The 68,906-nt window shown below is 32.2% G+C and overlaps 2 protein-coding genes across 6 annotated transcripts; one reads left to right on the forward strand and one right to left on the reverse strand.

Annotated features, from left to right (window-relative positions):
- Nucleotides 1–21,906: 21,906 nt before the first annotated feature.
- Nucleotides 21,907–28,975, forward strand: LOC115716550 (homeobox-leucine zipper protein HDG5). Of its 5 annotated transcripts, none has more exons than XM_030645362.2 (12): nucleotides 21,907–22,052; nucleotides 22,652–22,858; nucleotides 22,984–23,171; nucleotides 23,302–23,419; nucleotides 24,068–24,256; nucleotides 24,835–25,317; nucleotides 25,438–25,542; nucleotides 25,650–25,871; nucleotides 26,715–26,886; nucleotides 27,188–27,462; nucleotides 27,595–27,690; nucleotides 27,818–28,975. In XM_030645362.2, the coding sequence occupies exons 2-12, from the start codon at nucleotides 22,718–22,720 to the stop codon at nucleotides 28,271–28,273; spliced, it is 2,445 nt and encodes an 814-aa protein (XP_030501222.1). In that variant the 5' UTR covers nucleotides 21,907–22,052; nucleotides 22,652–22,717; the 3' UTR covers nucleotides 28,274–28,975. The 5 variants fall into 5 exon arrangements, with proteins under 5 accessions (XP_030501222.1, XP_030501224.1, XP_030501223.1 ...); XM_030645364.2 differs by lacking the exon at nucleotides 21,907–22,052 and adding an exon at nucleotides 22,066–22,222; XM_030645363.2 differs by lacking the exon at nucleotides 21,907–22,052 and adding an exon at nucleotides 22,185–22,380.
- Nucleotides 28,976–47,519: 18,544 nt separating this feature from the next.
- On the reverse strand, nucleotides 47,520–60,208 carry LOC133038387 (uncharacterized). Its single transcript, XM_061116519.1, has 6 exons — nucleotides 59,293–60,208; nucleotides 48,962–49,438; nucleotides 48,786–48,863; nucleotides 48,272–48,693; nucleotides 47,906–48,007; nucleotides 47,520–47,816 (listed from the first exon to the last, which is right to left on the reverse strand). The coding sequence occupies exons 1-6, from the start codon at nucleotides 60,206–60,208 to the stop codon at nucleotides 47,520–47,522; spliced, it is 2,292 nt and encodes a 763-aa protein (XP_060972502.1).
- Nucleotides 60,209–68,906: the final 8,698 nt, after the last annotated feature.

Below are 68,906 nucleotides of genomic sequence, written 5' to 3' on the forward strand. Positions count from 1 at the left end.
AGGGATGGTTTCCCTTTTGCTTACAATGCATAAAATAGGAAATTACAATGATTACAAAGATATGATACACAAAATAGGAAACTATAACAGGCTGCTATATTTTTCTGATTCAATCCAACGATTGTATGGATTGTCTTCGTGTCTGGGCATTACAAGATCATTCTGAAGTAACTAACCCTTGTAAGCTGCTCGACATAATAAACTTCTACCTGGTCAGATGTTCAATCTTCCACCCTGCTTGGTGCACAGGCTGCTAGGGACATTTACCTCCGCCCAAGTATCACAAATGTAAGACACGTGTCCCTCGGTCGTCTTGCCACGTCAATGTGCAAAAAACTGGATAATAATAACCAACTAAAATTTTGAAAATTTAAGGTTGTTGTAACAACATTAAATATCTTTTCAAAATTTAAAATTCAAAAAAATAAAACTAATTTAAAATATCTAGGTTTATGTGAATTATTTTATCAAATTAAATTAAATATCTAATAAGATAAGTGATTTAAAAATATCCAATTAGATATTTTCAATATTATTTTCTAATCTTACAATTTAATAAAATTAAAATAACAAAATAAACTATTTTTTTTTTAAAAAAAAAAAGGTTAGGCAATTATTATTTTAAGATTAAAATAATAAACAAATAATAATTTTCCAAATTATATGTCAAAATATCTCAAATTATGCCTTTTTAAAATTTCTACAAAAATATTTAAGTTATTTAAATATTTTAAATATTATTTATAAATGTCTGATAAGTAATAAGATATAAAATATTATCTTTCTAACTTATAATTTATAAAGAATAAAATATTTCACAAAATAACCTATTTTTGAATTTAAAAATATTAGGTTAGGATGTCTATAAAAATATCTAGGTTGATTTCAAATTTATTAATTTTTTAATTTATCATACAAGATAATTTTAATATAATATTTCAAATTAAAAAGATAAGGCTATCAATTAATTTTAAATATCCCTAATATTAAAATATCTAATCTTATAATTAAATAATATATAAATATTAACAAATTAAATTTATAAAATCTGACCATAATTTAAAAAACAAAATAATCAATTTTTAAATTTAAACCTCAAAATATCAAAATTCATAATAATCTTTTAAAAGTTAATATTATTAATTTATAAATTTGATATTTAAGTTTAAATGTTTAAAAATTATATTTTATTTAGATATTTAGTAATTTGAAATAAAAAAAATTGTGAAAAAATCACAAAATTCAAATTTTATTTGGTGAAAAATCACCTTGGCCGTGGCTGGAGGCTGCATGCAGCCCTTCTCGTCCACAAATCTCGGTCACACCAAGAAAAAATGGAATTTTCATACACCTTGACCGAGGTTTCTCAGTCATTTGCAGGGTGATGCGCTCGATTGTGTGTCTGAAAGAGCAGCACGCCAAGTTCAGACAAGGGATGTCTGAGAAATCTGCGCGTGAGCACCTGTTGGAAATATTTTACCAGGATCTAGATTTACTACTAAGTATGTTTTATTAACATCCTAATATGAATTCTAAAACAATGAAATAAACACATAAGAGTTTAAGAAAACCTTACATTGGGTGCAGCGAAATATTATGACTCCTTCCATTCAGATTTCTAGCCCTTGATTTCTTTCTGTAGCAGAGCATAATCAAGATCTGAATCTTGATCTCTTTCTCTCCTTCTTTGATGCTGATTTTCCATAGTCTTACATACTATAATTGAGGTACCACTTGATGTGTGTGGACACTACTCTATCACTCAAGGGAATTTCGAAATTGGAAGAGAAGAAAAGAGAGAGAAGGGGCGACTTGGCTTTTCTCTGAAGGAAACAACGTGCAAAGTTATGAGTTTCCTGAAGCCAACACTTTCTATTTATAGAATGCCCTCTAGGTTTAGGTTAGAATTGTGTGGCATTAAAATAATGCAAAAAATAAAATGGTAAACCTCTTGCATAGTGGGCGGCCCATATAAGGAAATTGGGCCTCACTTTGCAACTTTCCCATTTTGTTATTTTTCATTCCCATTTTCTCAAAATACCAATTTTTCAATTTGACCTTTTAAATGCCAATTCTAATTATTTAATAACTTAAAAATAATTATTAAATAATATTGTCATTTAATATATTTATTAATTTAGACATATGAAGTATCTTAATTGATAAATAAACCTAGAATCTCTTTTCTTTACAATTTCACCCTTGCTTAGTGAAAATTCATAAAGTAGACATAGTCTAACTTTAGAATTATAATTGATTAATTGAGATCAATTAACTGAGTCTTACAAGCAGTATGGTCTCAACTAATATGGGGACCATGGGTCTATATAACCGAGCTTCCAATAAGTCGAACCGAATTTACCAAGTAAATTCCCTAACTTATTAATTCCTTATTGAATCCACTCTTAGAACTTTGAATTGCACTCTCAGTCATATAGAACGCTCTATATGTTCCATGATATAGACACGTCATTAGTTATCCATTGTTATAATCCTAATGTGATCAATGATCCTCTATATAGATGATTTACACTGTAAAGGGATTAAATTACCGTTACACCCTACAATGTATTTTATCCTTAAAACACTTAACCCTGTATAAATGTTTCAGCTAAGTGAAATGAGTACTCCTCCATTTATTTTCATTTGGTTAAGCTCAAAGGAAATCATCATTTACTTTTTATTCGCCAGATAGAAGCTATAGATTCCACATTTATGTTAGCGCTCCCACTCAATTGCACTACCTGTTGGGTTTTATGCCCTAAATAAAACTCCATTTTAATGTAATCCATTTTATTCAACATCAATAAAGAAACAGAAGTATTTTTCATTCATTTGTGTATGTTTTGGTTCATGTTATCAATTGCTTGTCTATTTGATTTATAAATTCATCTGAAACCCTTTTCACATACTTGATCCTGTTTATTGTGTTGTCAACACATTGAAAAGTAAACATGACTATGTGAATAAAGTTTCCTAGATTTATCAGACACATGGTTTTACTGATATGATAATCTACAACAGAGTTTACTTGCATTTGGAGAAATGCTATGTTCTTTCCAGAGCATTGGTTAAAGTAAAGGTCAGGTTGGGTGCATGGAGTATGCATCGGAAGGGACCGATATTGAACTTTGACTTAGATTTATTAAACTTACCGTAATATCTATTCAAGTCAATATCGCCTAGTTGATCCTAGATCAAATGATCTTAATCCTGTTATGATTAGGCTCAATCTCAAGAGGTTATTCATGTTCTTTGATTTGTTAGTTAAGCCTACTTTTGGGTCAGGGTGATATGTACATTTTGGGAACACGGTAGTGCAATTGAGTGGGAGCGCTAACATAAACATGGAATCTATAGCTTCTATCTGGGGAATAGTAAGTAAAGGATGATCTCCTTCGAGCTTGACCAAACAAAAATAAATGGTGGAGTACTCATTTCACATAAGCTAAAATATCATTTATACGGGGTTAAGTGTTTTAAGGATAAAATACATTGTAGGGTGTAACGGTAATCTAATCCCTTTACAGTGTAGATTATTCATATAGAGGATCATTGATCAAATTAGGATTATAACAATGGATAACTAATGATGTGTCTATATGGTGGAACATATAGAGCATTCTATACACTGAGAGTGCAATTGTAAGTTCAATGCGTGGATTCAACGAAGAATTAATAAGTCAGTGAATTTAGGTTATAAATTCTTGATCTGCTTATTAGAAGCTCGGTTATATAGACCCATGGTCCCCCCACTAGTTGAGATAATATTGCTTGTAAGACTCATATAATTGGTTTTGATTAATCAATTATAATTCTCAATTTAGACTATGTCTATTTGTGAATTTTTCACTAAGTAAGGGCGAAATTGTAAAGAAAGAGTTTTTAGGGCATATTTGTTAATTATGATACTTTGTATGGTTCAATTAATAAATATGATAAATGACAATATTATTTAATAATTATTTATAGTTATTAAATAGTTAGAATTGGCATTTAAATGATTGAATTTGAAAATTGGCGTTTTTGAGAAAATGAGATGCAGAAATGATAAAACTGTAAAACTGCAAAAAGTGAGGCCCAAATCCACATTGCCTAGGCCGGCCACATTTATAGGGTTTTTCATCTGATATTTTCATTAGTTTAATGCCAAATAATTCAAACCTAACCCTAGTGGAATGCTATAAATAGATAGTGAAGGCTTCTGGAAAATAACACTTTCACATCTGATTTCCTTCAGAGAAAACCTGAGCCTTCTCTCTCTAACCAAGCCGCCACCTATACTCTCTTCTTCTCTCTTGAATTTAGAACCACTTAGTGTTAGAGTAGTGCCCACACACAGCAAGTGATACCTCAATCATAGTGAGGAAGATCGTCAAGAAAGACATTCAATAAAGGAGTTTCAGCACTAAAGAAGGAGAGAAAGAGATCCAGGTTCAAATCTTGATAATACTCTGCGACATAAAGGATACAAGGGTTAGAGATATGAACGGAAGGAGAGATTTTATTCCGCTGCACCCAATGTAAGGTTTCTCATACTTTATATGTGTTTATTTCATAATCGTTTTAGAAGTTCATATTTAGGGTGTTAATCAACATACTTGTGAGTAGATCTAAGATCCTGGTAAAATAATTTCCAACACTACCGTGTTCCCAAAATGTACGTATCACCCTGACCCAAAAGTAGGCTTAACTAACAAATCAAAGAACACGAATAACACTCTTGAGATTGAACCTAATCATATCAGGATTAAGATCATTTGATCTAGGATCAACAGGTGATATTGAATTGAATAGATATTACGGTAAATTTAATATATCTAATCAAAGTTCAATATCGGTCCCTTCCTATGTATACTCCATACATCCGATACTGGTAAACTTTGCCAATGTCCTGGAAAGGACATAACATTTTTCCAAGGTGTAAGAATACCTATCGTTGATTATACCATGTCAGTCTAAATCCAGTGTTCTGACAAATCAGGGAATAAACTTTCGAACATATAATTAAGATTATATTCCACTGTGCTGACAACACTATAATCTTTAACAAATTCATATGTTCTGGACTTAGATAGAATTCATACATTATATATATAATCATGAAATAAATCATGTGAATCATGCAACATAAAATGTTATTTCTGATCTTTATTAATAAGTAAATCTGATTATATTGAAATGGATTTTATTTAGGGCACAAAACCCAACAAACTCCCACTTGCACTAATATAAAAAAAAAATGTGCATTTCAAATAATCATTAACACCTTGATATACAAATCAAGTGTAGTAGTAGTAAACTCCTCGTAATACGATCTGACAGGTTGAATTAAACACAACCTCTTTTCCACCATTACTCTTCCTTAATCACAAAATCCTTGATAATGTGAAATTACTCTCTATATGTCTACTCTCTTGGGATACTGGATTCTATACTTTTGGCAACTACTTTTTGGTTATTCAGGAAGTAACACTAGTAGTTAAGGCAAGTTGGAACAGTGTCACAAATGTATAGAACTTTCCTTAGACTGAATAAGTACCTTTCCTGCAACTTTAACATTCAGTCTCTTTCTGGTAGACTAAGAGACTTCAGATAGGTTTTTACACTTCTCCAAAATCACTACTCCACCCCCAGAGTAATCATCATTTTATCAGTAGACTTTCTAGCACAAAGGCAAGTCTTGAAATCTGATGTGGTGTATTCTAAGAGTTTTAAACACACCCTTATTGACTAACATATAGTTCCTCTCCTTAATCTTAAAATTTACTTGATTGTCTTCCAATGTTCTACTCCTGGATTAATCTGATACCTACTCATTACTCCCACTCAACAGCAGGTGTCTGGTCTAAGGCATACAAAAGCATATCTGAGACCTCTCACTATTGATTTAAGAAATTCTTTCATGGCTTTATCTTATCTAGAATAGTTGAGACTTTTCCTTAGATAAATAAAATCTATGCTTAGAAGTTGTGAAGCTTCTATAGATTGTCATTGGAAAGAAAATTCTTTAGCATCTTACTAAAGTTAGTTTCTTGCATTAGAGTAAGTAATTACCAGGTATACCTAAAGCCATAGGTTTAGATAAACTCAAACCTATAATACTAGGAACAGGAAGTTTTGTTAAGTCCATTGAATAGACTTATTAACGAAAATTTCCTTTTATGTCCTTGTAATAGAAAACTTTAGGTTACTCCATGTGAATGGACTAAACCATAGTTCTCACAATCCATTACTTGTTTAAACTCACAATAGATTTTAATCACTCATCTCTTCCAAGTCATAAGAAGAGTGAGTTCCTTGAAACCTCCCACTACGACAATGTACCGTAAATTATGTCTAAGAAAACTAAATGGTATTAACCTCTTTAGTTGTGTCAAGACAACAGAGACAGTGGGATCATCTTGTAACGAATAAGATGATAGAACACTTATGGAATCAAGAAAAAAATATCTCCTTTATTTGCTACTTTATTTTCAGACTTAGTCATTTGCCTAGAAAAGTAGTATTTGTTTAAACAAACACTTTTTTATCTAATGACTATGGGATAGTCCACCCCTAATCACTTAGAATAGCTAACAAACATGCAAACCAGGGTTAGCAGTTCTAGCTTTTCTTAAGATTTCGATTAGGTCATCCATGAATCTAGTAATGATTTACATTAAGTATACAACCATTGCATCATTCTGAAATTATATTACCATAGAAGGATTTAGGCAATGACTAGTAACAATTATCAATATGCAACTCGAATTTCTGGGGAGGTAAGTTTGGATATAATTCAAAAATCAAATTAATGATCTTTGAACTGCATATCTACTAACTATTTCTCCACCCCTATCAGTTCGCAAGATCTTTAACCATTTACCTTAATGGTTTATCACCATTGCAAGAAATTCATGAAATTTTTCAAACATTTCAAATTTCTTTTGCTTAAGGTAAAATCTAGAGTGATCGTTTTAAGAATACAACGAAGACTCATATCCACCCCTGAATGTACATCCATCTGCGAATGAGATGAACTTAATTTCAGTGGATATAGGCATATTAACTCTTTGCAGAGAATGATCTTGTCAAAACCACTATGAACAAGATACAAATGCCATAGATTTATAAAATATGTGGTTGTATCTTTTGATGACTTAAGTTTAGTTACATCAAAGAGTTCTTAGAATAGTGCAAGTGGATTCTGGTCACAGAATACTAAACTCATACAGTTTGAATCCATTGTTAGAAAATTGTTATGAAACACTTGTGAAAGTGTAACTGTATAATGAGTAATTCTTTCTTGGACCACCACTACTAATTTAACTCTAAGTCTGATTTGCCCATACAAGTAGGAGATTTCTAAGATTGAAGATTTATATCAATTGGGAATAGAATTTCGGGATTATAATCATATGCGTCATTTAATTTCTTAAGAGAAAATATAGAATGACATGAAATGATTTATAGACCATTCATCCAATGATATGTTATTGAGCTAATTCGAAATGAATAAGCTAAGAGGAATTAGGATAATTTCGTTGTTTAAATAAGAATCCAACGATGCTTCGATTAGCGAAAGTCAAAGTAATCTTATCTATATAATCTTGTTGTTTCATATCGTAAAAATACTAGTCTAAGGTGTCATCAATTGATGAACAGCTAGATGTCGCATATACAATATTTATCTTTCGAGATATAACACTATTATGTATGTCTAATGGTGAAAATCCATTAGGGATTTATCTCATTAGATAAACAAACCAAGTTAGACCAACAATGAAGATTCAAAATTAAACTACAACTTAATAACAGAAAATAACATGGTTCAATATAAATTCATACACAATTCAGAAATTATTAAACATATAGCAAGTAGGAATGACAAGTGAAAATACTAAAACATACAATCCTAAATAATTTCCAAGGTCTTCAACAAACTGATATCAGTGTCCCGTTTAGGCGAGAGTCAGTGATACCATCCATTGAATAGAGTTTTCAGCTCATCTAAAATGATAAACATTCTAGCAACCTTTTATTCGATCAAGATTGGAATCCAGCGTTGTCCCGTTTAGGCGAGAGTTAAGGCTATTCTATCTTATGAGTTTCCACCATTGTTTCATATTTTGTAAGTCAAATACAGTTGCCACCATTAAAGTGATCAATACAATATAAAACACTTACAAATATACTTATCTTTGGAGATTAAACGGTGCTAACTTGCTAATGAACGTTCCTCCATTAGGGAGGATTACTCACTAAAACAAAAGCTATGTAAAACCAACAATGGAGATCGAATGTCTTAATAATAAAGCTCATTATTTAAAGTGTATTTTCTTCTAATATTTATTTTAATCAATTTATTTTAAATGTATATTTATTTAATCAAAATTTCCAATTTAGAAAGAAAAATTCTAAATATAAATTTTAATTTAATATTTATAAATTATACTTAGATGGATATGAAAATAACGTGAATTATTTCCATCTTAGTGATAATTTCCAATAAATATTTAGAAAATTATTCAATTTAAGTTGTTTCAAAATTAATTTAAATTAATTTACAAGTCAAATTGAACTTTCTGTAAATATATATTGCATTTCAAAAAATGAAGTGTATAAAAATACTACTTTCGAAAATGCTTTAAAATAAAATAAAAAATAAATCCTAGAAAAATTATCTTAATTTTATGTTGGCCCAAAATTAATTAATAAAATTAATTTACAACAATTATATAATTTTTCTATTTAATTAAATATTTAAGAAAAATTTCAAATATTTAAATATCATGATTAAGAATCAACTTAAATATTAATTTTCTATTTAATTAAATACAGTAGAAAAATACTTCAAGCAAAACGGATAATATCTATCTAGACTTTTATTGACTAATTAATTTAATTTCTAATTATAATATACTTCAGTTCATATATTTTAGTTAATCATTAAATGAAAAAATCATTTATTTAAGTTGGTCCAAAATTAGAATAAATAATTTTCAACTTTAATCTATTTTTCAAATAAAATTTGAAATTTCTGCATTAAAGAAATGCAATTTCAAAATTTTGGGAAAAAGATTAATAAAATAAAATAAAAAATATATTTTGAAAATTATTCAAATTTAAGTTATTCTGAAATAAGATTCCAAACTTAAGATAATTTTCAACTTTAATTAAATGACATGAAAATAACAATATTTAAGTATCATGATGAAAATCAACTTGGATATTGAAATTTTCAATTTAATTAAATGTATTAAATTCAATAAATAAATAATTAAGTATAGAGGAAACTTAATTATTAATTCTAGTTTAATACTAGGAAAATATACTAAACTTAGATTGTACCAAAATTAATTATTAAACAATTAATTTCACAATCAATGATATTTTCCTATTTAATATTAGAAATAATAACTAGTATAGAAATAACTATCTAGAATATATATCATTAACTAAAAGTTTTTCTAAAATTAACTTTAAAATATTAAAATGAAAAATAAATTTCATATATTTTAAAAGTTAATTATGTTGCTAATTTAATTTTAATTAGGTTAGACTAATATAATTAACCTAATATAATTATTTAAATAAGGCAAATGGGCCTTCACAATTGGGGTAGTTCATGTGAGGGGGAGCTGGGTTCAGTATGTCGTACCCACTTCTATTGGCCCCCAACTCTCACACAATGCCCAAAAGAGAGGAATTTAACCTTTAAATAAACAATTGTTATTCATTGAATAAGCCCAAATCTAATTTGGCCTAAATAAAATTACTTATGTCAAATTTTATTTTAGCAACCTAATCCATTTACTTAGTAAAACTTAAATGGGCTTCCTATATGCATCTAAGCCCAATAGCAAACATATAGGCTCACACAAGTCAAATGATTTGGATGGACACTATCATGTTACTAGGTTTACACAGATGAAAGAAGTACCAAAATTACCTGTTACAAATTATTTATAAGATCTATTGACAATTGGACTATGATTAAAATCAGATCATTGGATCTGTCAACAAGTTAATCATAGCAATTTAGATCAAATAAATAATGGGTTTGTTAAAAAAGATTTTGAATAAACAATATAAATAAATAAACAAACATTGTCCATGTAACAAATGTGAAAAAAGATATTAATATAATTAAATTATTATTCTTAAACTAACCAACTAAATTTTGAAAAATTTATGGTTGTTAAAAACATACCTCAAAAATCTCAAAAAATTAGAAACTAATTTTAAAATATCTAAGTTTATTTGAATCAAATTAAATTAAATATCTAATAAGATCAATGATTTGAAAGAAAGAATCTTCAATATCACTTTCAAATCTTATAATTTAATGAAATTAAAATAAACCAATTTTAAAATAGATTTGGTTAGATAATTATTATTTTAGGAATAAAATAATAAATAAATAATAATTACCATAATTATATGTCAAAATATCTCAAATTAAGTAATATTCAAATTTCTACAAAATATCTAAGTTATTTAAATATTCAAGATATGATTTATAAATTTCCAATAAGGAAAAAAATGATATATATAGAAAATATCATTTTTAAACTTATAATTTATAAATAATTAAATATTTAACAAAATAACAAATTTTGAATTTGAAAATATTATGGTAAGTGTATCTATAAAAATATCTATGTTAATTTCAAATTTATTAATTATTTAATATGTCATATAAGATAATTTTAATATAATATTTTAAATAAAAAAGACAAAGTTATCTTTTAATTTAAAATATATTAAATATCAAAATATCTAATCTTATAATTAAATAATATATAAAGATTAAAGAAGTTAACAAATTTTTAAATCCTACCATAATAGGAAATATTCCAAAATGGAAATATTTAAAAAAAAAAGGAAATATTTCAAATTGGAAAAATCTAAAATTAGAAATATCGGATTTTGGGAAACAACCGCATAAAAAATTGGATTTTTAGGGAAAAAACCACAAAATTCGCAATTGATGCACCCACTCGACAGCCTTGAATCTCGATTTTCCAAAATTCATAAATTTTTCAATTTTTATCGAAATCGAGTTCCGTAAAAAACAAAATTGCTTAATTTTTCACAAGGAATCCAAATAAAATATTTTAAAAAATAGAAAAAATATTTTTCATGGAAAAATTTCGTACAACACATACATTCATCACATAAGCACATAAACCAACATGAAACCATCCAAATCAACACAAAATATATAAAACATCGTTTTAATTCATATTACATGAAAGTAAATCATTACCATGGCTCTGGTGCCAGTTGTTGGAAATATTTTACCAGGATCTAGATTTACTACTAAGTATGTTTTATTAACATCCTAATATGAATTCTAGAACAATGAAATAAACACATAAGAGTTTAAGAAACCTTACATTGGGTGCAGAGAAATATTATGACTCATTCCATTCAGATCTCTAGCCCTTGATTCCTTTCTGTAGCAGAGCATAATCAAGATCTGAATCTTGATCTCTTTCTCTCCTTCTTTGATGCTGATTTTCCATAGTCTTACATACTATAATTGAGGTACCACTTGATGTGTGTGGGCACTACTCTATCACTCAAGGGAATTTCGAAATTGGAAGAGAAGAAAAGAGAGAGAAGGGGCAGCTTGGCTTTTCTCTGAAGGAAACAATGTGCAAAGTTATGAGTTTCCTAAAGCCAACACTTTCTATTTATAAAATGCCCTCTAGGTTTAGGTTAGAATTGTGTGGCATTAAAATAATGGAAAAAATAAAATGGTAAACCTCTTGCATAGTGGGCGGCCCATATAAGGAAATTGGGCCTCACTTTGCAACTTTCCCATTTTGTTATTTTTCATTTCCATTTTCTCAAAAATACCAATTTTTCAATTTAACATTTTAAATACCAATTCTAATTATTTAATAAATTAAAAATAACTATTAAATAATATTGTCATTTAATATATTTATTAATTTAGACATATAAAGTATCTTAATTGATAAATAAACCTAGAATCTCTTTTCTTTACAATTTCGCCCTTGCTTAGTGAAAATTCATAAAGTAGACATAGTCTAACTTTAGAATTATAATTCATTAATTGAAATCAATTAACTGATTCTTACAAGCAGTATGGTCTCAACTAGTATGGGGACCATGGGTCTATATAACCGAGCTTCCAATAAGTCGAACTGAATTTACCAAGTAAGTTCCCTAACTTATTAATTCCTTATTGAATCCACTCTTAAAACTTGGAATTGCACTCTAAGTCATATAGAACGCTCTATATGTTCCATGATATAGACACGTCATTAGTTATCCATTGTTCTAATCCTAATGTGATCAATGATCCTCTATATAGATGATTTACACTGTAAAGGGATTAAATTACCATTACACCATACAATGTATTTTATCCTTAAAACACTTAACCATGTATAAATGATATTTCAGCTAAGTGAAATGAGTACTCCACCATTTATTTTTGTTTGGTTAAGCTCGAAGGAAATCATCCTTTACTTTCTATTCGCCAGATAGAAGCTATAGATTCCATATTTATGTTAGCGCTCCCACTCAACTGCACTACCGTGTTCCGAAAATGTACGTATCACCCTGACCCAAAAGTAGGCTTAACTAACAAATCAAAGAACACGAATAACACTCTTGAGATTGAACCTAATCATATCAGGATTAAGATCATTTGATCTAGGATCAACAGGTGATATTGAATTGAATAGATATTACGGTGAATTTAATATATCTAATCAAATTTCAATATCGGTCCCTTCCGATGTATACTCCATACATCTGATACTGGTAAACTTTGCCAATGTCCTGGAACGGACATAACACTTTTCCAAGGTGTAAGAATACCTATCGCTGATTATACCATGTCAGTCTAAATCCAGTGTTTTGACAAATCAGGGAATAAACTTTCGAACATATAATTAAGATTATATTCCACTATGCTGACAACACTATAATCTTTAACAAATTCATATGTTCTGGACTTAGATAGAATTCATACATTATATATAATCATGAAATAAATCATGTGAACCATGCAACATAAAATGTTATTTCTGATCTTTATTAATAAGTAAATCTGATTATATTGAAATGGATTTTATTTAGGGCACAAAACCCAACAGCACCTCCTTGTCAGAGGGTTTGGTTCGCATGGTGCAACCCCTCGACACCCAATGGACTCTATTTTTGAAATCGTCATATCTCCTTCTTTCCGTAAAAACTAAAATCGCTTAATTTTTCACAAGGAATCTAAATAAATTATTTTTAAAATGAAAATAAAATTATTTTCATGGATAAATTTTGTAATCCCCATTCAATATCAAATAACACATAAATTAACATGAAAACATTGTTGGATTTTGTGCCCTAAATAAAACCCATTTCAATATAATCAGATTTACTAATTAATAAAGATCAGAAATCATTTTATGTTGCATGGTTCACATGATTTATTTCATGATTATAAATTCTATTAAGTCCAGAACATATGTATTTATTCATGATTATAGTGTTTTCAATACAGTGGAATATAATCATGATTATATGTTCAAAAGTTTAATTCCCTGATTTGTCAGCTCACTGGATTTAGACTGGCATGATAATCAGCGATAGGTATACTTGCACCTTGGATAAGTGTTATGTCCTTTCCAGGGCATTGGCAAAGTTTACGAGTATCGGATGTATGGAGTATACATTGGAAGGGACCGATATTGAATTTGATTAGATATGATAAATTTACCGTAATATCTATTCAATTCAATATCACCTAGTTGATCCTAGATCAAATGATCTTACTCCTGACATGATTAGGTTCGATCTCAAGAGTGTTATTTGTGTTCTTTGATTCGTTAGTTAAGCCTACTTTTTGGTCAAGGTGGTACGTACATTTTGGGAACACGATAGTACAATTGAGTGGGAGCGCTAAACATAGATATGGAATCTATAACTTCTATAGGTATTTAGAAGTGAAACGATGATTTCCTTCGAGCTTGGCTGAATAGAGATAAGTGATTGAGATCTCATTTTAGTGATTATATTATTTCACTAAAATATCATTTATAGGTGGCCAAGTGTTTTAAGAATAAAATACATTGAAAGGGTGTTACGGTAATTTTATCCCTATGCAATGTAGATCATCTATAGAGGATCATTGATTATTAGGATTATAATAATGGATAATTAATAGCGTATCTATATCGTGGAATATATAGAGCGTTCTATGTAACTGAGAGTGCAATTCCAAGTTCTATGGTGGATGCAATGAGGAATTAATAAGTTAGTGAATTTACTTTGTAAATTCTAGATCTGCTTATTGGAAGCTCGGTTATATAGGCCCATGGTCCCCATACTAGTTGAGACAAACTGCTTGTAAGACTCAGTTAATTGATTTTAATTAATCAATTTTAATTCTAAAATTATACTATGTCTAGTTTATGAATTTTTCACTATGTTATGGTTTGATTGTGAAGAAATAGTGTTTTAGGGTTTATTTGTTAACTAAGAGACTTTATGGAGTCTAATTAATAAATATTATAAATGACAATTTTATTTAATAATTATTTTAATTATTAAATAAATAGTTTTGGCATTTATAGGTTTGAATTGGAAAATATGATATTATTGAAAAGAAGAATAAGTGGTTGAAATAAAGTGGCAAAATTGTAACTAGAGATTGGCCCTTTGAAGTGTACGGCCAACAAGTTATTTTTGCCCAATATTTTATTCCTGTTGAATCCATATAATTCAACCCTAACCCTATTGAAGATAGTATAAAAGGAAGGCTATGGTCTCTTCATCCAAACTAATGCCTCCAAAGCTAATAACCTAGCTTTTGATGAGACCTCTTCCTTCTTCTTTCTTCTTCAATTCGAAACACTTAGTCTTTCTTTACCAAATAATATTCAGCCATTAGTGATTGAGTAAGTGCCCAGACACATCAAGTTGGTCCTCAATCATAGTATGTAAGACTGTGAAGAATCCAACCAACAAGAAGGAGAGAAAGAGATCCAGGTTCAGATCATGATAATGCTCTGCTATAGAAAGGAATCAAGGGTAGAGATCTGAACGAAGGAGTCATTATATTCCGCTGCAATCAATGTAAGGTTTCTTAAACTTTATATGTGTTTATTTACATTGTTTTAGAAATTCATATTAGGATGTTAAATAACATACATGGTAGTAAATCTAGATCCTGGTAAAATAATTCCAACACACATCCAAATCAATACAATTAACATATTGATCGTTTTAAATTCATATTTCATGAAAGTAAATCATTACCATGGCTCTGAGGCTAGTTGTTGGGGATGTTTTACCAGGATCTAGATTTACTAACAAGTATGTTGATCAACATCCTGAATATGAATATCTCTAAAACAATGAAATTAAAAACATTAGAGTTTAGAAAACCTTACATTGATTGCAGTGGAATAATATGACTCCTTCTGCTCATATCTCTAACCCTTTGTTCCTTTCTATCGCAAAGTATTATCAAGATCTGAGCCTGAATCTCTTTCTCTCCTTTGGGTTGTTTACCACCCTCTTCCGCACTATGATTGAGTACTTGACTTGCTATGTGTGGGCATGGCACTCTATCACTATGGGCGAATTTGATTGAAGAACAATGAAGGAGGGTTCGAATCACTATAGAAGGTGTCTCTCATCTACTAGTTGTCAGAGAATGAAAACTAGGTTTGGTGGGTTGAAGATGAATAATTAGATGAGATGACAGCATCATGTTCCTTTTATAGTGTTTCCACTAGGGCTTAAGTTTGAATTATATGGATTAAAAAGAATAAAATATTGGGCAAAAACTCACTAGAGTGGCCGGCGACTTAAGGACCAATCTCTAATTAGAATTTTGCCACTTTATTTCACCAGTTATTCTTTGCTAATCTCTATACATCTGATACTGGTAAACTTTTCCAATTCCCTAGAAAGGACATAACACTTATCTAAGGTGTAAGTATACCTTATCGCCGATTATCATGTCAGTCTAAATCCAGCGATCTGACAAATCATGTGAATTAAACTTTTGAACATATAATCATGATTATATGATACTGTGTTGACGACACTATAACCATGAACAAATATATATGTTCAGGACTTAATAGAATTTATACATTCAATATAATCATGAAGTAAATCATGTGAACCATGCAACATAAAATAATTTCTGATATTTTATTAATTAGTAATTCTAATTATAATGAAATAGATTTTATTTAGGGCAGACAACCTAGCAATCACACCCTGAAGAATACTCCTTGACAGCAAAGACCCCACACCAAGCATGTTTAGAACAAATTGAGACGGTCCGCACCATGTTACAAGATAACAATAAAGGTGCATACAGGTCTGGCAAGTACAACAATAACTTGAAGTCAAAATTTCTACCCAAATGCTAAAATAGCGAACATCTCGGTAAGTGCTCTCACTTGCAAACTTGTTAATTAATTCCTTTAACATTTCATCGTGTAGGAACCCATAAAAGAGCTAGTACCCATTGCTTTGTAGCATGGCCTGCCATCACTCTTAAGTGATGGCTGTTCCAAGGTAAGTCGCGTAGGGGTAGGCACTACGTGATCTCAAAAGAGGACACTAAGCTATAAGCTTTTGTTACACGTAAGACCAGCTATGTGTAATCCACTTGCTCACAAGAGTAACTTCTTATATTACTCTTTCAGTTTCACATGCGTACTATGGATAACACCACAAGTGAAACTTGGCGAATAGCAAATGACCAAGAGACTTGCCTGCATAATGGTCGCTTGGGAGGCATCCATACCATACAATGCATCAAACAAGCACAAAGAACTTATGCAGATAAATTTTTGTTGAAAATATTCTACCAGGATCTAGATTTACTAACAAGTAGGTTGAATTAACATCCTAAATATGAATTCTATAAAACAATGAAAATAAACACATAAGGGTTTAAGAAAACCTTACATTGATTGCAGCAAAATATAATGACTCCTTCCGTTCAAGATCTCTAGCCCTTGATTCCTTTCTGTAGCAGAGCATTATCAAACTCTAAACCTGGATCTCTTTCTCTCCTTCGGGTTTGGTTACCACCGTCTTACTCACTATGATTGAGTACTCGACTTGCTATGTGTGGGCACGACACTCACTCACTCAAGGTTCGAATATGGTGAAGAGCAATGAAGTAGGCTAAAATCACTAAGGAATGAACTCTCTCATCTAGGTTGAAGGAATAGTCAAGTTGACATTAGTTGGATGAGTGAGAGTATCATGTTCATTTTATAATGTTTCAACTTTAGGGTTGAATTATATGGATTAGAAAAGAATAAAATATTGGGTAAAAATCCACATCATGGCCGTACACAATAGTGGACCAATCGCTTGTTAGATTTTTCCCACTTTATTTTAACCACTTATTCTTCTTTAAATGATACCATATTTTTCAATTCAATTCTATAAATGCCAAAACTATTTATTTAATAATTATAATTAATTACTAAATAAAATTATCATTTATGCAATTTATTAATTAGAGCATACAAAGTCTCTTAATTAACAAATTGACTCCAAAACCTCTTTTCTTCATAATTAAGCCCTTGCTTAGTGAAAATTCTTAAATAAGACATAGTCTAATTTTAGAATTGTAATTGATTAATTAAAATTAATTTACTGAGTCTACAAGCAGTATTATCTCAACTAGTGAAGGGACCATGGGCCTATGTAACCGAGCTTTCAATAAGTAGATCTGGAATTCACCAAGTAAATTCCCTAACTTATAACTCTGCCTTGCGCCACTATAGATTTGGAATTGAATACACTCTCAGTTATATAGAACGCTCTATATGTACCACGACATAGATACATTATGATTTTCCATTGTTACAATCCTAATAGTCAAAGATCCTCTATAGATAATTTACACTGAATAAAGATAAATTTTCCGTTCTACCCTTCAATGTATTTTATCCTTAAAATACTTAGCAACCTATAAATGATATTTTAGTAAACTAGTATAATTACTGAAATGAGATCACAATCATTTATCTCTATTCAGCCAAGCTCGAAGGAAATCATTGTTTCACTTCTCAATACTTATAGAAGCTATAGATTCCATATCTATGATCAGTGCTCCCACTCAATTGAACTACCATGTTTCCAAGTTGTAAGTATCCACCAAAACTAAAAGTTAGCTTCCACGAACAACTCTAAGAACATAAATAATACAACTAAGTTGAACCTAATCATATCAGGATTAAGATCGATAGACCTAATATCAACCATTGATATTGACTTAGAAAGATATAACAGTAAGTTTATGATATCTTATCTAAGATCAATATCTGTCCCTTCCAATGTATACTCCATACATCTGATACTGGTAAACTTTGCCAATACCCTGGAAAGGACATAACACTTATCCAAGGTGTAAGTATACATTATAGCTAATTATCATGCTAGTCTAAATCCAATGAACTGACAAATCATGAGAATTAAACTTTTGAACATATAATCATGATTATATTCCACTGTGCTGACGACACTATAATCATGAACAAATATATATACATATTTACATATGTTTTGGACTTAATAGAATTTATACATTAAGTATAATCATGAAATAAATCATGTGAACCATGCAACATAAAAGCGATTTCTATTGTTTATTAATTAGTAAATCTAATTATATTGGAATGGGTTTTATTTAGGGCACAAAACCCAATAATTTTAACTCTTAGAATAAGATACTAAACATGCCTCTAAGTCGTGCAGGCATACTTTGGCTTGACAAAGTAAATTTGAACCCTTACCTGTCAAGGCCATAAAAAGATACTCATGACGATCATATGTCCATCATAGATGGCTTTAAGGCTAAATAATAGTTGTGTTTGAAAATAGGCCAAAATAACAACATAAAACCCTTGAGGCTAGATATGAAATTGGTTCACATGCATGAGGCCAAGGCCTTGCGAGAACCATATATCCAAAAAAGAACTGGACAAAGCTCCTATAGGGGCCACGTACCGGGCTACAGTTAAGGCAGAGTTCCTTACTGGATCCAAGCCATGTTGAGTCATAAGATGAACATTCATCCATAATAGACTCACCATTAAGTCTCATACAGAGTTTCCAAGGAAACCACGTATGAGACTGAGGTTGCATATGCCTACATAGGCAGATTCTTGCCGAAGTCAAAGGAGGACAGAAAATTGGCTACCCACTTGAAACCAAGGCTCGGCCAAGGTTCTCAAGCCTTGAAAGGGTCGGTCAGGGTTCCATGACTCAGCAAAGAACTCACAAGGATCACAAAACCCAGGCATGAATAGACTAGCTTTATAGGGCAAAAGCCTAAAGTTGGCCAACTCCTAGGATTAAGCCTTAGGGCTGGCCAGGTCTCAAGCAAGACCTCCTAGGCTGGCCAAGGTAAGTTTTGAAGCCCAATGTGTGTTTTTCTTTCAAAACTTGAATATGTGCCTCGTATTCTTTATGACTCAAAGAGTCAAGAATCATAACGAAGGCCAGATTCGAATCTTTTCCATCGAAAAGTCACACATTAAACATTCCAAAACTTGTCATGAGGATCAATATACGAAAGGGATTACAGACTAAAATAAGAATCAAAAAGTTTCCAAGAGCTTAAAACTTGTTAATGGCATGTACAAAGAAAAGATACCAAGAAGAGAAGATGAGAAGTATACAGAGAGAGGATCAAAGATCCAAAAGTATGCCATGCAAAAAGCCAACACTTGGCTAGACAAGGTTGCACAATAGAGACCGCTACAAACATTACGGGAGCTAAAAAGTCCCTCTCCGACTAGATATTCGAACAGGGACTTGGGGGCAAATGTTATCCTAAATTTTATCCACCTGACGTGGCATGTTCACGTAAGCCAAAGATAGAGTATAGGTAGAGTACAACCTTGCTAGTAGCGAGACAGGGTCTCCATGCAAGATATGGTGAAACCGTTATGCAGCAACCGAAAGGAGTAAAGCGAGCCATCAAAGGGATGTACCAACATCCCTATCTAGCCAAGAGAGGCTTATAGGCCGGCCAGGGTGAGCATATAGGCCGGCCAAGATCTAGGCACAAGCTGGCTGGCCAAAAAGTGACTTCTAGACTAAGGGAGCTTCCGTTCGGCAAGGCAACCTGACCTCTACAAGGAAACAGTGTACAAAGCTGTCCTCAACTTGCAAAAGGCTGGCCTTCACATCAAAAGGCTGGCCTCCTCCTAGTAGAGCTATAGTGACCTACAGGATCCTGGCAGACACATGACCTACCAGAACCTGGTAGGAACATGGCAGGCCAGACCTCAACCTGTAGGCCTTCGCCAGCCAGATCTCAACCTGCAGGCCATGGTCGGCCAGACCTCCCTTGTAGGTCTATGGGCGGCTAGGATTAACATGGCTGGACTCTATGTACAACCCAAAATGTGGACGACAAGCTACCTACGAATTGTGCCCTTTAACAGCCCAACAAACTGATGATAAATATCTACTTTCAAGGGATAGTTTAGTCTTTTGTATTTAATCAATTTAATATGTAAATATCTAAGGGTTTTATTGTAAATTAGGATTTCAGGCTTGGGCTTAACTCTAACCTAGAAAACCTAAGTCACTAAGCCTTCAAATCACTATAAGTCAGAAACTCTAGTCTCTCTTTCTCTCTCTCTCTGCTACACGTCCAATAGGGCCTCCTCTCTTCATCTCTCTCACACGCCTCTAAGGCAATATGGCTCCGTCATTAGAGATTTGCCTACTAATTCATGTTTTGTATGTTTATAGAGAGCTATATCAAATCCCACCTATGACAATTTAAATAGTATTATCTTTAAGTATCAATACAACCAAAAAGAGAGTAGGTCAATTACCCGCTATCACAAGGGGGCCGAACATCTATAACAAATGTGTGTTTTATACTTTTTCATTATGTTTGTGTCACATGTGGCAAGCATCAGATCTATACAACCTTGCTGTCAGTTGATTACTTTTTAAGGTCAACAATATGATAAAAAATTAGAGTTAAGATCATATTTTTCTATCAAAAAAAAGAAAACCTATATTACTTTCTGCTATGTCTATAATCAATTATCTAATGTTTTGAGAAAATTATTATTCACAATCTTGATTCTTGTGAAGAAAAAAATGGTATAGCACGATGTTTTTATTTTTATTTAATTATTTCTTTTTTTGTGCTAATGAAAGAAGTATTGGAAATTTGGAAAACAATAAAAATCACATTTTTCCTAAGCACAAAATACTTACCTTATGTTTTCCTTGAATAGATGATTCGATACCCGAATTGACGATTGTGATTTATTTACTCTCTAAATCAGTGTAATTTCTAAATTTCTCTTTCTAACATTCCGTCATTGTTTTTATCAAAAAAAAAAAAAAAACTTTCCCTGATTGTCTTCAAGAAAAAAAAAATTCCATCATTGTCAAAGTCAATTCCAGTCCCCAAGCGGCTTACCTCTTAAAGGCTCGGTAAAAAAACGAAAAGAAAAAAATAAAATAAAAAAATAGGAGAGGCAAAAGGCCATTTCAAAAGAAAAAATATAAAAGGAAAGGCCAGCTAATACGCGAGTGTGACCACGTATCAATTAGAAAGGAGGGTGTATATCACGCGTCAGCACTCTTTTAAAACAGTGATAAGATAAGAAATATTATTGACTTTATTCATAAAAAAAATAGAAATAAAAATTATGACTTTGACTTTTGGTAAACACTGCCCGAGAAGGACACTCAAGTCCTCCACTCATTTTACGACATGTGTAAAATAACAGCTGACGAGGAGAGATGCGTTGATCTGTTTCTTTCTGTTCAAAAATGAAAAAAGAAAAAAAGGGAAACCCTCGCATTTATTTACCAACCACGGTAAAATCAATAAATTTGCGATTTATTATGGCGTTGAGTCATGAGTGAGTGGTATTGATATACATTATTATATATATTTATTTATAAAATTGTAAGGAAGACAGAGAAAGGAAAGGAGAGAGAGATTTTGGATTTTGGATTTTTCTTTTTCATGTTCTTCATTTTCCATCAAAGACGCCGACAGAAGAAAGGTGTGTGCATGGCCATGTTATTTACTCTCACCCTCTCACAGTCCTTGTGTTTAAATATATATTGGCATTAATTCACTTTTCTTCCTCTGCTTTAAATATTTTCAAACATTCATTTATTTTGGTTTCTACGCAGCTAGTAGTATTATACTACTCAGCTATACATATTTGAGGTTTTCCATCTCCTTTATTGTTATTATAATTAATTATTAATATTAATTTGTTTTTTCTCTCGTTGGTCTTGAATATTGTCTTCATCATATTCTTCTTTAATGGTGCCTCGCTTGATTTATTTTCAATGTTTACTACTTCATTTTGACTTGACTGATAAGTAAGATATTACTTTTAGGTGCATATATTCTCATATGGAAACTCATATTTGTTTTTTTATTCTTTTTTAATATAAAATAAAAGCAATCGGGAAAATTTCGATTAAAAAGAAGAAACGAAAAAAAGGATTTTTTTAATTTTGTTGTTTGATTATTCTTTTCCGACTCAAAATTGTGTCACCGTCGCAATGGGCGATTTTCCTCTGCATGTTTCATATTCGGAACTATGTAATTGTTTAACTTTTGGTACTAACAAAATTGATATAAATGCAGCTTTAAAACGATTCGAGCTCTCTAAGTGAAGAAGACGAAAAGGTATATATAGAGAGAGAGAAAACCATGTATGGAGATTGTCAAGTAATGTCCTCCATGGGGGGGAACGTAGTTTCCTCAGAAACTTTATTCTCATCTCCGATCCAAAACCCTAACTTCAACTTCATCTCTACCATGCCTTATCAACCCTTCTCCACCATCCTTCCGGTAAGTTTTGATGACTTTTAAAAACATAGGGATCTTTTTCCTTTCGTTTATTTTCCAGCCGCTAGCCCCATTTTGTTTTCATGGTTGCCAAACAACGTTGACATATAAGAAAGTTTTGTTCACAGAAGGAAGAACACTCGCTGTTACATAGGGGAAAGGATGAAATGTTGGAGAGCGGTTCGGGTAGCGAGCAGATGGAGGAGAAGTCAGGGAATGAACAAGAAAATAGCAGTGATCAACTACTGCTTCAGCAGCAAGGCAAAAAGAAACGGTATCACCGCCACACTGCTCGTCAGATCCAAGAAATGGAAGCGTAAGTATAGTACTTCTTAAATCATAATATTAAACACTAAGTTTAGTTTATTGTTTTGCTTTTTTTTAAGGGGAGAAATTTTATTTGCAAAATGTCAAAATAAAAATAAGTTTATTACACATTTTTGCAGATTGTTCAAGGAATGTCCACATCCAGATGATAAGCAACGGATGAAATTGAGTCAAGATTTGGGCTTGAAGCCAAGGCAGGTCAAGTTTTGGTTCCAAAACAGGCGTACCCAGATGAAGGTATCAACATTTTTGTACTTTACTCTAATATCCATCTACATGCAAAACCAAAAAAAAAAAATAAAATAACCCTAAGATAATGGCAAAATATTGCTCATTTTTCTAGCACGATCCCCTATTAAACGGGGTTTTAATTGCTTGATCGTATTAAAGTTTTTCCTTTTCCCTAAACGGCTCTTTAATTATATTAGGGTTGGAAAAGACAGGAAGATATCTACCTTATATTTTAATCAATATTTATCTAGTCTTTCTTTTCTTTTCTTTTTTTTCTGGTTTATTATCACCCGTCACCAACTTTTTATTTATAAAGTAATAGAAATAGAAATAGTTAATGTGGAGTCTGTATATTTCATAAATGAGCTAGGGATGCGCAATAAACCGCTACCTAATCTTGTGCTTCCAAAAGTTTGAACAAAATAAATGCTTTGTCATTTAGGGTTACGGGAGGTGGAAAATAGAGTATTGTTTGATTTTGTTTTTCTTTTTTTCTCTTTTTTCTTCCAGGTATTTGCGGAAAGGTCTTAACTATAGCTACGTTTATCTTTTTGGACGTTTAACTTAATTAATTATGATTGTTGGTCTGTATCTTTGTTTTAATACCCTAATTGTAATTAATTTGATATTACACAATTTTATTATCTTAATTAGGCACAACAAGACCGTAACGATAATCAGATACTTAGAGCTGAAAATGAGACATTAAAGAATGAGAATTTCCAGCTTCAGGCGGCGCTTCGTAATGCTAGTTGCCCTAATTGTGGTAGTCCGGCTGTGATGGGAGAGATGGGTTTTGACGAACAGCAGCTTCGCCTTGAGAATGCAAGACTCCGAGAAGAGGTAAATTAATTAATAATATAACATTGTTAATTTTAGTGTGCTCAGGTTTATTAGCTTGGTTTTTACAAACTTTAATTTTGGTCATTATCTCAAAGCGTAGTATGGTGTCTTATTATATAAGTACTAGTACATATAAGAGCACCCAATAATTTCTTTTTCCTATCATTTAAAATAAATTATTAAAATATCTATTTTACATTAAATTTTTTTCTATTTTTTTAATATTGTATTTATTTTAGATATATAATATTAACTTATACACAAAAAAAAATAATTTAAATTTTAAAGAACTAATAAATTAAGTTTAAGAGTAATGTATTTAAAAAAAACAAAAACTTAAAGAGTAATGAATATTCCTGCTTACTATATCTGATGTAAATATTTATATACAATAGAAAACATGTTATATGCTATTTTTTTTTCTTAATAAATTTATGTTTTCACTTCAAATTTATAGAGGATGTGGCCTTGGACACTGGCTATATACTACCAAATAGCAGAACTGATCTTTTATTATTTAACAATATTTATTATTCAACTAAAAAATAATTTAGTTGTTATCATATGAAAACCATCAGTTGGATCGATATTACTGCATGACTCCGAGATTTAGTAGCCGGACAATTGGTGGAGGTCCTCATCATCCTCTAATGCCACCATCTTTGGACTTGGACATTAGCATCTACTCTAGGCACTTCCCTGACCAAATGGCAACTGGAAACGGTCACAACATGGTTCCAGTAGTTCCAATGTTGCCTCATCAGGAACCCTTCCCAGACAACGGTCTTCTCCTCGAAGAAGAAAAATCACTTGCCATTGAGCTCGCCACCTCTTCTGTTAACGAGCTGGTGAAGATGTGCCAGTCGGGCTCGCCTCTCTGGATTCGAGACTCTGAAAATGGGAAGGAAGTTCTTAACGTTGAAGAGCATGCAAGGATGTTCCCATGGGCCATGAACCTCAAGCAAAATAATGATTCGAGCGGTTTCAAGACTGAAGCAACTCGTGATACTGATGTTGTTATCATGAATAGCATCACTCTGATTGAATCTTTCCTTGATTGTGTAGGTTTTTAACTTTTTTCTTTCTCAACTCCCAAACTCATGTTCTTCTATGTATATATATTTTTTATTATTAATTCGTCTTGATATGGAGTGAAGTGTTGTTTTTGCTAACTTTTGTAGAGTAAGTGGATGGACTTGTTCCCTTCTATGGTCTCAAGAGCTAAAACCCTTCAAGTAATCACAACCGATGCTTCTGGCCAGCCAATCAATGGTTCACTTCAGCTGGTATAATAATCAACATTAACTAGTCGTATTTTCATTTCGTCAAAAATTTCTACGTACGAAATGTTATAATATTTGCACATTTCTAAATTATTGATTTACTTGTACAGGTGTTTGCCGAGCTACAATATCTTTCCCCACTGGTTCCCTCTAGGGAAGCTCATTTTCTCCGATATTGCCAGCAAAGCCCTGACCAGGAAAGAACTTGGTTCATCGTTGACTTTCCAGTTGACAGCTTTCACGATATCCTTCAATATCAACCTTCACTTCCCAGATATAGGAGACGCCCCTCTGGCTGTATCATCCAAGATATGCCAAATGGATACTCAAGTGTACGTACATATAGTAATTAATTAAGTAAATATTACAATATATTTACACTGTTATGTTATCTTATAATATGTTTGATCAAGATTCTTTAGCATATGGAAAGGATAATACCTTATATATAAGATCCCAAAATTACCTGCCAAATTATCAATTGGTTTGGAGATAGAATTCTATTGAAAAAAATTATTTTTAGTAACAACCTTTTACTCACAATAAAACGTTACTAAAATATACTATTTATATAAAAATTGTCACTAATTTAGTTTTAGTCGCAATAAATAAATAATGTTACTAAACAAACATTTACTCATTGACTAATACTTTTAGCCACGTACTTTTTAATCAAAACATATATATAAATAATGATTTATAATTAGTAATAATTTTCTCACTTTTATTGATAAGTTTTGTTGTAAATGAAAGTAGAAAATTATTTAGTATCCCATGCATCGTACCCACTTTCATCCTAAATTTTAGTTACTTGTGTTTTGGGAATAATAAGCCCAAAGAGCTATTTGTATTCTAGCTGACCAAAATTAGTGCGTAAAAAATAGCTATTATCTTGAAGAACATGTTAGATAATCTCAGTATCTTGACTCTTGAGGAACATGTTAGAAAGATAATTCGACTCTCATTACCAGTTCATTTTTAAACCTCGTGCAACTTACCTTACACACTCATTTTTTTCCTGAATTCTAACACTCACTCTCATCCTAAATTCTAACATATAATAACTAAATAAAACTGAAGTTGAATGCTAGAAGTAATTTCATTAATTCTATGAAAGATAGGTAATTTATTTTATTTCATGAGTTTATTATAATTATTTACATACATATATACAGGTCACATGGGTTGAACATGCTGAGATAGACCAGGAGAAGACAGTTCATCAAACTTTCAGTCACTTTGTCCAAAGTGGAATGGCCTTTGGAGCTCCCCGCTGGTTAGCTCTCTTGAAGAGACAGTGTGAAAGGATTGCAAGTCTCATGGCTAGAAATATTACTGATCTTGGAGGTAACTCTTAACATTTATATAATGATAAATATATGTATACATATATATATATATATATATATGTATAACATTCTAATTAATCGAATATGTACCGTACAACGAAAAACAATACCATGTTTAATTAGACTGTGATTCTATGTATATTTTGTCAATGCATACACACATAATAAGGAGCAATTACATACTACAATTCACACATTTTATTGAAATATACATGTTTTCTTTTTCATGTTATATGTTCGCATGTTTACTCTTTTGATGTTAAATTTACGGATTATGATATTTAATTTGTGTTGCACAGTGATGCATTCTACTGATGCAAGGAAGAACATGATGAATCTATCACAGAGAATGTTTAGGACTTTTTGTGTGAACATAAGCACCTCTGGCGGACAGTTATGGACAGCTTTATCTGATAATCCGGAGGACACAGTTAGAATAACCACAAGAAAAGTTACTGAGCCTCAGCCTGGCCAACCCAATGGTCTTATTCTTAGCGCCGTTTCAACTACTTTTCTACCATTCCCTGATTACCAAGTCTTTAATCTATTGAGGGATGAAGGCCGTAGATCCCAGGTGATCATCCATAACAATCTTATTTACTAATTATAGTTCTTTTATACATGTATTATTATATATATGCTATTTCTTTTTCTTTTTTTATTTACTTTCGACTTACATTCTAACTAATACATTGTTGTTTGGCAGCTTGAAGTACTTTCAAATGGGAATTCTTTACAAAAAATAGATCACATTGCCAATGGTTCCGACCCAGGAAACTGTATTTCTCTTCTTCGAATTAATGTATGCATATTTCTCGTACCTTTTCGGTCAATTTGTGTTGTATATATATATATGTCATTGTACCTAGTCCAACTTCATTGTTATTTTTTTTATGTATGCTTATATAAATATATATTTATTGATGCAGGTGGCCAGCAACTCAGCACAACCCATGGAGCTGATGCTGCAAGAGAGTTGTACGGACAAATCAGGCAGTGTTGTAGTCTACTCCACTATGGATGTAGACGCAATCAAGCTGGCTATGCAGGGCAAGGATCCATCCTTCATCCCTATCCTTCCATCGGGCTTTGTCATTGTTCCGGTTGAACTCGCATCAGAAAACAACAACGCCACTGGTAATAAATCTGGCTGTCTTCTCACAATTGGCCTCCAAGTCCTTGCTAGCCCAGATCCCACGGCCAAGCTCAGCCTCCCTAGTGTCAATGCCATCAACAACCATCTCAGCAACACTATTCGACAGATCATGGCTGCTCTCGGCAGCACTGCTGCTGCTACTACTTGTGCTGACAATAATGGTGGCTCAGGGAGCTCCTCTGGTGTTGACCATGGCACTGCTACTACCGCTGATGGCCCCAGCCAATAGAGAGTTTTGGAGGAGGGTTTTCTATGAGTTTCTTTTCTACCTTTACTTTGACATACTCACTTAGGGTTTGGAAAAAGGGTAGAAATGGAACTCTCTATCTATCTGTAGTACTTCATTCGTTTAGTTTTTTTTAAGTTTATTGTGACTATAGGTTTGGGTGGGTGTGAGCATTTGGATGAAATGGTAGTAGTGGAGCCTTGAGTGGACTATAGGACTATAAGCTATGAGTACGTATGCAGTAGTAGAGTGAGTTAGTGATGAATGATGATCCTTTTGGTAAATAAGTGGGTTCGAATTACTTTGGGGTTGCGTAAGTTTTTTGAGATGGGTATTAAATATTTTGGGTAGGTGGTGGGTTGGTGTTTGTTGAGATTACGAAAGGTGTGGTTTTAATTTCAAGATGGGAGTTTTAAAGAGGGGGAGTCAAGAGCGCACCAACTATGACCCTTGGTTTCTGGTAAGGCTCAAGAAACAACAATTCTGTTTGAATATTGTTAAAAAAAATAATTTTACAAAAAAAAAAAAAGAAAAATTAGTATTCATGCATTATGGGGCCTCACCAGTCAGCAAGGGGGTGTGGTTCGGGTATTGACTCCTGCTTTATATATAGTGTGTCTCTGTTTGTCTTTTTGTGTTTTTATTATGTGAATTCAATGCTCCTTTTATATATTTTCATTGATAACAATTTATTTCGTTTTAGTATATCTTTGTCGTTTTGTATACAAAGCTCTCGATCTTCTCCTTTCTCTTTCTCTGTCTAATATATGCATTGTCTCTATTAATCTAACTCTGTGTTTAGTAGTAACTTCTTTTTCTTTGCAGTAGTTGCTTATGTCCATACATAGGAGTGTAAATAGATCTGATCTCACCGAAATCTGTTGAAGATCCACTCAGAGCCCCATCCTGTTGTGATATGTGGGAAAATTACAACTAAATCAAATCAACTAAAATTTATACAATCAAACAACTAGCAAAAACAAGATTAATAATCAATAGTAATTAATAAAAAATAGGGATGAACAAAAAATTAAAAATAATTAAAGCAGTTAAATAATAAAATTAACACCAAATATATATACTAGTTCAAGTCCAATGAATTGATGTGATTTATTACTCCATTTTAGTTTTGGAACACCATCGAATAGAGACGTTCATCAGATTCAATCCGCACTTTTTTTGTCAAACAACATCCAATCCACACTAAGTGCGGATTTTATATTTTGGATCCAATTCGATTTGCATAACAGTTTAAATTCAATCAACAATAGTGCGGATTGGATCGGTTAATTTTTTCAATGATAAATTATTATTGGATCGGTTAATATTTCATTAGAGAAAAATTAAAAAAAAAAACTATTGTTTTTTAATTTCCAATAATAATCTATTTCCATCTCCATTTATATACAAATCAAACTAATATACATATATATATCAACTAGATGGAAGTTACGTGCCGAGCCACGTAAATATTAGTTTTATTTAAGGTTTGGTGTTTTTTTTTTAGATTTAGGTACTTAAAGTGGTATGAATATCTTGAGCGATTTGTTTTTATAAAAGTTAAATTTGTGTTCGTGTATTTGATTAATAAAACATAGTTGTGTCTACAAATTTATGATATGTACATTGTTATTAATAATAAAAAATAAGTTAATTTTAATATTTACATACTAATATTGTAGTTATTCTTCATGTGAAGAAATAATTTATGATAAGTCATACCAATATATGACTTTAACAGTTATTATTTGTTTCTGAAAAATTCAAAGGAACAATATACATATTTTACAAAATTTAAAAGAAACATTATGTAGCGAAAAATAAAGAAAAAGTGGCACCTTAAAATAGAGGAAAATAATTAAAAAATAAAGTCTTAATATAGAATACCTTATGAAAAATTAATCAAAGCATAGTGAAACTTTATTCTAATCTTCCATCGAGTCGGCTCTCTGAATGGTAAATTGATTGTATTTTGGACTGATCGTTTGTTTTGTATCGACATACAACTTGATTCTCTATTATTGGCTGATAATTTTCCGTAATTTTTTAGACAAACAACCTATGTTTCTGCAAAAATAATTTTTAATATTATTTTTATGAGAATAAGATAAGATTCATTATTCATTTATTTGCGAAAATATATTATATATATTTAACCGTTAAAATTTATCACATTCAAATACGACTTTAATTGAACTGTAGTAGTATGTTTTTTGCAACATCTTCACTTACACACAAGCAATGAACTAACATATTGTAAATATGGTTTCTCATAATCACCAGCATATCCACTTACACGCAAAGACTTAATAATAGTATATAAATTAGAGTCTAAAAATAATGAGAGGGTTAATGAAAGGCAAGGTATATGCATAATAATTATCAACCTAAGTTTGCAAAAAATTTAAACTTGAATTTCTTTTGAAAGCTCCCTGTGATTCAACTTGTTTCGCATTACTCTCAGCAAGTCTCAAATATTGGCAAACTTATAACGCCTGTATTGGCCAATATTCATCATAAATCCTTTGTCCATTTTTACATTTCATTTCCCACAGCTATGGGTGCAATGCTATGAGGGCTAAGGTTTTCTAGTTGCTTCAGAGTCATCTCTGCCTGCAAGAAAAGCATTACTATGTCAGTCTGGTATCAAATTTACCCAATCCACAATCCAATCAATAACAAATCGATTTTGAATTAAATATAGACAACTCAATCGTATCAACCCAATGGTTCAACTAAACCGACCATTCCGAAGCTCAAATGGATCAATCGACCACAAATCGAAATCGAATGCTCAATCGTATACATGAATATATAGAGAAATGGTGTTGCGGGCATATTAATATAGTGAAGAAAAGAAAATACGAGGGCTAAAATGACTATTGACCAATAGTAATGGTGATGATTGATTAATGTAGTGAAGAAAAGAGTCGTGATATGAGAGCTATACATTGTATTTATCATGAATGTTATCATTTTTTCCCTATCAAGCAACTCAACATGCTGTTGTTCTCTATCAAAAACAACACAGAATTCCCCATTCATAGAGTTCAAGCCATAGAGATACTTTTTAAGCCATTAACCTTGCTCTCATAATATTTAAAATTTGAAGTTTAAGTGTTTTGTTGTTCTTTCTTTTCTACCAAAAAGAGCATAGTGAAATTTACGAAAAAGAATAATTACACATTGTATATATAGAAAGTGTAACACCCTAACTAGCATAGGCGTATTACGTGATTTTTAAACATACTGTGCAGCTCGTTGCTAATCAACGAGGTTTATGGAAAACATGATTAATTAAATTTTTTCTTTTTAATTAAACTTGTAAAATATTTACACAAAATACTCAGGATCCCGATTACAAAACCATTTACAAAAGTTTACTGTCTATACAAAATACTTGTCGCCTAGCGACTAATTACAAAAATAGCCTCGCTGTCCCGATGATCGTACGCTCCAGGCCTAACCGCCCCGACATGTACAATCTTCACCGGCTCGCTCACGGTCCATCAGCCTTAGCCTTGCCCTTACCTACACATAAACATAGCACTGTGAGTCGACAGACTCAGTAAGAAAAGCATAATAATAATCATACATAAATCCCGGTCATGATCAGACGCCCATACCCATGACCATAACCCTAACTGCCGTGTCCATCACGATACTGAGTCCTGAACGTTCATAGGGATGGTACTATTGACAAGTAACAGCCTATACTCGGTCGAACTGGTCATACTCCAGGTGCTGGTCATACTCCAGTCTGTACCGATGTGTTACAGTATCAGCCTATACTCGGTCGAACTGGTCATACTCCAGCTGCTAGTCATACTCTAGCCTGTACCGATCTGATACGTCAAATAGTACGGAACCACCAACCTAAGTATCAGCCTATACTCGGCACACTGGTCATACTCCAGGTGCTAGTCATACTCTAGCCTGTGCCGATGTGATACAGTGTCAGCCTATACTCGGTCATACTGGTCATACTCCAGCTGCTGGTCATACTCTAGCCTATACCAATGTGACACAGTCGGATGGTTCGAAGCCAACATACATATCTAATGTAATCTAACAGGCTTCCTAACATGCACGCTAAACATGTAATCTACATATGCATACTGTTATACTAATCTTACCTCAATTCCGAATTCAGGTGTGCCGGTCAACCTGACTGGAACTATCTGCGCGGCGGATTACAGGCTCCTAAACTATAAAAATCAGAACACTATAAGTGATACGCTAAATCACTTCCCGGGGACTTAAACTAGGAACTAAAAGTTTCCCTATCGATAAAAAACATGGCAATACCCCCAAATAACATAAAAACGAGGAAAACTAGGGTTTCTGAAAATCACCCAACCGGCAGACCGGTTGTCCAACCGGAATTCCGGTTCTGGGAATTTTCAAAACCCATCCGGAATTCCGAATGCACAACCGGAATTCCGGTTCCTCGCAGGCAGAAATTTAAAAATTCAAAACTCAACCAAATCAAATCCAATTAATCTCAAACCTTCCAGACCTGTTCTATATACCCTAAAGCACAAAACCAAAGCACTAAAACAGCCCAGAATGCACAGATACAAAAAGTGCCATGTGAGCTCCAAGCTTTGAGTTTCAAACTTGGCTAAAGCTCACCAACAAACATCAAACCAAGATTACAACTACCTAAACATGCATACTAAAGCTGCAGAAAACCAAAACAAACTCATGCAATACTCACAGCCACAAATTTCGAAAATTCTCTTTGAAAACCAAACTTTGAACTAAAAACTTCCAATCTTGAATCAAAGCAATTATCATGCATTAAACTAGCTCTAATCTACTTAAAATAGCAAGATTAAACCTCTGTAAACTACAACAAATCACAGCAGCAAGAACACATCAAAATCAAGCATGCATTATACCATTTTCATCAAAATTCAACAAACTTAAAGAAGAAATGCTTAGAAGCTAACCTAGCTTGAATTGAACACCAAAGAGAGTTGAAATCACAAGGAAAAATCCCAAGTCCCTTGCTGCACCAAGAGGCCGAAAAAGAGAGAGGAAAAGAGAGAGAGTTTTGAAATTTTCTATTTTTTCTAAGTTTTGAAATTATGAATAAATGAAATAAAAGCAACTTAACCCCTTTTACTTCAGCCAACAAAAAGCATAATTAAACATATATTTTCCAATTATTAAGCCACAAAAAGACAAACTAACAATGGGGCAAAATGACCATTTTGCCCCTTCACACTAAAATCACATAAATAACACTAAAGGGGGTATTTTTGGGAAATTCTAAATTCCCGGCCATTCCCGACATTCTCAATGTCTAACAAACCGTCCCAAACTACTAACATACTAAGTTGTGATTTTACTGAGCCCAACACCGAGTTCCATGTTACCGAGCACCGGAAATGTAAAATTATGAAAACTACTAAATGACATAACATGCATCTCAGAATTCAAATAATAACAGTATAAATAATTATTTAAATAGCTATAAATAATTCTCATAATTAAACATGATTAACTGCTAATTTCCAAATTAAACTAAGCGGTCTTTACAGAAAGAGAAAACATAAATTTTAAAAAATAAAGACTAACAAGTAACAATCTTAACAGCATAAAATAAAATAGAATAGAACCCTCTTCTTTTCTACCAAAAAGAGCATAGTGCAATTTACGAAAAAGAATAATTACACAATGTATATATAGAAAGAGAAAATGTAAATTTTAAAAAATAAAGACTAACAAGTAACAATCTTAACAACATTAAATAAAATAGAATAGAACCCTCTTTAATACCTTTTGGCACCTCTTTGTGGTTTGGACAAGAGCCCTCAATTTCACAAAAAGAGAGTTCATATAAGGTTTTCAAATTAAGCTCCAGGTTTTTTGGATGATTGATAACCTCATAATATCAAAGAGTTCAAAAATAAAAGATACCTACCAGTTGAGGAATCAAAGGTCTAGGGAGCGTTCCCAATCTATGCAACTTTGTTACCTCCAAAACAACACTAAAAAAATATATACATATATAAAAAAACTCATAAAAACTATATACATATAAATACTAATTAAAATTGACACAGAGATATGGTTATGAAGAACACCTTCCAAAAACTTATCGAACTCCTCAGCCACCTTCTCCATTCTACCATCCAATCCACTATAAATCTCCATTTTCACAAGTCCCATTTCACTATAGAATTACTCACATCGATTACAGTAGAAAAACAGACGCGAACTCACGCATATAAATACATATCTTTATATATTATATATAGTGAAAAGAATTGATTTAGAATATATAAAAATAAAATAGGGAAGGAGAATAAGCTAAGAACCTTACTGTGGAGTGTCTATCGTATTTGGAGAATCTTTCATTCTCACAATTGTTATTGCAAGAAAAGCTATAATCATTTCAAAATTCGATTTATTCGGAACATCCCTTATGAATACAAATCGCTATTGTGAGAATCAGATTTCCAAAATTCGTTAATTTTCCTTCGATTAGCAAATACTGAACTGAATTTCATTAATTAAGAATCACATCTAAGAACCACAATTAAGACTTTATTTATAAAAAATATTAAGGAATTACTATGAATATTATTAAAATAAATTAAACAGATAGTAAGCTACACAAATAATAAAGATTAACATATACATAAGACTAAGGAGCAGAAATTACTTCTTGCAAGACGCGTTTAGACGTATCTTTGGGCAAAGATCTCAAGCCAGTAGTTGCCTGTATTTCAATAAAAAATGTAATAAGTATTCAAATGTGGAAAACATATTTCTAATCTTTCTCATACTTTTGAAAAATCAATTCCATTATAGATTAGTAGTCATTAACTTACCCCAACTCAAACTGGAGTGGAAGAACACAGCTTTATCGGAACTGCCTCTTGTACTTTATCAAGAAGACCAATCAAAGATTAAGCAACATAATGAGGATTATCAACATATGCACTTAGTCCTGGTTTAATTTGCATTTGAGAAATTTACTATATTAATTTTTTAAAAACATAAATTTCAATTTTCAAACAATAATATACTAACAAAGAAAGACGTGTAAAAATAGCTCAAGATTGCCAGCAATGGAGACCAGATCAAAGTTTCCATCAAAATGAAATACGTGAATAGACCTACCTGTGCTAATAACATCAAAAAATAACGTTATAAGAAGCCTTGGATTTAAGTGCTGTAGGCATCATGTAATCAATAAATTTAACGAGAAGCAAAGGGACAAATTCGAGTAACAAAATCCCTCTGTACCTCTGGATCTTATCCCCTATAGAATCATGACCCAGAGGCCGACCTCTACCAGGACGCTTCGATATTTTCTTTGATTCAAAAAAGCTCTAACTATGATGATTATGAAGATGATGATCTTGATCTGACAGCAAAGAATTCGTCTGACCTTCTAGCGGAGATGTGAGTTTTTGGGACACAAGGCTTGATCAAGATTTGTAAACAGCTATCTTCTCTACGAATTTTTTTTTTTGCACTCTCTCACCGACTGTTTTCTCTTGTAGGGGGCCAATGGAGACGTGAACAGAGACTAAAAGATGGAGATCAGAAGATAGCAAGAATTGACGGTCCTGCGAGTATTTCAATCGTATCGACCCAATCGGTGTTTGCCTCAATCGACCATTTTGAAGGTGATCAATCGACAACAAATTTAAATCGATTCTGATTCAAAAATAGAATGCACCATTGAATCGGTCTATCGACTTAAAAATTTTCTATTCATACGCTTCAGTTTGAATTTTGAAATTCGAAATTTAAAGTTAACGGAAGGGTTAATCTCAGTTAAGTTTAACAGTATAAAAAATTAAAACACCGTTAAACCAAGAATTGCCGTTAGATAGGCACTTTTAATATATAAAGATATGATGACTAGTTAATGGTTACATTTTTATGGTAACCATCATGATTACACTTTTCTTTTACCTATAATAGCAGGTTACCAATAGGTAAAACTTCCTTTTTTAAAATCAATTAATTATAATTAATTATTTTCTTAAAATAATAAATTGAATATTTAACAAGCACTACAAGAAACTGTACTTTATGCGCCGGCAAAAGTACACTGAATGCACCGTTAAAGCTTTGCCGGCACAATACTGCACCGACAAAGCATGTCTGTGAATCTTGGTCGGTAAAAGACTTTTTACCGGCGCGTAGACTAAATGCACCGGTAAAACTGTATTTTACCAGCGAGAAATCACGCCGGTAAAAGGGAAACCCCGGTGTTAAAAGATCTCCTTATCCGCTATGAACCTGCTTTGATAACCTTTTGCCGGCGCAATAGTGCACCGGCAAAACTGTTGGTGCCAGTCCTCAGATTGGCGCCAATAGTTTTGCCAGCACTATAGATGCGCCGGCAAAATTATTTGCGCCAATCTGAGGATTGGCGCATACATTTTTGGGCACCTTACTGCGTCGGCAAAAGTACTTATTTTTTTTTTAAAAAAAATTAATTAATTATATTAATTAAATATAATTAATTAATTTTTTTTAAAAAATATAATTGTTTAATTATAATATTATATTAAAAAAACCCAACATAATTTACATTAAAAGATAAACAAACATTAATTATATTATGTTTTGCTAAAATCAGTATATAAACAAATTATTAAAAGATCGATGTTCGAATCAGATAATAAAAAAAGTAAAGTTCTATAGGCGGGTAATGTCATCATCGTTGTTTCTCTGAGTCTCGGGAGGCTGCGATGACGATCCAGCACCAGGAGCAGCCGATGACGATCCAGCACCAGAAGTGGACAATGGTGGAAGATCCTGTTAGCCCAAGATATGTTTCCAAGAGGGGGGGTGAATTGGAAATTTAAACTAATTTCGGAAAATTAAAACTTTTAACACAAAATTATGCAATTAGTCAATTAATCAAGTAAAAGCAAGTAGTATGGCAAGCAATATATTAAGACAAATAATTAAACTTGTAAAGTAAAGAGTTTAAGGATTAGAAAATGCAAACTCTCGATTTTTACAAGGTTCGGTAGAACTATGCCACCTACGTCCTTGGTCTTCAAAGCTATGGACCTAGCTTTGAGTTCCAATATCGAGCCAAGTTAACGGGCTTGACTAACCCTTACAACCAGGAAATTTTCACCAAGGTATTTCCAAACCTCTTACAATAGTTTCGCACCCCCGAGGACTATTAACCTCTTTCTCGGATTGTTAAAGTGCCAATCTCACTATTTCCGGGTTGTTTACAAAACCGGTGCCAACCTCACCTCAATCACAATATGGAAATGTGTTTGATATACAAGCTAAAATCACTCTAGAAATATGATGATACAATGGAAACCTAGAGTGAAAAGCAAGCACACTTAAGATGAATAAAATCAAATTTTGGCTCAAAGTGTGTGAAAAGTGTTGGTTTGGATTTCAAACTTAGAAGCTCCTTAATCTCACTTAGATAGGTTAGATATATGTAATAAATGCTCAACCAACTTAATTTTTTGAGTGAAAATCGAGTTTATATAGTGTTTGAGTGAAAAATAGCCGTTTATAGCCGTTGGGCACGAAAAACGAGACTCCCTCTGGGAAAATCGGTTCACTTAGGTTTACAATAGAATGGTAACCTAAGTTCATGGAGAACCGGTTTACCTCTTTGAAACCGGTTAACCTAAATCCAGGCAATGGAAAAAGTTCGATTTTTCGCACTAAAACGGCCATAACTCTCTACTCGATTATCCGATTTCAGAAATTCAAACTTTGTTCTCTTAGTTAAACAAAATGTGATTTAGAAATTCAATCAAAAAAATTTTTGAACTATCGTGTGAGAAAACTTGTTGCACAAGTTAGTGAATGGGCCAAAATTCAAATTTATAAAAACTTAGTGTGCTATGCAAATCACTTTAACAAGACTAAAGTAGATTTATACCATTTAATTTTGAGTAGTCTTGATGTAGATGAGCCTCCTAGCTTGATTTGCATGTTTTTGATCCCAAGTTGACTTTTCCCGAGAGTTGACCTTGACCTTGACTTTGACTTTGACTTTCGGGTTGACTTTTTGACTTTGGGCTTTTGAAGACCTCTTTTGAATAGGGTCTTGAGTTGTTGATCCCTTGATGAATCTTTTGCTCTTGATATGCTTGTTGAATCCATTTAGTGTTGCTTTCAAAAGTTTGGTAAAAATACCAAAATATTTATTTTCTCTTTTAAATTTGCTACAAAATCAATAAATCATTAGTAACAAATAATAATCAAATATTTGTTAATCATCAAAACAAGGAGATCGAAAAGTTTGAGTTAACAATCTCCCCCTTTTTGATGATATCAAATATTTGATTATTTTGAAAGGGAAAGAAAAATTTAAGCAAAGTAAATTGGATTAGCTCCCCCTTAATGTGTGCAAGAAAAAAAATTTACCTTTTAATTTTACCTTGCATGAATTTGTAAACTCCCCCTCAATTTTTACTTATGATAAATGAATTAGATACCAAAAAAAAAAAATTTGAGGTGATGCCAAAAAATTAATCAAGAGTTGTTCTCCCCCTTTTGATTCATCAAAAAGGGTGGCAAGAAATTCACAAAATATAAAAGAAAAGAGAAAAAAAAAATTAATAATAAAAAAAAAAATAAAAACAAAGCAACAATCCAATGCATTAAAAAAAACATAATATCCAAAATAACATTCAACACAACAAAAAAAAATAAAATAAAATAAAGATGCAAAAAGAAATATGCAAAAACTAGTTTGGTGGGGGGCCAAAGCGATCCATGTATGCCCTCCATTGTGTCATTTCCTCTTGCATGTTGTCAAACCCTTGCTCCATGTCTACTCTCAATGTGGTAATATCACTCCGTATGGTTGTCATCTCATGTTGAAGAGTTGAAAATTGGTTGTTCATTTCATCTCTCAAGGTGGTGAAATTGGAAGTCATGGAAGTGGTAAGGTTGGCAAAAGCTTCTTCAAGGTTAAAGTGAGGAGCTTGGGGTATTGGAGGCACTTCCTCTTCGCCTTCCTCTTCATTTTGAGCTTGGACATCTTGCTCTTCCCCTTCATCTTCACTTGGGACCAAGTGTTCATCCTCATGGACATGGGACATTGAAGTGGTGGGAATCCACTTCTTTTCCTCTTCATCGAATTTGTAGCGCATGAATTTGAATGTGATCTCACCAAGAGTGTCGGAATCCTTGGGTTCATAAATATCAATTTCATCTTCTATTGGGATTCCTAGAAGTGGGAATAAATAGCTAAGGAGATAACCATAGGGTAATGCCCTTTTTAGGGAAGGTTTAAACACTTCATGCATGGTTTTAAGGATGAGATAGCCTAGGTTAATTTGGTTTTCGCCCATTATAAGATTGTATAGGAGAACTTGATCAATGGCACTTACCTCATCTTGATGGCCTTTCCTAGGTATAAGATTAGAGCATATAAAGGCATGAACTATTTTCCCTTGAAGGGTGAGGTAGGTTCTTTTTTGTTTTAACCTAAAGGAGTTACCTACACACACATGATTATTAAAGAGGTTAAAATTGAAAAAGGCATTATTTTTAAGGCGAGGTCTATGGTCAAGCAAGAGGCCATCTTTAGGTGCATTAAGAAAATCATTAAGCGAGTCAATAGTTAACTCAAAATGTACTCCTTTGAGATCTCCCCTAACTCTATATGGATCACATTCAAACTCAATGCAAGCATAGAAGGCTCTAACTAACCTAGGATATATATTTGTTTGAATTTCTAACAATTTTTCCCCTCCCATACGCTCAATAAGAAAATTAAAGTTGACATACTCAAGGGCTTGGAGATCACATTGCTTACCATTGATGACATCCCTTTGAGAGTAATCTTCCTTGAACTTCCTTGCAATTTTTCCATGTGAGAAGAGATCATGCTTTGCCTTAGTCCTTTGCTCCTTTTGTTGCATTGACACTTTTTGCCTCTTTGGTCTTGAAGAAGAGGCCATGGTGGTAGGAGGTTGAAGAGAATAAGGAGATTAGGTTTAGAGAGTGAGAATTTGAGAGAAAAAGGGTTTGAGGCTCTATTTAGGGTTAAGGTATCTGAATGGGGGGTGAGGAAGTCGTTAATAGGGTTTTTATAGCAAAAAAATCAGTTTTGAAAAGACTGAAACAGCCTTGGAATCGGGCCCAGCGAAAACCGGTTTACCGGTTTATCAGGTACACGCAGAACCGGTAAACCGGTTTCTGCAGCAGGCCATTTTCCCGAAAATTGCTTGAAAACCCGTTTTGTCCAACCGTTTGACCCCAAATTTTTTTAGCACCTCAAATATGATAAAACAAAATTGCTCAAACAAGAAAAACTCAAAAATGATGAAAAATGACGATTTACGGTAAGCTTTTCGAAAATTGCCAAGAAAACTAGAACCGTACCAAAAATGAGTTTTATGCAACGAAATTGAAAAATTCTTTTTCCAGCAGTTTTATAAAATAAAATGTGAGGTGTACAAACTTACGGAATCGAAAAATGTTGAAAAATGAGAGAGTTTGGCGAAAAACACTCTTTTAGGCCTAAAAATCTAAAAATTCAACAAGTGAGGTACCAAAAATTTGTTTCATGCATATTCCAATCACGATAAACCTATAGGCATACTAAATACATTCAATTTCACATATTCAAGCATATAGACACATAAGAAAATCAAATATGCAAAAATTCACATGTTCACTTGTTTAAAGACATGTCCAAAGTTCACCAAAAATCCACATTATGACCTATAATCTTGAGTTTTCAACAAGTATGGTTCATATAGGTCAAGTATCAATAAACTTTCTCATATATGCATATAAATCTCATTAATATCATATTTGGAACAATTATGCATAAATAAGTAAGTAAAGAGATATGAAATTTTTTCATAGCTAGCAAACCTTATATTTCATCTAAGTTGGTCATTCCTAGCTCTCTTCTAATGAAACTAAATCTCTCATCACTAAGAGGCTTGGTGAATATATCCGCTAATTGGAATTCGGTGCTTACAAAGTCTAGCATAATATCACCTCTTTGGATATGATCTCTAAGGAAGTGGTGCCTTATGTCAATATGCTTGGCTCTAGAATGCAATATTGGATTCTTAGAGAGGTTAGTGGCACTAGTGTTATCACACTTTATGGGTGTACATTCAAAATCAATATCAAAATCCTTAAGAGTTTGTTTCATCCAAAGTATTTGTGCACAACAACTACCCGCGGCTATATATTCGGCTTCGGTTGTGGATAGAGCTACCGAGTTTTGTTTCTTGCTAAACCATGACACTAAGGAATTTCCTAAAAAGTGACAAGTTCCACTAGTACTTTTTCTATCCGTCTTACAACCGGCAAAGTCGGCATCCGAGTAGCTAACTATTTCAAAGTTTGAGTTCTTGGGGTACCAAAGTCCTAGATTCATTGTGCCTATCAAGTATCTAAATATTCTTTTAACGGCACTTAAGTGGGATTCTTTAGGACAAGATTGGTACCTAGCACAAAGACCAACACTAAACAAAATATCCGGTCTACTAGCGGTTAAATATAATAAAGAGCCAATCATACCTCGATACTTGGTGATGTCCACATTTTTACCGCTTTCATCTTTGTCCATCTTTATGGATGTGCTCATGGGTGTATTCATGGACTTTGCATTTGCCAAGTCAAACTTTTGAAGAAGATCCTTGATGTACTTAGTTTGACCTATGAATATGCCATCCTTTTGTTGCTTGATTTGAAGTCCAAGAAAAAAGTTGAGTTCTCCCATCATGCTCATCTCAAACTCACTATGCATACACTTAGAAAATTCTTCACAAAGAGCATCATTAGTAGCACCAAAGATAATATCATCAACATAAATTTGTACTATAATAATGTCTTTGGATTTTCTTTTTATAAAAAGTGTATTATCCGCTTTTCCCATTGAAAAACCATTTGAAATAAGAAAAGTGCTTAATCTTTCATACCAAGCTCTAGGAGCTTGCTTTAAACCATATAAAGCCTTTTTCAATTTGTAAACATGGTTAGGGTATTTATGATTTTGAAAACCGAGTGGTTGAGAGACATAAACCTCTTCCATAATGTACCCATTTAAGAATGCACTTTTTACATCCATTTGATACAAGATAAAATTCTTGTGGCATGCAAAAGCTAACAACATTCTAATGGACTCAAGTCTTGCTACCGGGGCAAAGGTTTCCTCATAATCAATTCCTTCTTCTTGATTGTAACCTTGGGCCACTAATCTAGCCTTGTTACGCACAATGACCCCATGCTCATCTACCTTATTTCTATAGACCCATTTTGTTCCAATCACCGATTGATGTGACGGTCTTGGAACTAACTCCCAAACATTATTTCTTATAAATTGATTTATTTCTTCTTGCATAGCTAGAAGCCAAAATTCATCAACTTCGGCCTCTTTAAAATTCTTTGGTTCAATTTGAGAAATAAAAGCAATGAAATTACACAAGTTTCTAAGGGAGTTTCTAGTAGTGACACCTTGAGAAGGATCACCTAGAATTTGGTCTATAGGATGAGCACTTTTGAATTTCCACTCATGTGGAAGGTTAGAGTTCATACCTTGGCTTTCATTTACCTTTTCCACGGGTGGTTCCTCTTTGGGAGTTTGTGAAGGAGCATTGGAAGTCTCTCCAATTTCGAGATTTTGAACCTCATCTCCCAAACCTACAACATGATCATCTAAACTTTTGCTTGTAGGCGGGTTAGTCTCATCAAAAGCAACATGAATAGATTCTTCAACAACATTAGTTCTTTTGTTATAAATTCTATAAGCTTTACTATGTGTTGAATACCCTATAAAAATTCCAACATCGGATTTCGCATCAAATTTTCCAAGGTTGTCCTTGGTGTTTAAATTGTAACATTTGCATCCAAAAACTTTAAAATAACCAATGTTGGGTTTTCTTCCTTTCCAAAGCTCATAAGGGGTTTTATTCATGTTGGGCCTAATGAAAACACGATTCAAAATATAGCAAGAGGTATTAACGGCCTCGGCCCAAAAATATTTTGGTAATGAAATTTCATTTAGCATTGACCTAGCCATTTCTTGAATTGTTCTATTCTTCCTTTCGACAACTCCATTTTGTTGTGGAGTTCTTGGTGCAGAAAAGTTATGGTTAAAACCATGATCATCACAAAACAATTCTAAGGCATCATTGTCAAACTCACCACCATGGTCACTCCTAACGGAGGTAATAGAATATCCTTTTTCATTTTGCACATTTTTACAAAATTTGACAAAGTTTTCCAAAACATCACTTTTAAGAGTCAAGAAAATAACCCAAGTAAATCTTGAAAAATCATCAACAATTACAAATGCATAGTATTTACCACCAAGACTATCAATTCTAGAAGGACCAAATAAATCAATATGAAGCAATTGCAAAGGTCACGAAGTAGTTGAAATTTCTTTCTTGGAATGAAAAGATGTTTTAATTTGTTTTCCAAATTGGCATGCATCACAAAGTTTATCTTTAACAAACGGAATAGATGGCAAACCAATAACAAGATCTTTTCTAACCAATTTTGAAATAGAATCCATACTAGCATGTCCTAATCTTCTATGCCACAACCAAGAATTATCATTCATAACGGTTAAACATTTATTTTTACTATCAAAAGAATCAACATCAATAACATACACATTATCCTTCCTTACTCCAAGGAAAATAACTTCATTGGTTGAAACATTTTCAATGGAGCATTTTGAGGATTTAAACACAACACGAAAACCTATATCACATAATTGACTAATACTAAGCAAGTTATGTTTAAGATTATCAACAAGAAGCACATTTTTAATACATGGAGAGTATATGTTACCGATATCACCAATGCCCAAGATTTTTCCTTTTGAATTGTCTCCAAAAGTGACAAAGCCACTTTCCTTGCTTTTAAAGCTTGAAAATCTTGATGGATCACTGGTCATATGCTTTGAACATCCACTATCCAAGAACCATAAGCTTTGGCTCTTTCTTGTTGATTCCTACAAAAACAAGTTCATTTGTTGGCTTTTGGTACCCATATAACTTTGGGTCCATTCATGTTAGTTCTAGAACCCTTTGGTACCCATTTAGTCTTGCCTAGATATGCAAATTTCTTTACATGACAATAGGAAATAGTATGACCATCTCGGTTACAATATGTGCATGTAAAGTGAGGTAGACTAGATGATTTCACAAAAAGTTTCTCAAAAATTTTTGTTTCTTACTAGGATCATAACCAATACCATTTTTTGAAAAACCACATGATTGGTTTCCCACCATGAGATCATAGCCTTCCTTACCTCTAGTGAAGGTATATATGTCATTTTTTAGGCTTCTCACATGGGCTTTCAAATCAATAATTTCTTTCTTATGTGAAGCACATGTAGCACATTGAGATTTAGCTATAAGTTCTTTTTCATTTATTTTCAAAATCTCAATTTCTTTTAAAAGCATGTTGGTCTTCTCTCTAAGGATTTGGTTTTTAACAAGCAATTTACCAAAATCATCAAATAGTTCCTTAAATGAATTAGACAACTCATCATATGACATATCTAAGTTATCATCATCATTTTCGCTATCACAATCATTTTGGTTAGAAATGCTTACCCCATCATCAAGTGCCATCATGCACATGTTTGCCACTTCATTCTTTCCTTCTTCTTCGGAGTCCTCTTCGTCACTATTGAGCCAATCCGCCAACATTGCCCTTCCTTTGTATTTGTTCTTCTTTCTCATTGGACAATCCATCTTCATATGTCCGGGCTTCTTGCACTCAAAGCAAATTGGTGGATCATCTTTGCTTTTTCTTTCTTTTGAGTCACTCCCTCTTTGTGGCCTCTTCCCAAAGTTCTTTTTGAATTTCATGAACTTTTTGTATTTCTTAGAGAAGAGTGCCAAGTCCTCCATGTCACTACATAAGCTTTCCTCATCTTCTTCACTAATGGCATGGGAGGAGGAAGACTTGAATGCAATAGTCTTCTTTTTCTTCTCAACTTCCTCTTCTTCTTGAGCACTCATGAAAATTTCATGGTTCATGAGTGAGCCAATTAGTTCTTCCAAGGGAAGTGTTGAGAGATCCTTGGCTTCTTGAATGGCAACCACCTTTCCTTGATAAGCCTTGGTGAGACTTCTCAAAATCTTGGTCACCATATCCTTTTGAGTAAGTACCTTGCCAAGAGAGTTCAAACCATTAGTAATTGTAGTGAAGCGAGTATACATATTAGCAATGGTTTCATCCGATTTCATCTTAAAGTTCTCATATTGAGTGGAATAAATTTGAATTTTAGTTTCCTTCATAGCACTAGTTCCTTGATGAGTAACTTCAAGCATTTTCCACATATCATAAGCGGTAGAGGCTTGTTCAATATTTTTAAAAATATCTCTATCCAAACCACATATAAGAGCATATTTAGCTTTAGCATTTTTAGAAAGCATTTTCTTATCATTTTCATCATATGCTTCATAAGTCTTAATTACTTCCACACCATTTATGACATGTTTAGCAACATAAGGACCACTAGACACAATATGCCACAAATCATAGTCAATAGATTGAAGGTAAGTTTCCATTCTAATTTTCCAATAAGGAAAATCTACTCCATTGAAGTATGGTGCTCTATTTGTGCTAAAACCTTCTAACATGTTATTTTGTGAATTACTTGGAAACGCCATGCTCTAGATTGTGAAATCTAATCAAATAATTTGAGCCCTTGCTCTGATACCAATTGTTAGCCCAAGATATGTTTCCAAGAGGGGGTGAATTGGAAATTTAAACTAATTTCGGAAAATTAAAACTTTTAACACAAAATTATGCAATTAGTCAATTAATCAAGTAAAAGCAAGTAGTATGGCAAGCAATATATTAAGACAAATAATTAAACTTGTAAAGTAAAGAGTTTAAGGATTAGAAAATGCAAACTCTCGATTTTTACAAGGTTCGGTAGAACTATGCCACCTACGTCCTTGGTCTTCAAAGCTATGGACCTAGCTTTGAGTTCCAATATCGAGCCAAGTTAACGGGCTTGACTAACCCTTACAACCGGAAATTTTCACCAAGGTATTTCCAAACCTCTTACAATAGTTTCGCACCCCCGAGGACTATTAACCTCTTTCTCGGATTGTTAAAGTGCCAATCTCACTATTTCCGGGTTGTTTACAAAACCGGTGCCAACCTCACCTCAATCACAATATGGAAATGTGTTTGATATACAAGCTAAAATCACTCTAGAAATATGATGATACAATGGAAACCTAGAGTGAAAAGCAAGCACACTTAAGATGAATAAAATCAAATTTTGGCTCAAAGTGTGTGAAAAGTGTTGGTTTGGATTTCAAACTTAGAAGCTCCTTAATCTCACTTAGATAGGTTAGATATATGTAATAAATGCTCAACCAACTTAATTTTTTGAGTGAAAATCGAGTTTATATAGTGTTTGAGTGAAAAATAGCCGTTTATAGCCGTTGGGCACGAAAAACGAGACTCCCTCTGGGAAAATCGGTTCACCGGTTTACAATAGGGTAACCGGTTCATGGAGAACCGGTTTACCTCTTTGAAACTGGTTAACCTAAATCCAGGCAGTGGAAAAAGTTCGATTTTTCGCACTAAAACGGCCATAACTCTCTACTCGATTATCCGATTTCAGAAATTCAAACTTTGTTCTCTTAGTTAAATAAAATGTGATTTAGAAATTCAATCAAAAAAATTTTTGAACTATCGTGTGAGAAAACTTGTTGCACAAGTTAGTGAATGGGCCAAAATTCAAATTTATAAAAACTTAGTATGCTATGCAAATCACTTTAACAAGACTAAAGTAGATTTATACCATTTAATTTTGAGTAGTCTTGATGTAGATGAGCCTCCTAGCTTGATTTGCATGTTTTTGATCCCAAGTTGACTTTTCCCGAGAGTTGACCTTGACCTTGACTTTGACTTTGACTTTCGGGTTGACTTTTTGACTTTGGGCTTTTGAAGACCTCTTTTGAATAGGGTCTTGAGTTATTGATCCCTTGATGAATCTTTTGCTCTTGATATGCTTGTTGAATCCATTTAGTGTTGCTTTCAAAAGTTTGGTAAAAATACCAAAATATTTATTTTCTCTTTTAAATTTGCTACAAAATCAATAAATCATTAGTAACAAATAATAATCAAATATTTGTTAATCATCAAAACAAGGAGATCGAAAAGTTTGAGTTAACAGATCCATGGGAGGCAAGTTGAAACCCGACACAACTCGAGAAAGATACTCAAACTGATCTTGGAATCGTCTGAGGTAGAGTTGTTGTGTCTCATACTACTGCCTCGTATATTGAGTTGTCTGCTCCGCTTCCTCCATTTTTTTCTGTAAAACCTCATACTGTTCCATTGTAACAGTCGGTGGGGCCGAAGAATGTGTGGCAGGTGCTCTTTTGGCCCCAACTCCCTTCAGTCTGGGGAGATGGCCAAAGCCTCTAAGATGTCGAGATCGTTCCCCGAGCACTTGCGTCATAACAGGTAAGTCTCGAGGGTACTGTGTAGGATTGACAGCAGGCTCATCGGGCTGATCTTCAGTGGGCGCTGGTTGAGTTGCCGCTAATTCAACGATTTGCTCCTAATACTAAAAAATAAGTTAAATGGTTAATTTTAATACAAAATAAATTGAAATAAATAAATAAAAATTGAATTAAAATGTAAACTTACGTAAGCTTGTTGCGCGTACTCGTTGCGCCAATTGTTGCCTTTATGGTGAAAATTTTGAAAAGTTTCCACCGCAGTTGACAGTTCTCCTATGTCGGGGTTAGCCTATTTTTAAGAGAAAATATATTACTATTGTTATTTTACTAGAAAAAATTAAATCAATGATAATGTAATATATAATCTTACCCCCTCGACAACATGTGAAACAATAGGCTTCAAGCCCCAGCCTCCTTGAAGTTTCATCTTACCCCGACTTTCTTTATTTTTCGTTGCTCTCGCCTGAAATTAATAATTTTTCTAACAATTAATTATTTATTATTGACTAAATAAATTAAACATTACTAAAGTTAGAAATTTTCAAAACTGTACTTTTTGTTTGTCTGTGCTCCAATAAGCAATGCAGTCACTCCACACCTCTTGAGTTACTCCGTCAGGAGGTAACATGGCTTCTTTAGGGAGATGCATAACTACGTGAACCATTATGTCAAAGAAAGCCGGTGGAAAAATTGTTTCTAACTTGCACAAAATAGTTAGAATATTTGTTTGCATTTTTTCTAAATCCGAAACATTAAGTGTTCTTGAGCATAATTGTTTGAAATACACACACAGCTCAATGATTGTGTCTCGAATTTCTTTTTTCAAGAACTTACAGATACATGCCGATAGTAAACGTTGTAACAACACATGACAATCATGTGATTTGAGCCCGGAAATCTTGCCCGTATCCAAATTTACATTTTTGTCTAAGTTTGCTGCAAAACTGTCCGGAAATCGTACAGACTTTATGAAGTCTGCAAATTCAATCCGTTCTTGAACACTAAGTGTGTAACTAGCTGGAGGCTTTTCCACTTCCCATTTCGATTTTCATACAACCACAACTCACGTCGTATTTGCAAGTCTTGCAAATCCATTCTCGCCTTGTCGGTATCCTTTGACATCCCGTCGATACTTAGAAGAGTACCTACTAAGTTGTCACACACATTTTTCTCAATGTGCATTACATCAAGATTATGTCGTAAGGACAAATGCTTCCAGTACTCAAGCTAAAAAAAAAAATACTTTTTTTAGACCAATTTAGCTCTGCACTAGAATGCTTCCGTTTCACACCCCCGAACTGTTTGTGTTTTCCAGGCAAACTCAATGGAATTCGGTCTAATTGAGATAAAATATCATCCCCCGTCAATACAGGAGGTGGTGCTCTCTTCTTAGGCTTACCATTGTACTTTTTGCTTCTCCTTCTCGGATCACTCATTTTGAGAAAACGTCTGTGGCCAACATATCCAATCTTGCTATTTAGGCCAATGGAAGGAGTATGTTCATTGCAAGTGGGACACACCATATACCCTTTTGTGCTCCAACCAGACATTAGAGCATAAGCAGGAAAATAATTTATTGTCCAAAACACTGCCGCACGCATTGAAAACACAGTTCCGTTGTAGGCATCTCGGGCTTCAACACCCGTCTCCCAAAACTGTTTCAGTTCGTCAATTAACGGTCTCATGAATACATCTATGTCTTTCCCAGGAGATGATGGACCTGGAATTAATAAGGCCAACAACTGTTGGGTTTTGTGCCCTAAATAAAACTCATTTCAATATAATCAGATTTACTTATTAATAAAGATCAAAAATAACATTTTATGTTGCATGGTTCACATGATTTATTTCATGATTATATGTATATAATGTATGAATTCTTTTAAGTCCAGAACATATGAATTTGTTAAAGATTATAGTGTTGTCAGTACAATGGAATATAATCTTAATTATATATTCGAAAGTTTATTCCCTGATTTGTCAGAACACAGGATTTAGACTGACATGGTATAATCAGCGATAGGTATTCTTACACCTTGGAAAAGTGTTATGTCCTTTCCAGGACATTGGCAAAGTTTACCAGTATCGGATGTATGGAGTATACATCGGAAGGGACCGATATTGAACTTTGATTAGATATATTAAAGCTTACCGTAATATCTATTCAATTCAATATCACCTGTTGATCCTAGATCAATGACCTTAATCCTGATATGGTTAGGTTAGTTAAGCCTACTTTTGGGTCAGGGTGATACGTACATTTTGGGAACATGATAGTATAATTGAGTGGGAGCGCTACCATAAATATGGAATCTGTAACTTCTATAGGAATTTAGAAGTGAAACGATGATATCCTTCGAGCTTGGATAAACAGAGATAAATGGTGGAGATCTCATTTCACTTTGCTGAAATATCATTTATACGGAGCTAAGTGTTTTAAAGATAAAATACATTGAAGGTGTAACAGTAAGTTAGTGCCTTTTCAATGTAGATCATCTATTAGAGGGTCATTGATCACATTAGGGTTATAACAATGGATAACTAATGATGTGTCTATGTCATGGAACATATAGAGCGTTCTATATGACTGAGAGTGCAATTCCAAGTTCTAAGTGTGGATTCGACAAGGAATTAATAAGTTAGGGAATTTACTTGGTAAATTCAGTTCGACTTATTGGAAGCTCGATTATATAGACCCATGGTCCCCATACTAGTTGAGACCATACTGCTTGTAAGACTCAGTTAATTGATTTTAATTAATCAAATATAATTCTAAAAGTTAGACTATGTCTACTTTATGAATTTTCACTAAGCAAGGGTAAAACAGTAAATAGAGAGTTTAAAGGGTATATTTATGAATTGGGAAACTTTGATTAGTTTTTATTAATAAATAAAATAAATGACTATTAAATTATTAAATAATTAATTATAGTTATTAAATAATTAGATTTGACATTTATGTGGTTGAATGAGAAAATTGACAATTTTGGAGAATGGGAAACTAGGAATGATAAAATAGGAAAGTTGCAAAAGTGAGAGGCTTGTTTCCTTTTTCTATGGCCGGCCACTTTGTTTCCTTTTATCATTTTATTTTTCATTTTAAAATGCCAAGTAATTCAACCTTAACCCTGTGTGGTATTCAATAAATAGAAGGTAAAGGCTTAAGGTTTCCAAGACAATTTTTGTCTCATTCTTTTCAGAGTGAATTCCTGAGCCACCACTTTCCTCTCCTTTTCTTCTCTCTAAATTTCGAAATTCCTTGAGTGATGAGTAGTGCCCACACACATCAAGTGGTACCTCAATCATAGTATGTAAGACTGTGGAAAATCTGCATCAAAGAAGGAGAAAAGAAGATCCAGATTCAGATCTTGATTATGCTCTGCTACAGAAAGGAATCAAGGGCTAGAGATCTGAATAGAAGGAGTCATAATATTCCGCTGCACCCACTGTAAGATTTTGTAAACTTTATATGTGTTTATTTTCCTTGTTTTAGAATTCATATTAGGATGTTAATCAAACATACTTGGTAATAAATCTAGATCCTGTTAAAATATTTCCAACAACTGGTATCAGAGCCATTGTAATGATTTAATTTCATGTAATATGAATTAAAACAATGTTTTATATGTTCTGTGTTGATTTGGATGGTTTCATGTTGGTTTATGTGCTTATGTGATGAATGTTAATGTTGTACGAAATTTTTCCATGAAAAATATATTTTCTATTTTTTAAAATATTTTATTTGGATTCCTTGTGAAAAATTAAGTAATTTTGTTTTTTTTACAGAATTCGATTCCGATAAAAATTTAGAAAGATATGAATTTTGGAAGATTGGGAATCATGGCTTCTGCATCCAGCCTATCTTGGTAGCTCCTAAAAATTGCGAATTTTTTGGGTTTTTTCTCCAAAAATCCAATTTTTTATGGGATTGTTTCCCAAAATCCGATTTTTCCAATTTTAGATTTTTCCAATTTGAAATATTTCCAATTTTAAATATTTCCTTTTTTCAAATATTTCTTATTTGGAATATTTTCAGTTTTAAATATTTCCTATTATGGTGAGATTTAAAAATTTGTTAACTTCTTTAATTTTTATTTATAATTTAATTATAAGATTAGATATTTTGATATTTAACATATTTTAAATTAAAAGATAACTTTGTCTTTTTATTTAAAATATTATACTAAAATTATCTTATATGATAAATTAAATAATTAATAAATTTGAAATTAACATAGATATTTTTATAGATATACTTACCATAATATTTTAAAATTCAAAATTTGTTATTTTGTTAAATATTTAATTATTTATAAATTATAAGTTTAAAAATGATATTTTTTTTATATATATATACATATATCATTTTTTTCTTATTGAAAATTTATAAATCCTATCTTAAATATTTAAATAACTTAGATATTTTTGTAGAAATTTGAATATTGCTTAATTTGAGATATTTTGACATATAATTATGGTAATTATTATTTATTTATTATTTTATTCCTAAAATAATAATTATCTAACCAAATCTATTTTAAAATTGGTTTATTTTATTAAATTATAAGCTCTGAAAGTGATATTGAAGATTCTTTCCTTTCAAATCATTGATCTTATTAGATATTTAATTTAATTTGATTCAAATAAACCTAGATATTTTAAAATTAGTTTCCTTTATTTTGAAATTTTTAGGGTTTGTTTTAACAACACTAAATTTTTAGAATCAAGTTGGTTACTTTAAGAATAATAATTTAATTATATTAATATCTTATTTTCACATCTGTTACATGGACAATGTTTGTTTAATTTTATATTGTTTATTCAAAAATTTTTTTTAACAAACCTATTATTTATTTGATCTAAATTGCTATGATTAACTTGTTGACAGATCCAAAGATCTGATTTTAATCATAGTCCAATTGTCAATAGATCTTATAAATAATTTGTAAGAGGTAAATTTTGTACTTCTTTCATCTGTGTAAACCTAGTAACATGATAGGGCCCATCCAAATCATTTGACCCGTGTGAGCCTATATGTTTGCTATTGGGCTTAGATGCATATAGGAAACCCATTTAAGTTTTACTAAGTAAATGGACTAGGTTGCTAAAATAAATTTTGACATAAGTAAATTTATTTAGGCCCAATTAGATTTGGGCTTATTCAATGAATAACAATTATTTATTTTAAGGTTAAATTCCTCTCTTTTGGGCCTTGTGTGAGAGTTGGGGGCCAATAGAAGTGGGTACGACATACTGAATCCAGCTCCCCCTTACATGAACTACCCCAATTGTGGAGGCCCATTTGCCTTATTTAAATAATTGTATTAGGTTAATTATATTAGTCTAACCTAATTAAAATTGAATTAGCAACATAATTAACGTTTAAAATATATTAAATTTATTTTTCATGTAATGTTTTAAAGTTAATTTTAGAAAAACACTTAGTTAATGTTATATATTCTAGATAGTTATTCATAGTACTAGTTATTATTTCTAATATTAAATAAGAAAATATCATTGATTGTGAAATTAATTGTTTCATAATTAATTTTGGTACAATCTAAGTTTAGTATATTTTCCTAGTATTAAACTAGAATTAAAAAATTAAGTTTCCTCTATACTTAATTATTTATTTCTTGAATTTAATACATTTAATTAAATTGAAAATTTCAATATCTAAGTTGATTTTCATCGTGATACTTAAATATTGTTATTTTCATGTTATTTAATTAAAGTTGAAAATCATTTTAAGTTTGGAATCTTATTTCAGAATAACTTAAATTTGAATAATTTTCAAAATATATTTTATTTTATTTTATTAATCATTTCCCAAAATTTCGAAATTACATTTCCTTAATGTAGAAATTTCGAATTTTATTTGAAAAATAGATTAAAGTTAAAAATTATTTATTTTAATTTTGGACCAACTTAAATCAATGATTTTTTTTTCATTTAAATAATTAATTAAAATAAATGAACTAAAATATATTATAATTAGAAATTGAATTAATTAGTTAATGAAAATCTAGATAGTTATTATCTGTGTTGCTTGAAGTATTTTTCTAGTGTATTTAATTAAATAGAAAAATTGATATTTAAGTTGATTTTTAATCATGATACTTAAATATTTGAAATTTTTCGTATATATTTAATTAAATAGGAAAATTATATTTTTTGTTGAAAATTAATTTTTATTAATTTTAGGCCAACAAAAAAATTAGAGTAATTTTCCAGGATTTATTTTTATTTTATTTTAAAAGCATTTTCGAAAGTAGTATTGTTATACACTTCATTTTTCGAAATGCAATATATATTTATTGAAAATTAAATTTGAATTGTAAATTAATTAAAATTAATTTTGAAGCAACTTAAATTGAATAATTTTTCTAAATATTTATGGAAATTATTACTAAGATGGAAATAATTCACGTTATTTTCATATCCATCTAAGTATAATTTATAAATATTACATTAAAATTTATATTTAGAATTTTTCATTCTAAATTGGAAATTTTAATTAAATATATATTTAAAATAAATTGATTAAAATAAATATTAGAAGAAAATACAACCTTCATTAAATAATGAGCTTTATTATTGTTAGGATATTCGATCTCCATTGTTGGTTTTACATAGCTATTGTTTTAGTGAGTAATCCTCCCTAATGGAGGAACGTTCATTAGCAAGTTAGCACCGTTTAATCTCGAAAGATAAGTAATCTTGTAAGTTTTTTATATAGTTTTGATCACCCTAATGGTGGCGACTGTATAAGACTTGCAAGAATATGAAACAATGGTGGAAGCTCATAAGATAGAATAGCCTTGACTCTCGCCTAAACGGGACAACGCGGATTCCAATCTTGATCGAATAAAAGGGTGCTAGAATGTTTATCATTTTAGATGAGCTGACAACTCTATTCAATGGATGGTAGCTTTGACTCTCGCCTAAACGGGACACTGATATCAGTTTGTTGAAGACCTTGGAAATTATTTAGGATTGTATGTTTTAGTATTTTCACTTGTCATTCCTACTTGCTATATGCTTCATAATTTCTGAATTGTGTATGAATTTATATTGAACCATGTTATTTTCTGTTATTAAATTGTAGTTTAATTTTGAGTCTTCATTGTTGGTCTAACTTGGTTTGTTATTCTAATGAGATAAATCTCTAATGGATTTTCACCATTAGACTAACATAATAGTGTTAGATCTCGAAAGATAAATATTGTATATGCGACATCTAGCTGTTCATCAATTGATGACACCTTAGACTAGTATTGTACAATATGAAATAAGAAGATTGTATAAATAAGATTACTTTGACTCTCGCTAATCGGAGCATCGTTGGATTCTTATTTAAAACAAAATTATCCTAATTCCTCTTAGCTTATTCATTTCGAATTAGCTCAATGACATATCATTGGATGAATGGTCTATAAATCATATAAAGTCATTCCATATTTTCTCTTAAGAAATTAAATGACGCATATGATTATATTCTCGAAATTCTATCCCAAAATGATATAAATTCTCAATCTTAGAAATCTCCTACTTGTATGGGCAAATCAACTTAGAGTTAATTAGTAGTGGTGGTCCAAGAAAGAATTACTCATTATAAAGTTACACTTTCACAAGTGTTTCATAACCATTTTCTATCAATGGATTCAAACTGTATGAGTTTAGTACTCTGTGACCAGAATTCACTTGCACTATTCTAAGAACTCTTTGATGTAACTAAACTTAATTCATCAAAAGATACAACCACATATTTTATAAATCTATGGCATTTGTATCTTGTTCATAGTGGTTTTGACAAGATTATTCTCTGCAAAGAGTTAATATGCCTATATCCACTGAAAGTATAATCATCTCATTCGTAGATGGATGTACATTCAGGGGTGGATATGAGTTTTCGTTGTATTCTTAAAACGATCACTCTAGATTTTACCTTATGCAAAAGAAATTTGAAATGTTTGAAAAATTTCATGAATTTCTAGCAATGGTAAGTGGTTAAAGATCTTGCGAACTGATAGGGGTGGAGAAAAAGTTAGTAGATATGCAGTTCAAAGATCATTAATTTGATTTTTGAATTATATCCAAACTTACCTCCCCAGAAATTCGAGTTGCATATTGATGATTAGTTACTAGTTGTTGCCTAAATCCTTCTATGGTAATATAATTTAAGAATAATGCAATGGTTGTATACTTAATGTATATCATTACTAGATTCATGGATGACCTAATCGAAATCTTAAGAAAAGCTAGAACTGCTAACCTTGGTTTGCATGTTTGTTAGCTATTCTAAGTGATTAGGGGTAAGTCATCCCATAGTCATTAGATAAGAAAGTGTTTGTTTAAACAAATACTACTTTTCTCAGAAAATGACTAAGTCTGAAAATAAAGTAGCAAATAAAGGAGATTTTTTTTTTCTTGATTCCATAAGTGTTTTATCATCTTGTTCGTTACAAGATGATCCCACTGCCTCTGTTGTCTTAACACAATCGAAGAGGTCAATACCATTTAGTTTTCTTAGACATAGTTCACGGTACCTTGTCGTAGTGGGAGAGTTTCAAGGAACTTCACCTTCTTATGACTTGGAAGACACTAGTGATTAAAATCCATTGTGAGTTTAAACAAGTAATGGATTGTCAAGACAAGAAACTAAGAAGAAAGCCAAGAGAACTATGGTTTAATCCATCCACATAGAGTAACCTAAAGTTTTAAATTACAAGGACATAAAAGGAAATTTTCGTTAATAAATCTATTCAATGGACTTAACAAAACATCCTGTTCCTAGTATTATAGGTTTGAGTTTATCTAAACCTATGGCTTGTGGTATACCTGGCAATTACTTACTCTAATGCAAGAAACTTACTTTAGTAAGATGCTGAAGCATTTTCTTTCCAATGTCAATCTATAGAAGCTTCGCAACTTCTTAGACATAGATTTTATTTATCTAAGGAAAAGTCTCAACTATTCCAGAGAAGATAAAGCCATGAAAGAATTTCTTAAATCAACAATGAGAGGTCTCAGATATGCTTTAGTATGCCTTAGACCAGACACCTGCTGTTGAGTGGGAGTAATGAGTAGGTATCAGATTAATCCAGGAGAGGAACATTGGAAGATAATCAAGTAAATCTTAAGATTATGAAGAGGAACTATATGTTAGTCAATAAAGGTGTGTTTAAAACTCTTAGACTACACCACATCAGATTTCGAGACTTGCCTTTGTGCTAGAAAGTCTGCTGATAAGATGGTGATTACTTTGGGGGTGGAGTAGTGATTTTGGAGAAGTGTAAAAACCTATCTGAAATCTCTTAGTCTACCAGAGAGAGACTGAATGTTAAAGTTGCAGGAAAGATACTTATTCAGTCTAAGAAAAGTTCTATACAATTGTGGCACCGTTCCAACTTGTCTTAACTACTAGTGTTATTTCCTGAATAACCAAAAGTAGTTGCCAAAGGTATAGAATCCAGTATCCCAAAAGAGTAGACATATAGAGAGGAATTTCACAACATCAAGGATTTTGTGATTAAGGGAAAGTAATAGTGGAGAAAAGGTTGTTGTTAATTCAACCTATCAGATCCCATTACAAGGAGTTTACTACTACTACACTTGATTTGTATATCAAGGTATTAATGATTATTTGAAATGCACATTTTGTTTTATATTAGTGAAAGTGGGAGTTTGTTGGGTTTTGTGCCCTAAATAAAACTCATTTCAATATAATCAGATTTACTTATTAATAAAGATTAGAAATAACATTTTATGTTGCATGGTTAACATGATTTATTTCATGATTATATGTATATATTGTATGAATTGTTTTTAAGTCCAGAACATTTGAATTTGTTAAAGATTATAGTGTTGTCAGCACAGTGGAATATAATCTTAATTATATGTTCGAAAGTTTATTCCCTGATTTTTCAGAACACAGGACTTAGACTGACATCGTATAATCAGCGATATGTATTCTTACACCTTGGAAAAGTGTTATGTCCTTTCCAGGACATTGGCAAAGTTTACCAGTATCGGATGTATGGAGTATACATCAGAAGGGACCGATATTGAACTTTGATTAGATATATTAAAACTTACCGTAATATCTATTCCATTCAATATCACCTGTTGATCCTAGATCAAATGACCCTAATCCTGATATGGTTAGGTTCGATCTCAAGAGTACTAAACATGCTCTTTGATTTGTTAGTTAAGCCTACTTTTGGGTCAGGGTGATACGTACATTTTGGGAACATGATAGTATAATTGAGTGGGAGCGCTACCATAAATATGGAATCTGTAACTTCTATAGGAATTTAGAAGTGAAACGATGATATCCTTCGAGCTTGGCTAAACAAAGATAAATGGTGGAGATCTCATTTCACTTTGCTGAAATATCATTTATACGGAGCTAAATGTTTTAAGGATAAAATACATTGAAGGTGTAACAGTAACTTAGTGCCTTTTCAATGTAGGTCATCTATTAGAGGGTCATTGATCACATTAGGGTTATAACAATGGATAACTAATGACGTGTCTATATCATGGAACATATAGAGCGTTCTATATGACTGAGAGTGCAATTCCAAGTTCTAAGTGTGGATTTAACAAGGAATTAATAAGTTAGGGAATTGACTTGGTAAATTCAGTTCGACTTATTGGAAGCTCGGTTATATAGACCCATGGTCCCCATACTAGTTGAGACCATACTGCTTGTATGACTCAATTAATTGATTTTAATTAATCAATTATAATTCTAAAAGTTAGACTATGTCTACTTTATGAATTTTCACTAAGCAAGGGTAAAACAGTAAATAGAGAGTTTAAAGGGTATATTTATTAAATTGGAAACTTTGATTAGTTTTTATTAATAAATAAAATAAATGACAATATATTATTTAATAATTAATTATAGTTATTAAATAATTAGATTTGACATTTATATGGTTGAATGAGAAAATTGGCAATTTTGGAGAATGGGAAACTAGGAATGATAAAATAGGAAAGTTGCAAAAGTGAGAGGATTGTTTCCTTTTTCTATAGCCGGCCACTTTGTTTCCTTTTATCATTTTATTTTTCATTTTTAAAAGCCAAGTAATTCAACCTTAACCCTGTGTGGTATTCTATAAATAGAAGTTAAAGGCTTCAGGTTTCCAAGACAATTTTTGTATCTCATTCTTTTCTTAGTGAATTCCTGAGCCACCACTTTCCTCTCTCTTTTCTTCTCTCTAAATTATGAAATTCCTTGAGTGATGAGTAGTGCCCACACACATCAAGTGGTACCTCAATCATAGTATGTAAGACTATGGAAAATCTGCATCAAAAGAAGGAGAAAAGAAGATCCAGATTCAGATCTTGATTATGCTCTGCTACAGAAAGGAATCAAGGGCTAGAGATCTCAATGGAATGAGTCATAATATTCCACTGCACCCACTGTAAGGTTTTCTAAACTTTATATGTATTTATTTTTCGTTGTTTTAAAATTCATATTAGGATGTTAATCAAACATACTTGGTAGTAAATCTAGATCCTTGTAAAATATTTCCAACAACAACAATGCTTCAGAACTCATACACTTCCACGGTGGCAAATTATATGGGACACAAATAACTGGCCACAGGCTGTAAGAGTTGCTCATGTTGCCAAATGGATGAAAACCGTCAGTAGCCAATCCCAGTCTGACATTTCTAGGTTCAACAGCAAAATACGGATGAAGGCGGTCAAACCGCTTCCATTCTTCAGCATCCGCAGGATGCCTAAGCACACCGTCTTCTTTTGGTCTCTGCGAGTAATGCCACCGCATATCCTTCGCGGTGTGTCTTGAGCAATATAATCGTTTTAGTCTCGGTGTGAGTTGGAAGTAACGCATAACTTTGTGAGGAACTTTTTTCTCCTTACCTTTTTTTTTCACCCATCGTGATTTGCCACATACAGGGCAAAACTCTTTCTTCTCATTCTCCTTCCAAAAAATGGCACAATTATACTTGCACACATCTATTGAGTCGTAACCCAAACCTAGATTGCACAATCGCATCTTCGACCCATAATGCGACTTCGGTAATTTTGTCCCCTCTGGAAATAGTTCAATCAAGATGGACAGCAACATATCGAAAGAGTGGTTACTCCACCTATTTAAAACCTTGCAGTGCATAAGCTTCACCAGTGCATTGAGGGCTGATTTTTTGCAACCTGGATACAACTCAGACTCCATCTCCTTAAACAAGTCATCAAACTTGTTGTTGTCATTGATAGGGGGTTCATTGAAAGAATCAGTAGTGTTGGAAGATTTGTCAAACCCAGGGTCCCCTCTTAACATGTCTGCCAACACATCTGCCATTTCCTCTTCGTCATTTTCAGGAAGTTCAACTGCGGGCTGAGAAAAAGTCTCCCAGTGGAAATACCAAGGATTGTACGAAGGTTGGATCCCGCTGAGAAATAAATGAACCCTTATAGTTCCAAGTGTGTGGAAATTCACATTCAAACACCGCATGCATGGGCATCGAGCTAATCTGTCAGAATTCACGTGGTTCGTTGCAACTGCAACGAACTCGTCAACGCCACTTTGAAACTCTGCAGAGCGCCTGTAATGACCGCTTTAGTAATTTGGATTAGTAAAGACAATTAGCACTAATTTCTGTTATTTTATAATTATGTATGAATTTATTTAATTTTGGACCCCAATATTTAGAAATAAATATTAGAGTTATAATTTCTCAATTCCGGAGATTTTATTAAACTCTAGGAGTATTATTTAGCTTATATGTGAAATATGCAATTTTTGTAATTTTTGCTCGGCGACAACGCAAAAATGCGATGGATGGCTAGTTTGATCACACTGGTAAGTTTAGAACCTTATTTCTTAGTGGGAAATATTCTAGAGAAAATAAAATATCGGGATTGAGCGGGGTTATGGGATTTGACCATTTTACCCCTAGCTTTAGAATACCCTAGTTTTATGCTTGAGTGGCATTTTAGTAAAGTGGTTAATGGGGGGTTAGGTGGCTGCCCTAGCGTAGTGACGCCTAGCTAGATTAATTTCAGCAAGAAATTAATTAGTTTCATTTACCCCATTTAGTGAATTGGAGGAAAATACGAAAATTCAAGAGAAACTCCTTCTCTTTCTCTCTTTCCCTTCAAGCTGCACCAAACCAAGGAGGAACCAGCTGATTCCTTGCTTCTTTTTCTGGAAATTCTGTAGAGATTCAAGGGTTTTTGAAGCTAAGGTAAGCCCTATTAATATCCTTCTTTATTTCTTGAATTTTATGATTGGTTGAGTATGTGATTCTTGGTTTTGGTGGATGTTAGGTTTAGGTAGGTTTAGGGTTCGAATTTTAGGGTTCTTTTGAGTTGATTTTAACTCCTAGCAGCTGGTTTTAGTGTGGGTTGTTGGTTTTATGCAAGTTTAAGCTTTGAGTTCAAAGCTTTGATCATTAATGGCAAGTTGAGATTTAATGGTTTGTTCTGTGATTTTCTGGCTGGAATATATTATGTATACCCTAATTAGGTACTCTGGAAGGTTTGGTTGCATTTGGTGGAGAATTGAGCAAAGAATGAAAAGCTTTGGGGAAATTGGGGCAACCGGCTAGCCGGTTTTGGCAAGGTTCCCTGGGCCTTTCATTTTCTCAATTTTCATCTTTGCGGTGCCTTGGTTGGGTATTTTCCCATTTCCAGAGTTAGAATAACCTATAGAAAGTATAACAGAATTTAGGGTTGAGGTTTTGGGTTTCCCGGGATTAGGGTTTTAATCATGTAACTTACCCGGTTTTAAAATGTGATTAGGGCATCCATCTGGCACAAGATTTTCGTCCAGGTCGGCCAGCACACTTGAATTGAGAAATAAGGTAAGAACTGAATATAACGTCTGATATGAATATCTGAGTGTATGTATATGTTATGTGTATATGCATGCTTAAGTTGTTAATTGCACTACCAACACTTGTACGGTTATGATACAGAGTGCATTGGTATAGTGAATATTGTTTGAGAGTACAGTACAGTGATACCAACACAAACACAAGTACAGGAAAGTGCTGAGGTGTGTGGTATATCACTTAGTGGTACTCAAAGTACGAAACAAACCCTACCAACACTCGTACAGTGAGGTACGTTGTGTATGTGGCGTAGTGGCTGTACCCTAGTATTGAATGTTCTTACTCATCTATTAAGTCTTGTAAGTAGGTTTATGGGTGCCTATTTACAGGTCGGAAATTATATGATATGTTATATGCATTTCTTACTGAGTCTCTCGACTCACAGTTCTGCTTCCTTGTGTAGGTAAAGGAAAGGCGAAAGCTGAACAGGAGTGAACCTGAGCTAGGGTGAGATTGTACATGTCAAAGCAACGCGACCTGGAGTGTTCGGTCTTGGGACACCTGGGGATTGTATTTTGGTAGTCGCTGTGCGACCTGTAATATGTGTATTTTGGAATATTAACTTTTAAAAGTTTGAAAACGGGATCCCGACACTTGTAAATATTTTAATATAATATAAAGTTTATTAATTAATATAAAAGTTTTAATTTGACACGTTTTTGAAAAAAATTCTTTGATTAGCAAAGATTGCACTGTAATTGAAAAAGCACTGTAGCGTGCCTTAGCTTTAGGGCGTTACAGTGCCGGTGCGCCTTCATCCAACTTCGTTTGGTAGGCATCTTCCACTGTGAAGTAATTAACAAAATAAATTTAAAAACAAACAAGAAAATGTGCAAGTGTCCAAATCCACCTTCTCACTCCATTACTAAAAGGGTAAAGAACTTATCCCATTCAGGTTTGTAATATACATATAGTACAATCTACGCTCTTAAGATTATTTTATTTCCGTAAAAATTTCGGCAACACCTCCCCACAGTTCTTATAAGTTAACAAACTTATAATAATTAAGTTTGCCGACTTACAAGAACGTGTAAGAAGACGTTGTACCAAAATATCTATTAATGAAATAATCAAATAAGCAATAGATCATACTATAAGTATAAAACAAGCCCAAACTATCCATGCGGACAAACAGTCCTGGATAATTTGGAGAAGCGTATTTAAGAGTCCTTACTGACTCAGCCTCTCCAAACGGGTCTAAGGTATTTCGTGCATGTGTAAAGTTAAAAAAAAAATTATCACTATGTGATAATACAAATACAAATACAATTGTTATATCCTATCTTTGGTGTATAACCAAAGAGATCAAGAAAAGATAATAAAAATTTAATTTTATGCTATTTTACAATATCTTATCATATACTTTAGAATATCTTATGCTCATTTATACTTATTATAATATCATTTTATTACATTTTAAATTATATACTACTTTTTTAATTTTATTATTTTTTAATCATTTATTATTTAATTTTAAATTACTAACTTTTTAAAATTTATCAAATCAATTTATTACATATTAACTTATATATTACATGTTATAATTCTATTATTTCTAAATCATATATTATTTAAATTAAAATTACAAACTTTTTAAAATTTATAATATCACTTTATTATATTTTAAATTATATATTACAATTTTCACTTTTATTATTTTTTAATCATTTATTATTTAAATTTAAATTACTAACTTTTTAAAATTTATAATATCACTTTATTATATTTTAAATTATATATTACATTATTTTTCACTTTTATTTTTTGAATCATTTATTATTTAAATTTAAATTACTAACTTTTTAAAATTTATAATCTCACTTTATTATATTTTAAATTATATATTACATTATTTTTCACTTTTATTAGTTTTTAATCATTTATTATTTAAATTAAAATTACTATCTTTTTGAAAAATTTTAATACCACTTTATTACATTTTAAATTATATATTACATTTTTTAATATTTTTATTTTTTAATCATTTATTATTTTTTAATCATTTATTAATTAAATTAAAATTACTAACTTATTAAAATTAATAATATCCATTTAAAAATATTTAAAATTTTATATTACATGTCATAATTAAATATTTTTCAAATTAATTATTATTTAAATTGAGAATGTTTTTTTTTTTTAAAAAAAAAGTATTATTTTACTAACTTTTTAATTACATGTTTCAATTTCAATTTTATGTTTTACCTTATTTATTTTCTTTTATGAACATATTAATTTATTCTTAATAGTAAATCAATTTTATTTCATTTAAATATTTAATTAATTTTATATTTTCTCTACTAAAATTTCGGCAGCATAACAGCTTAAAAAGTCTAAACCCAAAATTTCCAAAAGCTATAAATAACACAAACAAATAATTTAAGACAATATATAAACAAAAAAATAATCTACCCATCCAACAGCAGTCAATTTTATCACTGAACCTACTTCACTAACATGCATAGACATATTAACTAATAACAAAAACTACTACGTACTAAACGAAATCAATAAAACATACCTGAATCGAGTACAAAAATGACAACTGCAGGCAGCTAGCGGTAATTCGGAGTGGTCGAACAGGGACCTAATTCTATAAAAAAGTAAAACCAAATTAAAAATTTAATACCTAAATACATATCAACACATACACACATATATACATATATACACTCACATACACATATCCATTCACCTACACTCATTTACACATATACACACACATACACATACACTCACATACACTTATACACACACATACACACATATATAAATATATATTTACATACATACACACATATATGCATACATATTTACATACATACATATATATATACATACACCAATATACACATACAAATACATGCATACATATATATACACACCCACATACACATACACATACACATACACATACACATACACATGCACATACACATACATACATACACAAACATGTTAGACTTTTTATTTGGGCTTACATTAAGTTTTATTAGTTTTATTAAAACTTTGGTTGATTGGATAGTTCTTTGCTGTGTTAGCCCATATTGTTGGTGATCACTTGTTAATGAGCTTAGCATCTGTGTGTAAAGTCTAGGTGAAGCAGAAGTGTGGGCTTTTCTAGTTGACTGAAGCCTTTGATGAGCAAGCCCAGCCCAACTAGGGTTTTGTAGCTAAGTCCCCTCCCTAACTCTATAAATACATATTGTCTCATCACAATTGTATACCTTTTGATAATCAGATAAATAAACTGCTTCTGATTTAGAGATCTAGGGAGGAAGACTTAGTTGATAGTATTGTACTATCAAAGTGGAGTAACTGCTGTGGATCAAACTGAGATAATTGCTATGGATTAATCAGGTACGCATACCTAATTATTATATATTATTATTTTTTGCTTGAATTAATACATATTTTTAAGAAATTTATTTGCCCAAAGGTAATAAAATTCTTAAATGATATGTATTTTTTCTTTGTTGTTAACTTCATGAAGGTAGATCATGTGTGTGTTATATTCTCACCCCAAAGAGGAGTTTATAATGACCAGTTGACTCTACAATATTTTCTAATGCATTGCTCATATTGCTTATTCAAGTTTTAATTTTTGGATTTTTCGGTCTCCTTTCTGCGAACAACAATAACGTTTTCATCTGAATTCTGAATGCTTCCAACTTTAAGACATGAAAACGAGATGTGAAAATTACTTTAGGCATAATAGATTTGGACTTATGCTTTCGAGAAGAAAAATCTGCTGATCTTATACTAATATCAGAATTGTTGCCCAAAAATTCTTCATGCACAATGGAAAAATTCAAATCATCTTAGTCTCATTGCTATGAAACGTTTAATTCCTGAACATCTTTTGGTGGTTTGCCAAACACCACAAATGCTAATGAGTTTTTCAATGTTGTAGAAAAACTATATGACATTGGTGAAAACGCTGAAGCCGGACATCTTATGGATGAAATGACAACCATTAAGTATGAGGAATTAAAAGGAGTGCGAGATTTTATTCTGCATTTTTTAATGTTCAGTCCAAGTTGAAAGATCATAATATTCCTCTTCCTGACTTTTACACCATTCTTCAAGTTCTTCATGAACTTCTTACTTCTTTTAGCTTTACCAAGACAACCTAAACACTTATAGTAAAATATGGAGTGTTAGTAACCTTATTTCTCAGTATATAGCTGAAACAAGCAAGCTAACAAAATGAGAAGAATGACTCAAGCCCGACAAAGGATAAAAAAAATATATGAAAATAAGCAACCACAGCCAGGGGCTAAGGGATCTCAGAAAGCCAAGTGAGAGGGAGTCAATGCTTATAGTGGGCACTTATATTGGAGTTGACGTTATTTATGTTGGCACATATTTATTCTTGAATTACAGTTTAGTGTTCAGATTGTTTTGAACAGTACTTTCTTGATTCTTACTTTTAAAGTAATTCAGTTTCGCTTCCGCTTTTAGTTCAACAATAATTTTCTTTTCGTTTTGCCAATTATAGTGTTGACATTATGCTTGACTCTGAATAATTGGAAACTGTTTTTACTCTGATATTCTTTTCAAATTATCATTGACTTCCTTAGCTTCCTTTTTCAATATTGTGAATATTGTGGATAAGAAATCTTATATTAAGATAACATCCTTATTATTATGGCACGATATATCGGGTCATATTTCTAAAGAAAGAATTGATCGATTCCTTCTAGCTAAAATTCTTCCTCGTGTTGATGTTTCTGGTTGGAATACTTGTGCTGATTGTACTTGTGAAAAATTGACTAAAATAAGATTACAGACTGCTAACTATAGTCACTCTTTATAAGAGATTATCCACAATGACATCAGTGGACCTTATTCCACCACGTTGTGTAGAAACAAGTATTTTATAACTTTTATCGATATTTTTTTTTCTTCTTTCTTCTTATGGTCTCACTTACCTGATCAAAAATAATCCAACGCTTTTGATAAAGTCAAAATCTTTCGAAATAATCTTGAGAAATAATTGGGCAGAGTCATAAACTTGGTTCATTTTCATCACGGAGGAGAATATTCTGGTTGTTATTCAGAATCTAAATAACACATGAGGCCTTTTGCTGAATATTTTCCAGAAAATTGTGTAGTTTCTCAATACAATATGTCAGCTTCACTGAGCAAAATGGCGTTGCTAAAAGGAAAAATCGCACTCTCATGGATATGGTTAGAAGTATGATGCGTAGATCAAATCTTCCAGAGTTTTTTATGGGGTGAAGTACTTATGACTGCAACTTATATTTTAAATCGTGTTCCCAGTAAATCTGTTCCCAAAATCCTTTTGCGTTGTGGATTGAAAGGAAGCCTAGTCTTAATCATCTTCATGTATGGGGTTGTCCAGCTAAAGTACGGATTTATGATCCTAATTTGAAAAAGTTAGATCCGAGAACAAATCGTTGTTATTTCATTAGTTATTCAATGCACTCAAAACGCTATCGCTTTTGCTATCCTACTCGTGGTACGCGAATTGTCGAATCTCAGACTGCTAAATTTCTGGAATTTGATGTTGCTGAAAATATTCCTTCAACATCTCTTGAAACGGGGGAGTCATCTAAAGGAATTTATATTCCTATGTCATTTTCAAGAGATGATAATAGCAGTCTTATTCTTACTCTAGTTGATATCACTCCCATTACTGATGAATATATTACTCCTAATATCTAAGATGACGAGGGTCCTATTATTGATGAGGAACCTATTATTGAAGAAGGTTTTGTTGTTGATGAGGGTCATGTTATCAGAGAAATCTAATTGTGGAATATGTCATTCAAAATGATGGTCAATAAATAGAGGTTATTCCAGAAGTACCTCCTATATGGAGATCTCAAAGACAAAAGATGTCAATAAGGTGTGATGATAATTTTATTTACCTTGGAGAAGGTGAATGTGATACTGATCATTTTGTGGATCTTGTCACTTTTAGTGAAGCACTTAATAGTCCACATTCTTCAAAATAGATAAAAGCTATAGATGATGAGTTTAAGTTCATGGACAAAAATATTGTATGGGAGTTAGTTCTAATACTTGATGGTTTCAAACCAATAGGTTGCAAATGGATTTTTTAAGAACTAAAAGGGATAAAAAGGGACAGATTGAAAGGTTTAAAGCGTGTTTAGTGGCTAAAGGCTTTACTCAAAGAGAAGGTATTGATTACACTCAAAATTTTCTCACCTGTTTCCACTAAAGATTCATTCATAATTATTATGGATTTAGTTGTGCACTCTGATTCAGAGTTGCATCAAATGATTGTTAAAACTGTTGTTATGAATGGAGAATTGAGTGAGCAAGTCTATATGTCTCAACCTGAAGGCTTCGAGGAAAATGGAAATGACAACTTGGTTTGCAAGTTAAAACGATCCATTTATGGTCTCAAACAGGCATCTCGCAAGTGGTACTAGAAGTTTGACAAGGTTGTGACATCGTTTGGTTTCGTAGAGAACAAGTTTGATCAGTGTATTTATATGAAGATCAGTGGGAGTCGTTATATTTTTTCTTGTTCTTTATGTAGACGACATTTTACTTGCCAGCAGTAATTTGTCATTACTAAATGAGACCAAATATTTTCTGTCTTCCAAATTTGATATGAAAGATCTTGGAGAGGCATCCTATGTTTTGGGGATTGAGATCCATCGTGACAGGAATCGAAAAGTTCTTGGCTTATCTCAAGAAGCTTACATTAATCGTGTGCTCAAAAGGTTCAACATGGATTTGTGTAAAGCTGGTTCTGTTCCTATTCTGAAAGGGGACAAGTTCACTAAGCAACAATGTCCTAAGAACGACTTAAAAAAGAGAAGCAATGAAGAATATCCCATATGCAAGTGCAGTAGGGAGTTTGATGTATGCTTAGGTTTGCACTAGACCTGATATTGCTTTCATGGTCGATGTTCTTAGGAGATATTTATCTGATCCTGGCCATGATCATTGGGTTGCAGCCAAGAAAGTTTTGAGATATTTGCAAAGAACAAAGAGTTTTATGCTTGTGTATAAGCATGTTAACAATCTTTAAGTTGTTGGTTATTCAGATTCAGATTTGGTGGCTATGTAGATGATTTAAAGTCAACTTCTGGCTATATTTCACTTTTGTTGGTGCTGCTATTTCTTAGAAAAAGTGTTAAATAGACTTTAATCATATCATCTACTATATATGTTGAGTTTGTCGTATGTTATGGGGCATCTTTGCAAGCTTTATGGTTAAAGAATTTGATTTTAGAGATACGACTAGTTGATCCTATTTTCTCTCCTATACTAATCTATTGTGATAATAATGCTGCTGTTTTCTTTTCAAAGAAT

The sequence above is a fragment of the Cannabis sativa genome, chromosome 5, assembly GCF_029168945.1.
Source record: "Cannabis sativa cultivar Pink pepper isolate KNU-18-1 chromosome 5, ASM2916894v1, whole genome shotgun sequence".
NCBI classification, from domain to species: domain Eukaryota; kingdom Viridiplantae; phylum Streptophyta; class Magnoliopsida; order Rosales; family Cannabaceae; genus Cannabis; species Cannabis sativa.

Bases quoted from the DNA above. Each gene is read 5' to 3' on its own strand.
- LOC115716550 (XM_030645362.2), top strand. From the start codon at position 22,718: ATGTATGGAGATTGTCAAGTAATGTCCTCCATGGGGGGGAACGTAGTT. The intron at 24,257-24,834 runs GTAAATTAATTA...GAAAACCATCAG, and splicing joins ATGCAAGACTCCGAGAAGAG to TTGGATCGATATTACTGCAT. The intron at 25,872-26,714 runs GTACGTACATAT...ACATATATACAG, and splicing joins TGCCAAATGGATACTCAAGT to GTCACATGGGTTGAACATGC.
- LOC133038387 (XM_061116519.1), bottom strand. From the start codon at position 60,208: ATGCGGTGTTTGAATGTGAATTTCCACACACTTGGAACTATAAGGGTT. The intron at 48,694-48,785 runs GTGAGTTGTGGT...TTGAATTTGCAG, and splicing joins GCAAGACTTGCAAATACGAC to ACTTCATAAAGTCTGTACGA. The intron at 47,817-47,905 runs GTAAGTTTACAT...TTTTAGTATTAG, and splicing joins AGTACGCGCAACAAGCTTAC to GAGCAAATCGTTGAATTAGC.